Below are 72,089 nucleotides of genomic sequence, written 5' to 3'. Positions count from 1 at the left end.
ATCCAAAACATTTTTATGCATAAAAAATTATAGGAGTAGGCACACGACTTTCTTGTTTGGGCCCAAATCAAATTTGACCATTATGAAGGTATATAAAGGTGTGTCTGAAAACAACATTCTCTAGAGATGAGGATTGTTATGTTTTACTCTCCCTTTAGCTTTCTTATATAGGCAAAGTGGTAGCCTAGGGTATCCCACCATGCATAAGAAGGACTTCCATGTAATCCTCCATGCACTCAAGTTAGCCGCCATGTAACTCATGTTGTTAGAGCCTCCATTCAAACTTCATTTTTGAGTTAAGTGGAGTCTAGAAATGCAAGTGTATCCTCTTACTTTCTTAATATGTTTACTCTTTTAAAATTTTCCCTTCATATTAAGGTTGGATATACCTTATTTTTCAAGCCCATGCTTCCATGTAAAACACACATTTAAGGTTAAAAAGTTCACATGTCTTTATATACATTTACACCTTCTCATCTTCAACTTAAGGATATACCATCCACCATTAATGTATGATAACAATTCTCTTTATATCCTAGTATTATCTCTTCAATATTTATTAATTCAGCCTTAGAAAATTTCTAATGAGCACACACTAACCCATTGTTTTCCAAGGGGGTTTCTTCTAGCTCTAAGAGGGAAACACTTTTCATTTAGTGATTGAGAATCTAATTTATTATTACCTTGCCTTTAATTATTTCACAAGCCTTTCTAATGTTATTTTCTCTCTCTATAATTTTTATGATATGTACATGAGAGGGTTCCATTTAAATTACCATATTGCTTGGAAAATAATCCTAGATATTTATTCAGCCTTATTTTTATGATGTGTACATGAGAGGGTTCCATTTAAATTTTCTAGCTTGCTTGAAAATAATCCTAGATATTTATTCAACCTTATTTCTCAAAGCTTGTTATCCAAATCAATATTCTCATGGGTGTTGCTCTTCTAACCCCTGGTCTTTAATTTTTCCTTTTAAAATAAAGGATAAAAATAAATCTACTTTATTTATTTATTTATTGAAATAATAGGAGGTATCTTATATCCTCCCCCTTTAAAAAAATGTGACACGTCCTCATCTCGAGCTCTTTGCACCCTATAGGGGGATGACATTCATGTGGTATATTTCTCTACCAATAGAATATATAATTCAAGTTATTTTAGGGAAACAAAACTTCTCTTTATTCTATCACTATTTATATACAATAAAGAGATCTAGGTGTAGAAGCTTATATTTTCTCTTCTTTTATTACATTTGGAAAAAGTATCAATCTTGAAAGTGTCTAACTAGATATGGTTCTATCCCTTTGAGTTTTTCCCTCCCAATCTTGGGGAGAGGTCCTTGGTTAATTTTGAAAACCTCTCCTTAGATGGCCCTGTTGATGGCACCTGAAGTACATGTCTTTATGAGAAAGCTAGCTATGCTGCTCCCCATGTCTACACTTAAAGGGTACTTGTGGGGGAGAATTCTTCTTTCAAATTGGCTATGTTTCTCCCCATGTACACTCTGAAAGGGTACTTGTGGGGGGGGGGGGGGGGGAGAATTCTTCTTTTAGTTGAATGGGAGAATGGCCTTCCTATTAGTCTAGTTAGGGAGGATCCTAGTTGGTTGGGGTAATTCTTCATCTAATGATCATATTATTATTGGCATCTAAAACATCTATTTTCTCCACACACACACAAAAAACCCCGATATGTTATTCAAGAGTAAGAGAGGGCACTTCTATGATAGATACTTGAGAAGAAAAAAATCCTTCTTTCCTGATTTTGACTTTGTTATACGATTTTACTATTCCCTTTTAGTTCACAAATGTTCGAGATGTAATACCTAAGATAGTGGACCGTTTTGGGTGGTTAAGTCACTTCCCTTTCAAGGCACAACATTCAAAAAAATTTAATCCTCTCTCCTTCTTTAGATTCTCAATCAATTTTTGTTTTAATAAGCAAGATTTAAGAGGATTACAAACTTCAAAAAGAGACTAAAGCTCAAGTATCAATTAACTTAATAAGTCAAGGAAAACGATTTAAAAGTTGTTAATATTCTCAAGTATCAATTGGCTTGTTAATAATTCAAGGTAAAAATATTAAATTCTTATCATTTACCATAAGACTACTATGCATGTAAAACTCAAAACCATCAACTACTTATCATGGTTTGTCATTTATTTCTTAAGAATTTCTTTTGCTTCCAAAGTACTCAAGATCACACGCCATAGTATCAGGGATACCAACACCTAATGAACTCAGGAATTACACATCCAATTTTAAACCCACGTTTGTCAATGATGGGGTCAAAATCCCGACAAACGGTTTCCCTAGTGTGAAGCATCCCGGTAGATGACATCCACACATTAACTATTCAAACTTACGTTTGTGACCTTACATAGGTCTATCCCTAATAGAGATACCATTATTTCACATAACCTTTTTTAATCGATTATGAAGCCAGCTTCTCTATTCTTTTTAAATTACATAAAACTGACCCACATGTCTAGTCCCTATACCTACCTTGCCTAATACAATTGGAGCTACCCCTTAGACAAGTAAAACATGATAAAACAATTATGCACCACACATACACCCCTTCAAAACTGATAAGCTTCGTAAGTTTGATGAGACATCCATTATTCTCAAGTCACAACTTTGATTGCAGGTCATTGAACCATGTAGTTTAGGCAAGATCTCCACTATACTATGAGCAAATTTTGGTATCTCAAGATTTCCCTTATCTTTCTTAATTCTACTCTCAAGAGCCCTTGTTTTTCTAAGAGTGAAGTCTAGGAAAGATCTCCACTATACTATGAGCAAATTTTGGTATCTTGATATTTCTCTTGTCTTTCTTAATCCTATTTAAAAGTCCTTGTTCTTCTAAGAGTGAATAATTCTCTACTTTTTCTAAAGTAAAACCATATCTTAGATTTCCTCGTCTCTCCTTAATGTCCCTTATTATTATTATCATTATCATTATTTCATTGAATTAAATTTCTAAAATCTATTACTCTTCTAAGGTTTCTTAACTTGTGCAAACTAAGTACCTTAATTAATTCAGGGTGTTATCTCTCTTCTAAGGATATCTTCATAATTTCTCAACAAGGGACTCTGTTCAATACATTCTTTTTGGTTTCTTTAGGCTTATATCTTGTGAAACATTCTAGATCACTCTAGCGATCAGACTAGAACATGAAAGAGCACTTAAGATCTTATCAAGGTCATATGTCCTCTTAATATTGATTCTAGCCTCAGATACCATCAATTTCCAACTAGTTAGTAAATTTAAGGCAATAGTTAATAATGATACACTTGATCTAAGTTTAGTCCACAACATCTATTAAGAATTACTAAACTCTTGGTCATCTTATTTTCTTAGAACATAAGAGACAAGACTACCTAAAGATCACATGGCTCACAAAGTCCTACCTTATGTTGAGAACTTTGATCATAGAACTCATAATTTCGTAAGGCTAATTAGATTCAACTTCATTCAAATAACACCCTTCTATTTTGTTTATCCTCAACTACTTAGGAAAGTGTAGTCAATTTTCCAACTTAGGTTTTTCCCTTTAGATACCTAGGTCTCAATCTTCTCCACGTGAAGTCCTAGGGGATTTCTTATCTTTAAGATCTATGCTTAGTCAAAATTCTAAGGTTGCTTTAGTTTCCTTTTTTTACTAAGGGCTCATGCATTTAACACATAAGAGTAGTTGCGATTAATCTTCTCTAATTAACTTCCATAAGCCTTTCTTAACCCATACACATTCTTAAGAAAATAATAATGTATTGATCTAGGGTTTACTAGAGTGTTAATCGACAAGGAGTAATTTAAGGGTTTTTCTCTAGGTTAGTTTCTTTTTCTTCCTCTCTCTAAATTCCCAATCTCAACATTAGTGACTCTACCCTTATGTTTTTAATGAAGCTTATCTCTCTCGTTCCTATGGTTGAAAGTGAAGTTGATACAATTAAGTCCTTTGCTCTTTGGTTATTTACAAAGAACCCTAGAGTTTATACCCTCTAGTTTATCACCTGGTCTACTTCTAGAAGAATTTGCTAACATAAGGTCCATTGTTTCTCTTAAAGAAAACTAGCCTAAGTCACTAGGGAATATCATTAACATAGCCTTCTATAGGTTCTAGGTATAGCCCTTAAAATTGAGCTCCGAAAATGTCCTTATTATTCTAAAGTTAATTGGTCTTGTTGTCTCAAATTCATGCCTCCATATACACTGTCCATATAATATGAAATCATGCCTTAAATTTATTCTTAATCATGCCTTAAGAATGCCTTACTGTTGTCTCAAATTCATGCCTCCATATACACTGTCCATATAATATGAAATCATGCCCCCATGTAGTACAGTACCAAAAATTATCATGAACAAATGTAAGGGGATCAAACCTTATGCAATTTAGCATAAAATAATAAGATGTTTAGCCCTAACATCATCCTCATAAGGTCCATCTATTCATCACATACATCATCATTCCTCATATCTTATGTATGTGCATATGATGAGGATCATGCATATCCATTCATTCCAATCCTCATCTCAAATCATTATTCTCACATAGAATGGATCACATCATTAAGTAGTATGCATCACAATACATAGATAAGGATTCTCTCCCTATTATATGAGCTATCCTTTATGGCATACTAAATAATTTATATGATTCCCTAAGTCCACCTCTCTATGTCAAAGCCATGACTCTATATAAATACATACATCATCTATGTATATGTGAATTTACATGTATATATCACATCACTCTTCAACTTCATATATAATTAACCATATGTAAGAGCATCCATTTCATCTTGTTTGTTATTCACAAGAATTTTTGCACCCACAATCTTATATTTACTCATGGAAACACATGTTGGACTAGATTACCTCCAATTTATCATGCATGTAATCTATATCATGATCTACTTGCGCACCTTAGCATGTGTGCAACCTTATAGACGATGTTAGGAGTCATTCCCATTATATTACACTTCATCCAAGTGTGCATGATCTATGCTTTGGGAACCCATTCATCATGGGTAATCAAACCCATAAACACAATTTTTATCTTTTTGTAATTTATCTTATATAACTTTTGTGAGCTTCTTAGATATAGGGGTATAACCATTGACATGGATGATACCACACTAGAGATTTCAATTAATCCCAAATTCTCTTCTCAATTTCTTTTAGCCCTTATTCAGGGATTACAATTCCTAGCAACCCCATCCTAATTCATATCATAATCTCTATCACAATTTCTATCTTAATCTCCACCATAATCTCTCCATTATATTCCCTATTATAATCTCCATCATAATTCCTTATTACAATCCCTATTGCAATATCCTCTATAACCTCTAGCATAATCTTTTTTATAATATTTAATTAATACTTAAATAATAAATTAGCTCACAATGGGAACAAATAATAGAGGATCTGGGGCCATAACTCAACCCCCAAGAATGATAAATAATTAAAGAATTTCTAAAAATATTTCTTGTAGAAGTTTACAAAAATTTGTTAATCAGTGTTTTTATCCATACGTGGAGCTCCTAATCTCTAAATCCCAAAAAAAATGTCAATCAAAAATCCCACCAGAAGCTACACAACTTTTTTTGTTTGGGCCCATATCAAATTTGATCATTACAAAGGTGAAAAATGTACAATAACATAGGTGTGTCTGAAAACAACATTCCTAACAAATGAAGAATGTTATGTTTTTGCCTCCCACTAGCCTTCTTACATAGGCAAAGGGGTAGCCCACCATGCATGAGAGGGACTTCCAAGTGTTAAAAAGGGATCTCATGCAATCCTCCATACACTCATATTAGCCTCCACGCAACTCATGTTAGAGCCTCCATTCAAACTTCCTTTTTGAGTTAAGTGGGTCTAGAAATGCAAGTATATCTTCTTATTTTCTTTACCTTTTCAAAATGTTCCCTTCATATTAAGGTTGGATACACCTTATTTTTCAAGGCCATGTTTCCATGGAAAACAGACATTTGAGGCTAAAAAGCTCATATACCTTTAGATACATTTGCGCCTTCACATATACTCACATAAAGGATATACTATCCAAAATATATATGATACAATTATCTCTATATCCAAATTAAGGATATAATATCCAAAAATATATGATATAATTCTCTCTATATCCCAATATTATCTCTTTGATAATTATTAATTCAACCTTAGAAAATTTCTAATGAATACACACTAACCCATCATTTTCCAAAGGGATTTCTTCTAACTCTAGAAGGGAAACATTTTCAATTTAATGAGAAATCTAATTTATTATTTTGTTGTATTAAATTATTTCACAAGGCTTACTAATGCTATTTTCTCTCTTTAACCTTTTTATGATGTGCAGATGGAGGGTTTCATTTAAATTTTGTACACACCAATCTCGTCTATCTTGTTTAGAAAATAATCCGAGATATTAACTCAACCTTATTTTTTTGAGGCTTGTTATATCCAACTAATCTCACCCCACCAATCTTGTCTAGATTATTTAGAAAATAATCCCATATATTAATTCAACCTTATTTCTCAGGCCTGTTATATCCAAATCAATACTATCATGGGTGTTCCTCTTCGAACCCTTACTCTTTGATCTTTTCTTCTTAAAATAAATGACAAAAATAAATCTACTTTATTTCTTTCTGTCTTGAAATAATAGGAGGTATCTTACAAATTAAGAATCCATTTATTTAATTTAACTTAACTTAATTTATCATTCAATCTTTTTATTTAATTTAATCAAAACTTAATCTCAACTCCTCTAAAAATTTACAGAGCTCATGATCCCCAATACTTGTAGGTAGCTCATCATTTTGATTCATCATGGAGGAAAACAACATATCCTTCACAATATCCATCTGTATTTTTCGAGGACCTGCACTTCTCTGGGCTTTCAACACTTGAGAAACAAACATTTTCACGCGCTCCAACATTGACCTTGAAGTTCCTGGTGGCTGAACTGGATGTTCATGTAGCCCAGAGTGGAGCATCATTCTTGTAATAGTTGTGTCACGAGGCATTACGTAATACACACACATCTACACACTTGCAACAGTGTGCAGTTTTACGACAAAAGTGACAAACTATTTTAGTATTCTCATCCTCTGTCAGAAGTCCAACTGCAAACTTTTCTGTTAGATGTCCATGAAAGAAGGTGTTGTTATACCTTTTATTGTTCAAGTAAAAAGGACAGCTGAGCCTATGGCACTCCAAAGCACCAACACAATAGCTAATACGCACGGTACAACTTACAGACATGTTTGATGTTACTGGATGTGTCCATAGGTGACCATATTTTTGCTCCATTCTATCCATATTTCCTATTTTGCCATATGTTGGTGGAAACTCTAGGATGGAATCACCATCATAATGTCTTGGCACCTCCTGGACTTGGATGACTCGAGTAACTTTTTCCAGCAATGAACGTAGAAGAGAAGGTTGCTCCTTCTTTTACAATGAACTGAAAGTATACTCTCTGAAGCAATACATTCATCTTCAGAGATATTGTGCTTAGAACCTTTTGGATTGCTTGTGCCTTTTCACCTGGTTGCAAAAAAAACAGTTTGCTGAGCCATTCAAGTCACTCTCAGAGAAGGAGATCGAGATATGAACATGGGTGTTTTGTGTCCCTAATTCTTTCTCCACTGAGGTCTCCACTATCAGGAGCATAGAGAGGACTACATTGTAGCATATATGTTTTACTTCGAGTAATATCTACAAGGTAGTTTTTATTGCCCTCCATGTCATAATGAGCGATGATTTCCTGTAGGCTTCCATTGATCCTAGTAGCTTTCACTCCAAAAAGGGCGTGTGATGAAGGCAGAAACCCTTGTAGATATCCATGACTGACAAGCGTGGTTTGCTGGAGAAGTATTAAAGTTTGAGATTTTTTGCTGCAGCCATCAAGCTCCCACTCAAAGGTCACAGTGTGCTCCATAGGGAAGGCAATACGAAGATGCAGAAAGGACAGGAGAGAGACAAAAATGTGAAATGAAAATAAAAAAACGAAGGAACATGTGGACTTTATAAAACAAAAATAGAAGATCAGGTATCTAGGCCGGATCAATCATTGTCTGGTAAGGCGGCTGAAATGATAAAACAAGGTGGAGCAATCACGATTGAGAATGGTCATGATAAAAAAAATACAAATATATATAAAAATTCTAAGTTAAATATGTATCTTTTTATATTAATTTATTATATGTATGTTTTAAATTATACATTTATTGGTTCTAAGTATTATATATATCTTTATATATTAGTTTTTTATATGTAAGTAACCTTTAAACTGAAAATAATATGTAACTGTCTATAGGCCCTATTTATTCATTGAGTTTGAATAAGAGAGAAAAAGAGAGAGAGACCAAGACCAGAGAGAGAAAAGGAAGACAGAATCTAGATCTTCTCCTCCAGTTCCGAGCTTGGGCCAAGAAGGTAAGCACTCCAGCAACCCCAGATACCGTCTGAACACGCCCTAAAGGACGTGGAGGGAGTGGAAAAATACTTTAAATAGTAGACAATTATTATTATTGACATCAAGGTTTATAGTTCGAGTTCCTATATTAATCTCCTATATAATGCCATTGGGACACCTGCTACACAGAGTATTCATTCTGTAACTTAATTATATTTGGATGTATTTTTCTACATTCTTCGGTCCTCTCTTTGTGAAATTATGTTTTTTAGGATTAGACGCATTGTATCCCAGGAGAAAAGAAAATTGATGCCGGCGGGAGAGGGCTTTGATAGCATCCTTCTTATACAGAGAAGATCTCGCTATTCATTTCTACAAGGTAGCCGTTTCCCAGGACAAGGTGGCCCTGATGATGATAAATGTTGTCTTTAAGGCGAGAGGACCAGCATCAGGGGTGGGCTTGGTGAATCGCATGCGGTGTGATAGTGGAGGTGACTTGGCAAAGTCCTGGGTTTTGTTTGATCACACTCATCGAGTTTTTGGTTGGTCAACAATGGCTTGTCATGTTTACGACCCAAGGTGAGACTACATACTTCTATTTTTTCCTTTCTTTCATTTACCTTGAATGATAGCTGATTGAAAAAAATTCTCTCCAAAATCCTATAGTGTTCAAGAGCTGTTGACAATTGCCACATGCGAAATGAAGGAGGAGGATACAAAAAGCCAAGTACTATTTTGGGAAATGCTGAATAGCACAATGGAGCAATGTGATTATGCACCCGCACACTTCTATGGGTTTATGGTGGCTGATAAAGCAGGGTCAAATTGGTGTGCAGTTAGGACCGTTTTCAATGGGGGTCCGCACAACATTATGGAGGGACAGGGAGCGACCGTGCTTATTCCATTGGAAACAAAGTTTGATATGAAGCATGCTAAACAATGCGTGAAGGCAGAAAGTCGACAACACCATATTGACTTGTGTGAAGAATGGAGATTGTCAACCAATAAGGAGTCAGCTTTCTTAAAAAGTAAAGAGATTCGTGAGTGGTGGAGAAATTGACATAATCATGAGGGAAAAAATCAATAATGGATATGTGGATGAGTTGGTGGGAAGTACAAATAGCACATTGGGGCAACCTCATGTCAAGGGTGAGAAATTTTATGGAGAAATGATATGTTGTATGGATGTATTTGCATTGGAGTCAATTTTGTGAATTCATGTATGAAACCTCTTGTGTGCAGGTGGTCTTAAGCTCGGTGGATTTAGCACAAACCCCTCGAACAAACTTATATGAAAGTGTACATGGGAGTTGGCTTGCTGGTGAAGGATATAAGGAAAAGGTTAGCTTGTATGATGCGTGCATTTCGGATATGGCAAAGCTTTACTACAAAGTGCAAAGCAATATGCATATCAGATGGGGAAGCACAAAGGTGAGGGACCAAGCTTGAGCAAGTTGCTGGGACAGGGTGGCAACAAGGTCAAGACCGACACCACCACAAGTGGCTCGCATGGTCCATGAAACAGTAGCTAATACTCCTATGTATGAGGAATCAAGGCCTCTACATGGAGATAAGGAGAATATTCAACGGAAGAGGGTGAGGACAACGGAAGTAGACCAATGCTCACATCGTCCAGGTTATGTCATGCAGAGCAGACATCGTCAAAACCGGGGAACAACAAGACGAGTAAGTTTTGGAGATAGATCTAGAATAAACAGTGCAGCAAGTCACGCTTCAAGGGGAGTACCAAAAAGTCCAATGACTGGAGGAAACAAAGATGTAGGACATGAAGAGCCTAAGCAACATTATGGCACAATGAGTGGAGGACAAATGCATGTAAAGGAAGAGGGCATTGGACGCACAATGTGGGCCATTAGACGAACCCCGTTGAACTCAAAAGTCAAATGTTTGGGAGGTATTGATGGAAGACTTAAGTGCAACTCATACATACAGGGAAGCTCTATTGGAGTTATTGCCCCTAGCTTCTACTCAGAGCGACGACATCTTGGTCCAGGGAGAGCCAAAGGCTCAAATGATGTGGTTTTGTTCTTCAGATGTTTCACACACATGGCATGTAGATCCAAACATAATATACAAGCCATCATACCTAGATATGTGGAAAGTGGATGTTGGGACCAACATAACCAGCCAAGAGGTAGAGAAATTAGTAAAGGCAGGGTTCAAGTTAGATGTTACTCATGAAGAACCTTTTGTGTCAGGGGTGGGAGAAACGTCCACACAAGCAGCGCGCAACAAAGAAAGTGACAAGAGGCCACACAGAATACAAAGAGATCAACCAAGTGGCGGCATTGGATTTCCAAAGAAGCAGAAAAGAGGATTGGTAGTGCCGAGGCCATGACAGCGACAGTCCTTAATGAGAGTGCAATGCAGTCGTCCCCCTACTCTATTTTTCATTTGGCATGTGAGAGTGGAGAGGACTATTTTATACACATCGAGGACTATTTTATACACATCAAGGTATAACCTTGGTGTACATGTCCTGATTTCATGCAAAGAGAATCTAGAGGAAAGTCTTACGTTGCATGTAAGCATATCTATTTTGTCTTCTTGCGAGTTTTGGGATTACATAAGAATGAGGATATGGTAATGCATCATCCGACACTATCACCAGAGGATGTGGGCAATATACTATCACATCCTCGAAGCAAGGATGTTTGTGCCTATAATTAAGCTTTAATCAAGCCTCTCATGTTTGTGCCTACTTAAGCTTGTAAGGAAATGTGAAGTCAATCTTTTTGTAAGAAAATTTGAACCCAATATTTTTGTCTTGCTTTGGGATGGAGTATACTCTCACGTACTCTAAAGTCTTATTGTAGGTAGCTTGCGACGCTATGGTAAAGGAGTTGTCCCAACCATATATCTTCTTGTAAGGAAATGTGAACTCAATCTTTTTGTAAGAAAATATGAACTGGGTATACTTGTTTTTACTTGTGTTGAAATAAATATTGGTCTTTGAGTATGCATGAAAAGTTGAAGTATCCTTGTCATAAATTGTATGTATTGGAAGAAAGGTACATAGATAGGTATGTTTGTGCCTATATTTAAGTTTCTTTGACATAAAATGTGTGTTTATATGTAGGAAGGTAGGTAGGTAGGTAGGTAGGTATGTAGGTATGTATGTATGCATGCATGTATATGTTTGGGAGTATGCATGCATGTATGTATGTATGTATTGTACACATGTGTGTATATATGTATGTATGTATATATGTAGGAAGGTAGGTAGGTAGGTATGTTTGAGAATATGCATGTATGTATGTATGTATGTATGTATGTGAATGTATTTATTTATCTTTCGTAAATACTTACTATATAAAAGCTCACCAAAATGTATCATTTTTCTTACAAGCTCGCATAAAACTATCTTATCTCCAAAAAGCTCGCAAAAAAATCAAACTTGGTGTTAAAGTACATCAAAGGTACAATTGGGTATGGCATCACTTACACATCGGCAATTTCTTGACTTGATTTTGTGAGATTGAGATTGGACAAGAGGTTGTGATAGCAAAAAATATGTTTTTGGTTACTATTTTCTTATTGGGTCTGGAATTACATCCTAGATAGCGAGAAGCAGCCCACATAGTGAAACTATAGTGGCACTTTTTGTTAAAGAGGCCCAGTGTAAGGTAGGATGCTTTGCTTCATGTGAAGTATTCTGGTTAAGAATTTCAAGAGACATGGGTGTCGCTCAAAAGGGAGCAATAGTGTTGATGTGTGACAATCAAAGTTGTATGGTGATTGCCAAGAATTTCATGCTCACACGAAATCATTATGTGTGTGAGCTTATCATGGATGGAGAGGTAGAACTTATCTACTACTCATGACAGAGAATTATGCAAATATTTTTGCAAAGGCTCTTGGGAAATTTGCTAGATCTTCATTGACTCGGCACGTTGGACCGAAGACGTAGTTCACCTAACAGGTGGACATTGAGAGGGGGCGTGTACAAATTGGTGTAGATGAGATCACTTCTACAAGTTCGGTAATCAGTATATCTCCATTAGTCGGCCTCGGCCGGCCCCGGTGGGAGTGAGAAGTGTGGGATATGTTTGGTTTACATTCTTCCAATTATCATGATTTACGTTGTATATTAACCAATTATGGTTTCAAGGGTCACTCATTACGAAAATACTTTCCTTTAAGTGGATACGTGGAAGTGCTTTTTGATGATTCGGAGAAATATGTGATTCCCGAACCGATGGAGATGGCTTAAGAATTTCACTATTGTGATTTAGCGAGTCTTTGGTGACTAATGCCACCCAGATCCTTTTGTAATTCTGCCAAAGATTATTTTAAGGACAACTGAATCTGTGAAAAGGCAATTTCATATTGGGTGTGTAAGTGGTGTGACTATCTTAAATTTTGCTTGAAGCGCCGGCTAGGGGGCCTGGGAACTCTTTTCCCCGGTACCTAGGGCAAAACCTAACCAAATTTCTAAATGGATCGTATCAATACAGTGGTTGGGCGATTGGCTAACCCATGGGATTGGATGGGGTTAGGCAGGACTAATGGATCCCTAAAATAAGACTTAATTCTATTATGTTATGATAGTTGAAGTAAAATCATGGATAATCCTTGTTCTATGGAATAGAATCAATGGCTGTGCCTCTTGATGAGAGAAGAAGTGTTGGTCTCTATGATCCAAGTGTAAGTTCCTCCCTTGACCTGGCCATGTGACCTGTGGGTTTGGTCAGAATGTCAATGGGTAAATTTAAGGCTTTTGACTACGTTAGAATAAATTTGGGTTCTAACTATTTTGGGACCTTGGGTTCTATCTATTTTGGGATCTTAGGTTTTCCCTCCCACACTAGGGGGTATATTGTTGGAAATCAATCCTCATCACTATCACTATATGGGTGATGGTTTTCTTTATTTCGTAAGCCCCCCTATACGAGAAGCAATCATTGTGTTAAAGCACCCGCTATATGAGGAGTAACCGTTATGTCGAGCACCCAATTTAGACATTGGAGATGTTGGCCATATGTGGCTTAGATGGTTAAGAGATAACTTGTGTAGACTTGGAGCCTAGACTAACACCCTGCCAACAAGTAGGATGCATGTAAGTGCGGTCTAATTAGAGGCACTCTTGGATCTAAAGAGATCTTCTTGGGACACCTAGTCCTCAAGTTGTGGGGCCCAAACAATCATAACCGAAATAACCTTGGATGGGTTTGGAAGCAAGACATTGATTGTACATCTTTGTTGTAGTCTAATATGGTCCCCATTAGGTTATGTGGGTGGTTTAGTCCTTATGGAATAGTCATAGAGTGGTCGATAGAGGTGGACCTAACAATGGATACTATAGACTAGTTTGGTAGGATATTCGTCAGATGGCATTTATTTGTAAGATTCCTCCCTCCAGCTTTTGAGGTGTAAAGGTGTAAGAACCTCCCCTTCTATTCTTTTAATTATTCCCCTCTCTAAAATAAAAGAAAGATCTTGTTTTACCCTATTTTGGCCTAGAGAGAGAAAATATCTAGAGAGAGATAATCCAAAATTGAGATATTTTTGGATATAAAAATCCTCCTAGTGTCTAAAATGGTTTCCCCTGAAACAAAAATTCAAAAAGAACTTTTCAATGCGCATTTGGAATTAATTGAAAATGTGTATAAAGGACCTTAGCCTAAGGGTCAAGATTTTCAAAAATTTCTGGATTATGGTCCAATTAAGGTTCCTATGGACCAATAAGATTAATCCAAGTCTTGGGATGAGATAAATCCAAAGAATAAAAGAAAATACCCAAAAATGAGTAAATGCTCACATAAGATTAAGAGTTGATTGAGTACAAGGTTTATTAGTTAAAAACTTAGATATTACTAAAAAAATAAGATATTTTGGAATAATGATACATTTTTGACACCTTGGTAAGGAGGGGGGAGACTTTGAGGTAGGCACCTATTTCACACATGTGGATGAGTTTTTAATTCAAAAAAATTGTGATATTTTTATCTCTCCTCTCTCCTGGATCAAACCAAATAAAAAAGGGAGCCAAACTGATCCAAATCTTGTCCAAATTCAGCCAAACTAAAGTTGAAAAATTCTAAAACTTAGTTGGACTCAGTTAGTGTGGCCTCCCTCACCTATAAATAGACCCTCATTCTTTTGTATTCTCATCTTTGAGCTATACCATACCAATATTACATTAAAATACTCATATTTTCTATTATTCCTTAAAAATCCTCTACTTTTGGAGAGAGTGGAGCTTCTCTCTCTCTTCAACCATCCTTGGAGATTTCCTCTCAACACACTAACCAATTGATTGGTTGGGGGCTTCTTCTAAGATAGAGAAGCAAGTAAAATCAAGATGTAAGATGTAATTTCATGGTTTTTCTCTACTATTCTCAATGTTTTCACTTCTCAACCCCTCTCAAGCTTGAGAAGTTTCTAATTAAGTGTTTATAATGCAAATCAAGCTTTTCTTAAGAGTTGTAATGAATAATTAAGAAAAGTTTATCTTTATGCTTAATTTAGAATATTTTTTATGGATATCTCTCTCTCCCCAAAAGAATGGTAATTCCTATGATCAATTCTCTATTCAAATGATGCCTCTCATTGATAAACTCTCAATTTAAAAGTCAAACTCTATGCTAGTTAAGCTAGAGGTTAAAAAATGGTTTTTAAATGCTTATATGTTAATAAAATTATAGTAAACTTATGATTTAAATCCATAAATTGGATTTAGGTCTAATGATAGTTATTCTATCATAATGGTACCACAAAGTCTTATTCTTTTCAAAAATATTAAAAATAATCAGTAATAGCAGTGGAGCTATGGTAAAATTTTTAAGAAATTAATACATAACTCATTTTTATGCATAATATGAAAAGAGGACTTCCTACCATATTCTAGAATTGAATATCCTAGGCTAAAAGAATGATTTTCATCAAATTCATGGTAAAGTAATTTTTAAGGTTTATGCATAATTAAATAATTAAGAAAAGAGAAAATTATGGTAATTTTATTTAAATGATATAAGAGAAGTTTCCATGACATTTGGAATTCAATCATTTAAATGGTAAAAGTGAAATTCTTGGCATAATTGAATTAATGGATATTTTTATTAAAATTCAAAGAGAAATTTTAGATAAATTTATTTTATGCATGAGAAAATTTAAATGATAAAAGAGGAATTCCCATGACATTTGGAATTCAATCATTTAAATGGTAAAAGTGGAATTCTTGGATATTTTATTAAAGAAAAGAGGAGTTTTAGATAAATTTATTTTATGGTAAAAGAGGAATTCTCATGACATTTGAATGTAATCATTTAAATACAAAAAGAGGAATTCCCATGATAATTGAGATCCAAGAAATTAAATGGGAAAAAAGGAATTTTTAGCATAATTCAAATTACGAGTATTTATCAAAAGAAGAATTTTGAGCATTATTGAGAAATATGGGTAGAATTGATTTTTGTAAATCCCATGAATTCTTTTACTCAAAAGTAGAATATTGAATATATTCACTTGATAAATTTGAGAAAGAATATGAAAATATTCATCAAGAAAAAGTACCTTTACCTAGGCCAAGAAATTGGATCCATGGAAGAGGAAATGATCCTAGGACGATCCTGGATTTACACCAGCAATTGTAATATCCAATGGGAGAAGAGGACTGCACTGCTGAACGAGGGTGACAATGTTATATCCGTACCCTTATGGAGCCTGACAAACACATGAAAGCAAGCCATGATTGAGGAGATAGCAACACCAAGCACGGTGACCTCAACTCATGAAGCAAAAAAGGCAGGAATTCCATAATCCCTACACAAAAGCATCCTACGTCACAGGGTACACAGAAATGGGTGCCCACAGGTTCAACTTAGAATCCAACCCCACAAGGAGGAGAAGGAGGTTCATAAGGAAACAATAAGAAGGGTTTAAAAGGGAGTCAAAAATTAGAAATGGCCTTCACAAGTAGGTTGGCAGTACTCCAAACAAATCAACACTCTGCAAGGCATTCGTAAGCAATGGGTCCAAAAGGATTTACTACTGGCACAAGGATACTACCAAGGCAATACAATAGTGTGGGTGCCCAAACCCCACCCAGTGGCCATCGTTGTTACTAACAACTCCGAATACAAAGGAAAGGGTAGTAAAAGCATGCGGAACCAACTCCCAACTAAAACCAATACTCAAACTGTACAAACACTGGTGTGGAGGAAGAAGACAACTCAACAAGATGGGTTGAATATTGCCAAAACAATACCAATAACCACTTCGATCAAGGAGCTAGACAAGGACCTTGAAGGGAGAAAAAAAGAAGTTCAGCAAATGGGCACGGATGAAAGCCATAATCCATAGGACTCAGTAATAAAACTATTCAATTGGGTGGAGGGAAGAATCAAACACTCCCACACAAAGCTAAAATGCCTACAACAACACCTACCCAGAAGTGCCAAGGTGTCACCTTGGTTTACATGGCAATCATAAGATGATAGTATCCATTAGTACGAAATGGATACAAGGTCAAACTGGGTATCATTCACTCCTTTATATGCATGTTTGAGTGATTGAGCATGAAGAAAAATAGAAGGTATCAATCTTGCACACTCATGATCCGAAAAGGTTCACGTCGTGAACCAATCTTAAAAGGTTCACACCGTGAACTAATCCAAAATAGTTCACATCGTGAACTGGTCCAAAATGCTTCACGTCGTGAAACGATTACTTCTCATGGGCCAATCGCAAGATGACACGTGGCATTCTTCATTAAGGCAACCGCCCAGTCCGACGGCTGAGCCATAAATTCCAAAATCTTTCCCTTTTTTGTCATTTTGCAATAGTCTTCCATCATGTGCTCAACGCAATCGTGTGCTCTTTTTGCATCGCATCCCTCCTCACTTCTTCGAAATCTAAACGACATTCGCGCATTGAGGTGGGAGCTTGGACCCTTCTTTGTTTTTCTTGTCTTTTCATCTTTAAAAACCTTGATCATAATCAAACGGATGTCTCAGGCCACAAAGTCATGCATTATTCATCAAACAATTTCTTGTTATTTGCTCTGTGTTCGCTCTAAACTCTGCTAGGTGGTCTCATCACAACATGCACTTAGTAAATTTTTGAGAAAAACAAAACATAAATATACAACTTACCAAAACCTGCAGTTTTACATAACTGCCCTACAGTTTCAGTAAATGCCCAAAACCCACAGTTTCACAATATTAAATCTCACGGATTTCTGTCTCATGGAAATCCACTTCACGCTTTTAACTCTCACGGATTTCTGTCTCAGGGAAATCCACTTCACGCTTTTAACTTTCACACTCTTAACTCTCATGAATTTCCATCTCACGGAAATCCTTCTCACGGATTTCTGTCTCACAGAAATCCACTTCACGCTTTTAACTTTCATGCTTTTAACTCTCACGTGGAAATCCATGTCACGCTTTTAACTTTCACGCTATTAACTCTCACGAATTTCCTTCTCACGAAAATCCATCTCACGGGTTTTCCTTGACTCATGAGATTAATCCCCAAGACCTGCACTTTCACGGTTTGAGCACTTGCACCTTCATGCTAGATAATTTACCTCTTCCACTAACACACCTTGTTTATTGCTCACACCACTAACACCCTTCTCATCACGACGATTAACCTTCTCGCCATTCATACAAAAAAAACAGGGAGTGGTATTTGCCCCACCAGTCTAGAGATTGATCTTCTTTACATGTACAGATGTCGACCTTACGCCCCGAAGCTGGAGAGACCCTTGTGGTAACACAGGCCAATGCTATGGGCTCCCCGGTGAGCCAGAAGAAGAGGCCAACACGGGGACCAAAGATGAATTACTTGGGCCCATATGCCCAATCCTTCCATGGTGCCATCATCAGCGAGGAGATCCATACGGCACATGGAAAGGTGGCGCTGCAGTACCACATCCTCGAAGTGCCTCCAAATTCTGGAAGAGGCAGAAGTAAAGGACAAACTAGAGAAGGTGGGCCTCGGTAGAATGGCACAGATTCTTCCCAAGAATATCGACACAGAGCTTTGTGCCGAGTACATCAAAACATATGACAAAGCCACCAAGAGGGGTACAGTAAAACGAAGGCCGATGGCACAACAGAATGTCCTGATCATCACAGAAGATCTAATTTGTGAAGCTCTGCAGCTCCCACCACACCAGTCAAGATACACACCCATGCCTTTGATAAGATGCCTCTGGATGCTATGCTGCTGAAGAAGAGCTCCTCTAATTCCAATGGAGCTGAATATGAGAACATCAGAGATGAGGCAACAGAGAAGGCATGCAGGGCAATGTCTTTAATCATGCAGGTGAAGCCAGTGGACCACACAACAGGGTACCATTGAACAGAATCACGAAGGTCCATGAAGAGAAGGAGGAGGACTAGGCATACTACATACACCGGGAAATGGAGAACTACCTCAAAGCCCATCAATCCAAGATATGCAACCCATACCTCATGACACAATTCCTAAACCATGTGGCTCAGAGGACCTCATGACACAATTCCTAAACCATCAAGAAAGGAAGAAAAAAGAAGACAGAAAGAAAGATGAGGGGCATCATTCTAGACGTGTGGCTGAGGAAACGCAATGGATTGAGGCTGAGCTCGTAGAAGAGATCAAATCATACCAAGAAGTACTGGAACTACAAGAAGCCACTATCTGAAACATCACAGCAGATGACTCCTCCTCAAAGCCCAGCTTAGCTAATATTCAAAAACTTATCTCCGCTCAAGGATTCTACTATGATAGGCACACCTGCGAAAATGGAGCCAAAGACAGCAACAGAAGCAGTGACGACTAAAGAGTCCCGAAATCTTGAAACAACAACATCAATCCCAATGCAAGATCTAGCAGTGTCACTTGATACAGGTAAAAGACCAAGAGATGAAGATACATCGAGTCCGAGAAAAAGAAGGCGTCTGGAGGACAAAGAAAGAATACCACAACTGTTATTCCTATAGAATATAGACTATGAACAGGTTGTCATGCAAGAAACTGTGGAAGGCTTGGATGCGCTACTGAACCTACCGCGTGCTGGACTGGAAGGGACAACGGGCACAAGTGCAGCACTTTCAGAGTAGGAGCAATGAGTATGGCGCTACCATCTCCTCACTACACATATGCTTCATGATCGTAATGCTACACTTTGGGAGCAAGGTCAAGAGTCCAACACACAAGTACAAACCTTAAAAGAACACTTGAGAACAATAGAGGCCACACATTGAGATGTGATAATTAAGAGTTTAAAGGCCCCCGAGGAGCAAGAGGCCAAGTCCAAGTCCAAAGTGCTAGAAAACAATAATTTGGTTCTCAACCAAAATATTGTCCAGAGAATTAAAGAGAATTAAAGAGAAAATGGGATTAACATCCCCCCTACTTGATGTAGGTTCTGCCCTCGGTTCTGCCCATTTTGGATTAACAAGTATGCTCCTCCAATTGACAACATTAATAAGTGTCATGAAAAGGCACTATAAAGGTTCTACACTATGAGATATTGGCCACCCAAGGCCTTAGTTAAGTAAGTTTTGGACGCCCAATGTGAATAAGGGCCAAATGTATATAAGGCATTTTCTCATAAAAAAAGATAATCCCCCTTTGTGCTATTAAGAGCTCTTCTTTGTGCCCTTGAGAGAGATTGAGAGAGAGCATTCTAGCAGTTGTGCCTCTTCTATGCTTGTATGTTTCATGCTTGTGTGGGAGAGTGAGAGAGAGTGATTGCCTTATGCGACGGTGCGAGCGACTCCACGGTGACAGCGTGGAGGTGGATCTTGGAGGTTTGGAGCTAAACAAGTGAGCTTGGAGGCCTCAAGGGACTCAAGTTCGAAGCATTAGTAAGTGCCCTACTACAGTTGTGTTCTATTGCTCTTCCTTTAGGTGAATGCATTGAGTTCACACTTGGAGGTGTGGTAGCCCAGAACAATGTGACCGCATTAGGGAGTTCTAGACACCAAATTGATGGCACACTATTCTCGGGTTATGGGGCTTGTTTGAGGGTCCAAAGGGTCTGAGCATTCTTGTGCAGGCTATGTGACCACATTAGGGAGTGCTAGACATCGAATTGAGGACACATTGTTCTCGGGTTATGGGACTCGTTTGAGGGTCCAGATAGTCTCAAATAGTGTGGGAGCTATGCAAGTTCCCCATGGGATTTTGTTATAGTCTTATGGTCCTAGTCGCTGATATGGTGAGTTGGTCATTTTGGACCTAGTCATGGGTTGTGGCCGACTTACATCCATGCCAATACTGGGTAACACTTATTCATCATCAAGTTCATTTTGTTCAAGCACTCTTATAAGCAAGACATCCTTTCAAGATTGCCATCAAAGCTCCTTACCCAGAGCACACGAGTGGGCAGACGCTATCAGTTCGTCATCAAAGCTTGCAAGTAGTAATATTGTTTACTCTCCACTTCTTTCTATATTTTAGTGCTTTGTATTGTGAAGATTGCTTTTGCTATTGTATTTTCTTTCAAATAATATAAGCAGGGAGAGTAGGAAAAACATCAAAATGTGCTAGAGGTTAGGAAATTATGAGTTAGGATTGATGGTAAAATCATGTGGGTGATATTTGGATATGAATTAGATGGAAAACTATTTGATATTATTTACAAATAATCAAGGATAATGAAGAAAAAACATAAAAAACTAGGATAATAGCAAGCATTGAACATTAGGGTATGTAAAATATATAGAGTGGGAAGAAATAAGGTATGTTTATGTTAATAAATGGGAGGAAATAAAATGGAATTTAAATGAAAAATCTTGAAAATAATGGATCATTTAGGTATAAAACGACCAATGTTCAACATAGTCTCCCTAGCAAAGGACTAGGAACCTACCATACTCACATAGATGAAATGGTGCTATGTTTCAATATTTTAAATAGTACACAAAGTATGACTACACTTACATGATGGTCTTGCACCAAATTAGCACAAAGTATGATTACAAGTCTAGGCAAAATATAGATAGTTAAAATAAATTCATTTACACTGATGATAGATAGTTTAAACATAGTCATTTACACTAATGATAGATAGTCATTTAAAACCCCCAAGGAAACCAAGGGAATGTAATCAATCTTACAGGTAAAAATAAACTTTTTTTATAACTTACTTATAATTTGATAGAAACTTGTTGCAGGCATTGTTAGGGCCAAGATTTAAGTCATGTGCCATGTACACATGTTGAATGCTTGCAAAAACTAAATAGAAACAGATAGAAAAGAATAAGGTGGAACTATAAAGGATATGTGATTTTTAAGAAGGAAGAATTGGTGGCAAATTGCTAAAATAGAGTGGGTGGGAAGATATGGAGGCTTGGATAGGATAGAGAGAAGGTTGTAATGGATTATTTTAATTGTGAAAAGTTTTATAAGGATTATTCAAAGGATGAAACAAGAAATAGAATACCAAGGATAAGGCCGGTGTGGATGCTTAAGAATATGAAAACATAAAAATGGGAGAGGGCACTAAAGAGGGTAGAAGATTAGGATAAAATGTGGGCTTGGGTAGGATATTAGTTATTTAGTTTGGGAATATAAGACTAGAAAGGGGATTTTTTGCCATATAAAGGTATGGAAGGACTTTTAGATGGGTGAGAACCAACTTTTTTTAAAAAAATTCTAGGTGAAGCTAGAGGGGAAGCTAGGGGAGTAATTATACCTAGGTTGTAGGGGGCTTGCGAATAGAATGTGCACTCCCACCCCCCTTCCCAAATGGTCCACCTCAAATTAATTTCATTAGGGAATAGATTAATAATTAAGTAAAGATGCATTTTTTGAGTATATATCCCCCCTAATGAAGTTAAGAGAAGTTGTATATGAGACCCAAGGGGAGAGATTCCCGTTCCAGATCCTTCATGTAAGCCTTAGGAAACACTTACATTTTAAATAAAGTGTTTCTCTCCACATCTTGAGTGATAGGGAGAGATCTAAGCCTTAGGAAACACTTCCATTTCAAGGAGAGAAAAGAAAAGAGATCTTTATAATCTACAATATATATATATACACACACACACACATACATACATACATACACACACATACATACATATATATGTCAATATCATCTAAAGCCTTAGGAAACACTTACATTGCAAGGAGAGAAAAGAAAAAATAAATTTATAATCTACAAAAAAATAAATTAATAAGAAAACATTTACCTTTCAAGGAGAGATTTTAAAAAAATATTACCCAAAAAATCCAATCATAGCTAAATAGCAATCATTATTTCCCTCGGAACTGTGGATGCCACATGGCACTTAAAAGTGTGAATGGAAGATGATAATCATAGGTGTGAATTCCAAGGGTGGATGCCACATGGAAATCACAAGCGTGAATGACAACACATGGCACTTGCAAGTGTGAATGCCACATGTGATCGCAAGGGTGAATGCTGCATGGAAATTGAAGGCATGAATTGTCGCACCTAGCCTTGATGTAAACCACAATGATTAACATTACTTTCGATGTGTGATCATGCCTTTTGTAATACTTTGTCAATTTTTGTACATGCATGGCCTAGAAATTAGCTTCACTAGCTTTTTTGGGCCCCTTGGACATTCCATGGGTGGCCATCACCACTATAACTATGAGGCATGTATATAAAACAATTTTACTAAATGAGGAAAAGATGTAATCTCATTATCACAATTGAGTCTCCTTGCTCTTGTGTTAGTAGCTTGCTTGCTTATTTTCTTCTTATTGATGCATGCTAGTAGATATTGTATGTGTGATTGCTTGTGATTGCTTGTGCTTGCTCTTGTGTTAGTAGCTAGCTTGCTTATTTTCTTCTTATTGATGCATGATAGTCGATATTGTATGTGTGATTGCTTGTGCTTGCTCTCTCCATTCTCTTCTCGGTCTCTCTCTCACACTCTTGCAAACACCAAAGTCATGGAGTAAACATTGATCTTTTCCACTCTCCTCCTTGCTCATTACCCATTTGTAAGATCTCCATTTTGGGTTGACACCATTGGAGGTAAGGTAGAGAACCCTAGCTTACCTTCTCCATACGATAGGGTTGTTTCTCAAGATGGATAAGAGTGTAAACCCATGTTGACCCTTGCATTCTAGCTTCTTCCCCTCTTGCAAGGCAAGAGTGTTCCCTAGATGGTGAACATCATCATTACTATAGGGGACGTGCTCTACCTTAGGACTCCTTTCATTTTCTTTTGTGAGTGGTGATCAAAGTTACCCATATTGGATGCAAATTTATGGGTTTATTAAGTTAACCCTTATTGTTTTGATTGTTTTTTTATTTTTCTTAGAGTCATGGACCAGCGTAGAGTAATGGAGCAATGGAACAATGGAGCACACTATGGAGTTCAAATTCAATAAGGTTCTTCTCTTTTCCTTTGATTTTAAGCTTGTTTTCATTCTCTATTTATCAAGTTTTAAGCATTAAAAAATCACCATTAATCTTTGAATAATCATGATAAAGTTGCATTATATAGCTCATTGTGGGATAGCTTAGGAGTTCAATTTCATCTTCTTCTTTTTTTGCATTTGCATTAGATTAGCCAATTAGGAGTAATTAGAAAATTAAAATTAAAAATATGCCTCTATCTGTCGAATCACGTGATCCCAATGTTGAACCACATGACTTTACGTAGCTCATTATGTATTTCCTCATAATTGTAGTCTGAATGTATCCTTTGATTAATTGTGTCAATGTATCCTTTCATTAATTATGGTGTGAATGTATTAAGGAGAATATTTCATCTTTATGAGGATTTTTTAAATAATTTTGCTACTTCTTTAAACTTCTTAAATGGATTAAAATCTCAAAAACCAATAAAATTTTCAGAAATTCAAAAATCTTAAAATTTTTAAAAGGACCAAAATTGTCCATCATGTCAAATCTCATGTTAATCTTGATGGATCACGTGGAACTTTTTATCAAATCATCATTCCTTTACAAACCACGTGTAACTCCTATCAAATGATGTTGCTTTGTTCTTGTTAAATCATGTAGCATCTGAGCATTGATTCTATGGGATTCCTTATTGAATTTGCCTAATGTATTACTTATAAAATCACATGTTGAACTTATCGAATGTCTATTGAATTTTTCAGGAATTATTCATAATTCTTGAAACATGCATTATGTAAGAATACACTATAGCAGAAGCAAGATCAACACAATTTCGAGCACTGAATTACATAATGGAGAATGTTACTGCTTTTGCAAACTTTGATTATAAACTGATGAACATTCCCACCACCTGTGTGCTAAAGGTAAGAAGCTTCGATGGCAATCTAGACAAACTCTGGATGGAGGATTTCTTGCTTACAAGAGTGATTGAACACAATGAGCTCGATGATAAACTAAGGCTGCTAAACTAGTCTATATATAGTACCTAGGGTCGCCATGGAGGTAGTTTGACCATGTCGGCCAACCCATGACTTGGTCTAAAATGACCAATTAACCATATCATTCGACTAGGACTGTATTAGAGTATAACATTGTGCCGTGGGGACTTTGTGTAGCTTCCACAGCCATCTGAGACCATCTATACCCTTAAACAAGCCCCGCAACCTGAGAACAATGTGTCCTTAGGTTGGTTTGTTGTCCACTACAATCACTAATGTGGTCACATAGTCCACACAAGCATGTGTCCTCAGGTTGGTTTGTTGTCCCACTACAATCACTAATGTGGTCACAAGCATGCATCCTACTTGTTAGTAGAGTACCAAGTCTACATAAGCCATATCCTAACCATTTGGCCATGCTTGGCCACCATCTAGTGTCTAAATTGGGAACTACTGAGCGCCTGAGTGCTCACCAACAATGGCTACTTCTTCTAAAGGGGACCTTATATAATAAGTCACATCCATCACCCATAGAAATAACACGAGGGTGAAGCAATGAGCAAATGCTTTTCAAACACATTATTCCTAAGGAATCACATGATGTTTCAAAGAGCTACTATAAGTTTATGGACCTAGTATCACTCTTGGATCCAAGAGTCAATGTACTTGTGCAAAGGAAATCTTGTAAGAAAACAACCTAGTGCATCAAACGATATTAAGCCCCAAGCACTCTCAAACAAAGAGACTTCTTCTCATCCCCATCCATTGATACCTACGTGAGTCACGCCACCTCAGTGTTTGAGAGTAGTGAGTGTGCATGCTCTCACATTGACAAGTGCCCATAGTATGTTTTCCCTTGTGAAAACATCAAGGTTGGTGGTCCTTGTGACTAAATCTTTACCTTTCCTTGCATTCCCTGCTCCTCATTCTCATGGAGAGGAACTTGAACTTGATTCCATGGTGAAGAAGCATCTAGTATGGACTCATTTAAGCTTATGTAAATCTTGAGGAGATGGGAGTTTTTGTAAGCTTGCAACCATTGCTTAGTGTAATTCGTAGAGCTCTTTACCTTCAACTTTTCATCATGACTTAATAAAACCTTACAGTGAACCTTATAGAGGTATGTTTTTAGAATTCCTTCGATATATTTTCACTTGTTTTGTGAGGATTAATTCAAAATTTTACTTCAAAGACTCCTCTTCAACCCATAATGAAAACTCACCTAAATGTATTTTGAACCATTTTACCTTACTGGTTTGGTTTGTTAGAATTACACTTTGGTTTGGAAAAAAATTAGACTGATGTAACTTATATTTCTAGGGATAGTGACAATCGCCTAGTGGTGAAGGTGGCATCCTCCCTCTTGCGGGACATGAGTTTAAGTATCAAATAACCATTTTACCTTATTGGTGTGGTTTGTTTTAGAACTACACCTTGGTTTGGGAAAAAAAATGGATTGTCGTAACTTGCATTTCTAGGGACAGGGACAATAGCCTAGTGGTGGAGGTGGCATCGTCCATCCCATGGGACGACACGGGTTTGAGTATCAAGACTCCCCCCCCTCCCTGTGACCCCCTCCTCAAGGGGTGACATAAAAATAGTGTGTGATGTACCCCCTTTTAATTTATTTATTTTTACATGCATTTCTACACACTAGATATATAGCCTTATATTGCACAAAATTCAAATAAACAACATGAGCATGAGGAACTTCCAAATGGGAAACATCTTGCAAAAAACTTTGAATCATATCACGTGACATATAGGTAGTGGGGTTGACACTAACGAGACAATAACATTGATTTTCACAAATCGCTCCACAACAATCACATCATTATCCTTCAATTAATATACTAAATAACCTTTAACTAGAATTTTAAGAATTTTTTGTTTCATTAAGCGTCAAAAACTTAGAGTGCAATATTCAAAGTTCTTATATAGTCATTGATTGGACCTCAAGAACCAATGTGATATAATAACTCTATTACACATGAAAATGATGTTTTTGTTTCAATTGTCTTATAAATAAGAGACAGCATAAAGACGTGTGATATGCTAATTTATTTCTTACCCATGTTAAAGACATTTGTGGTGGTGCCATAGCATGTGCCTCTATCATGGTTAACAATCAAAGGAATATATTATTAAAAAAATTCAATGGAAATCCACATTTTAGGCTACAACGGCACGACAATAATAAATAAATTTAGTAAGGGAAACGTAATCTTTGGAGACTTCCCCTTCTTTTTGAAACAAAACATACCTAAGAAAGGTTATATGAGCATCTAATGTCCAACAAACAAGCTTGATAAAGTTTTGTTTATTAAACACTATGGGGATTGCAAATCTAAGTAAAGTTTCTGTATACATTTGACACTCTTAATTAAACATGTTTTAGATTCTTGTGTAAAAAATGGATAAATTACCTAAGGCTTATAGTTTTCACATTATCAAGTGGACATCATGAGTTGGGGTCAAGTGATTATCTTTTCTTTTCTTTAAGTTATAGTTTTCACTTGTCCACAAGCAATGAATACAAGAAGAGACAGATATGCCATCCATGTATATGTGCTCGTAGCCATGTGTTAGTGAAAATATTCATGCATAGTTGATATAACAAATGTAACCTTACCAAGAAAGTGGCTCAAGATTTTATTGCTTTGATACATTTTTTATTGTTGAAATATATATTGATTGCATTTATGCATGTTAAAATTTTCAAAGGCTTTATAACCTAGAAACTTCATCTTACCAATATAAAAATAGAAAAAGTAACTATGGTTCTTTCTTTAATATTTCAAGTGGGATTTCTTCTAAAAGTTACTACATACGACATGTCACATCTATTACAAATCAAATAGAGTTCTAAAGAAGGTTTCAAGACTAGTGAAATAAGACATCCGAGATTCTTTCAATTTCATTGACTTGATGTGTAAATAACTCAAGGAATTGTGATGAACATTATAAAGGGGTAGGGATTCTTTTGCACAGGCTCAAGAAAAGATTGAGGACAAGTGCATGCAAATGCGTATACGTTCTCTCCCGGGGCAAACTTCTATGTTTCCCAAGAGAGTGGAATGGAAAGTTCACCAATGGTGTCTCTAGACTCTTGCCGGTGGTCCAAGGAAGCAAATTGGGTACTATGTACTACTATGACAAGCACCACTTTATATGTCCTTAAGGCTTAGACTTTTGATAATAGAATTGGGCTAAAGAAGGAGGTCAAATTTTTTTATGTGGCTTTGAAGTTATATTATCGTCAATCCACGAGTGATGGCCTCTATTTAGAATGTAATGTTTGGCACTGGAAAAAGGTGGCTTTTCACGTCTGACATTAAAAAAACCGAGTTGAAATTTGGTTGGCATTGAAATGAATGGCTTAGAATTCTAACGATTTAGTTACAAAAGAGTAGAAAGGCGGTCAACTTGGGCCAAGGTCAAGGCTTCCCTTTACTTTGGTGATTAGTTATGGTCCAAAAATACCCATGTTTAAACCTTCCAAACTTTTAAAATACCTTAAAACTTTGAAACCAAAGGTTTTTTTTTTAAGGAAAGATAAAATTAATAAACTAGCAAGTAAAGGGGGGATTTAATATTTGAACATCTTCAAAATAACTAGTTAGGGTAGAAATTTATAATTAAACTTCTTCAAATTTTTGAAATTTTTAAAACGAGGGGTCCTGGACCTTTACACGTGGCTACTATGCAAGTTTAGAATGGTTTTTTGACTCTATGAGTCTATGACCATGACTACTATATCTAGCCGCGAACTGACACGTGGCCGTTTTTAATCGCGAGCACCGGAATGTTATCCTTGCTGACTGCCAACTGGTGGTTACTGAAGTCAGGATGCAGGTCACTACCGGTCGTCATCTTCCTAAAGTTCTTGGTTTGACCAGACGACCATTTTCTGCCACAATGGAATTTGGGGCCCACGGCAGCATCCACGCTGGCCAAGCAGGCGCGCGCTCGGCGTGCCGGGCCCCGGCTGCACAGCCGCCGCTGTAGCAGTAGTGGGCACTCAGCCCTCGGTCCCCGAGCCTGTAGCCGGCGGCCGTCCCGAAGTCAGACAAGAAAAAAAATATGAAAGCGAAAATTTTACCAGATGCCCAATGAAAATATTAAACAATTTGCAAATTTTACCTTTTCCTTGATTTTAAATTTGAGCCATTGAAAATAAATTTCCAAAGTTTCGAATAAGTACACTGCACTCAGCATTTGCGCCTGCCGGGCAGTGCCGGCAGTGCCGCACTCGAACAAATTAGCGCATTAAATGCTGTCCCGCACGCGCGCATTCACCCGGGTTTTGGGGGAAAATAATGGAATTTGGAAATTTCCATTGAGCAAAAGTAAAGAAATCGCTTTCAAAATTCAGATTCAGAATTTAGAAATAACCGCCCCCCCGGCCGGGTCCCGGCCCGTTACCGCCGTTTTTTTTCACAATGCAGACTGTGATGGGGCCCACCGTCAGCAGAGGGTACTGTGACTAGTGTCGTACGTTGTCAGCATGCGACGGTGCGTCGGTGCCACATGCCTCGCAGGAGTCATTGAGTACGTGTACAGCGGCTGGTGACATGGCACTTCAGGGTTCAGTAGGGAATGCAAGGTGTCTAAAATATGTAAATATACGTGGCATAGTTAGCCTAGCACGCAGCGTTGGTGTGAAGTAAATGTGGTAGAAGGACGCCAACGTGGCGCGGTGGCACGTCTTCCTGAAACTGCAGCTCCGTTAGAGTCAGGATTCAGCATCTCCATCAGGGCGGGGGAAGGTGGGCGGGGAGTACTTGCAGTGCAGATGAGTGCTGTGTGTAGAGAGGAAAAAGGCCGGCAAGTCCCTTCAGTTTGAATGAGCACTCGGGGACAGTGCACTGTTCATAGGCACTGATGAGTGGGCAAGGCAGGGCCGTATAACCACTGTCCGGGCGACAGCTGTCGTACATCTATCGGTGGGGAGGCCACCTGGCGGAGCGGTCAGACCATGCCGATTGCAATTTGCAATTCCTTAACGCCAGGATAGGATGGCCGGTCGCCATCGTATTATCGTGATTCGTATGCGATACGGTTATACTGGAATAGGGGCTTCGGCGGCCTTGTCTGCCACGATTTTGGTGGGAGCCGCTACTTCTGGCAGCAGGGAGGGCTAATTTGGCGGTACAATACAAGCATGAGTATGTTTCTGCACAGCGTGCTAGAGAAGAGTGCACGCTGGCCTGCAACGTCGCGCTCGAGCTGCGCTACTGAAAACAGCATGCGCTAGGGCGTTGATTACTGTTGGGGGTTGATACGCGTGCATGCTCGCGTTCTCAGTGCATCCCTTAACCCAATAATTATTAATTGAAAACAATCAATTATTCAACCTAAACCAAAGCTTTAGTCAAAATCCTTGGGACCCAAAACCAGTAGTAGTAGTTGGCAACTTGGATGTCACATATGGAGTTTAGTGTACATTGTCCTCCACCATAGGGTCTAGACTTTCTAGAGAGCAATGAGCACACCTTTTATCAATTACTTAATAATCTTCTTTGATAGGGAATCACTTCAAGTCCAAGATACTTGGCTCCCACTTACAAGTCAACTATTTGAAGATTTGACTCTTCAGTCTTGAGGCTTGGAGCCACCAATGTCACATGTGCAATGCTCCACTATGCTTTCAAAGTTGTCTATGCCGTCTCGAGGACTTTGGAGTCAATACATTCCACTAGATGTTTGGAAAATAATGTATACATAAAGAAATTCTTATCAAAGAGATAGGGTAGAAGAACTTCCATAAGATAGAGGGGCATGCATACCTATGTCATGCATGCTAAGCACACAAATAAAATTGCACAAGCATAGAAGTTGAGCTCCAGTTTTACTTTCAGACAAAGCACCAAACAACTATTCTTTGTCTCTCCCAAGCTAATTTGCACAATTGAACTAGGTCAAGGTAAAATCTCTTATACAACATCATCTTATGATGAGAATGCCTTACCCTAAAGGATTCACTAAACACCCTACTATGCCTCCTCCTTGCTTCTTGTAGGAGGTGACTACAGCCTTATGTCATGTCTGCATTGTGGACAACCAACTCTAGCCTCAACACCACAGAGCAACCAGTATATTGGGTATAGGTCATCCAAGAAAAGTTTTTCAGTCTTAAGTGATGAAGTTGGTGAGATTTCTTTCAACCTCATAAAAAGCATGTATTCATGAACTCTATTAAAAGTTGGAATATGTCGACATTTCTATACCCATGCAAGCATGAGCACCACTTATTTGTCAAAGTTCTAATCCCTCGTGGAAAATGTTGAATTACAATTATGTTGCTACTTCCAAAGATATGAAAGTACGAAGATCACTCTAAACCCTCATGAACAACATCTAACAATGCACACTTGTGCTCACCTTAAATAAGCTAATAGAAAATCTAGGTCACCCCTCATGAACATCTAACAATGCATACTTGTGCTTACCTTAGAGAAGCTAGTGGCAAATTTAGGTCATCTCGTAATTTTTCCTTACCAAGTTATCCAAATATTATGTGGTATTTCACTTTTGAAGCAACCATATATGACGACCTCCTCTTTCCTTACTCTCGGGTTTATGAGGAACCATCTTACGATAAACAGCATCGCTCTTGTGATCCATCTTGCGATAAACAACATCGCTCTTATCTTCATGAAAAAGGACGCAAGGACCAATCTTGCACTCTTAACAACTCTCCTCATCCCTATTGCTTATTATATGCTCAATATAGCAGGAAATTAGCTTGCACTCTTAACAACTCTCCTCTTAATGATACTCTTGATGATCCCATTACTTATTATGTGCTCAATAGGAGGAAATTAGCTATAAATTTTAGATGACTCTATGGAAATGGCCTAGAACATAGATGGGGTTGGAGGGCATGAACAGAAGGTACTACCAAACCAAACTTATAGAGCCCCAAGATGCCATGAAGGAAGAGAAGAGGTTTAAACCCCTAAGAACCATCCATTCTCTAACCAAACTGGTAGAGCCCCCAACTGCCATGAAGGACAAGAAGAGGAAGATATCAAACCCCTTAGGAGCTAGCAAAAAGAGCCTGTTAGCCATGGAATACCATGCCCCCAAGGCAATACTTAGGTTTGAGCTCCTTAAGTCTTCAACTGTATGGAACCCTATAAGACAACAATTCCTTCAACATTGATTCAATATTTGGTGAAGTGAAATTTCTTATACTACGCAGTTGAAATGCTTAAGCAATACTACTTAATGATCACCTCTTGATTATGATTCCTTAGATAGTTTTTTTGGTCAAGCTCAATACATAATTGTAGGATGATGACTAAAGTGGTAGCAATAATAACTACTAGAAATTATAGAAAGAGTGGCCCACCCATGTAATAGCCACCTTTTGAAGTAAAGAGCGAGGCAAAAGATAAAGATTAAAATAAGAGAGAGTAAACAAAAACCTGGAGTAAGTTAAAGAAGCATTGAAGAATGGAAGAATAAATGACCTAGCTATTCAGTCTCTTTACAAAGGTCTTATTGGAATCATACAAACAAGTTGGAGCAAGGTCCTTTTCTTAGCACAAATATCACTGAGGAAACCTTTGAGGTAATTTGCTACTCAATGGGATATTGGTTGAAAGCTTACCTATTTTTAGGTGTATCAAACAAGGTTGTCATTTGGCCCCCTTGCTATTCTCTATAGCGCCCCCATTGACAGAAGCTCTAGAACTAGCTATTATGGATGGTTAGATTGAGGGGTTGAGACTCCAAAATGGATGCTAGTTGGTTGTTCAATACTTTGTAGATGAATCTATGTTGTTTCTCAAAGCTGATAAATGAGGTTGTTCATAAGAGCCTTAATGATGATTCAATGTTTTGTTGAGGCTTCATGCTCAAGGTGTGTAACATTGCTAAATCAAGATGATTAGTTTTATTGAGGCTTTTGAACTCAACAAGTGGGGGTGTCAAGTGGGGATGAGCCCTTTGACCTTAGCAAGTGGGGCTATCATGTCATTAATAAAGGGAATATCATTAGACAACTAGGTTTTTCCATGGGGCTGGGGGTGTCTGATGGAGTGGGTAAGTATCAAGAGTGAGTTTCAAGATCAGCATATGGGATAACGTTCTGATTCCCTTTCTGCTTTCCTTTCATGCTTGAGTGTTTTTCATCAACTCCATTTTACTAGCATATGTGTATTTCTTATGCCCTATATTACACTTTTAAAAATGTCATTGGCTTAAGCTTTTGTCCCCCTATCAAGAAGTTCTTATGGAGGAACAAGGTCAAACAAAAAGCTAGCCACTAGTTGGCTTGGGAAAATACTTATCTCCTCAAGAAGTTGGGTGTTCTAGGCGTTAATACATATCCAGATACATGATGCTAAGGCTAGAAGGGCTACTCTCTTTTGCCAAAATATATTCATTCAACAAGAGAAGATTTGGGCATTGTTTTGGTAGAAACAATATATGAATCCATTATTTGGAACTCTGACTCATGGATCCCATCAGAAATGGAGGTACTAATAACAGCCCCCTCTCCTGCCCCCACAAGCCTCCTCTGGGTGGAAGCACATGGGGGAGAACTATCTGTATAACTATAGAAGATGACCATCCAAGTCCTCCCTGGTTTGTACAAACTAGAAGTATTAGAGTCATCGTCCTGTATATGATCATTGCTTGTCTTTGAAAACTTGGTCCAGCCTGGGTTGTACCTTTGGTCTTACAATCCTTTGGCCAAATGAACCTCCTTTCCATAAGAGTAGCAGTGACACCGTCATATTTGTTACACCATAGCAAGTGCATGATCATGTCCACTACGAGGGAACCTTACCTACTCTTGAGAAACAAGGATATGCCTCCTCTAAGAGGGAATCCATATCCACGGCAATAGTACACCTCTGCAAGCAAGCCCTTGTGCCACTAATGATCTGACACTCCACGACCAATCTCCAACACACTTCTCCAACAAAATCCAATGCCATGGAAGGAAAGGACCGATTAGTCCCCTATGAGAACTGAGGTAGAGTGGGACTAGACTGCAACAAACAAGTGGAAATGACTTTCTTAGGTGGACAAGCTCTTCTCATTGGCCCCATTGAAATGCAAAGCAATAGTGCCCCCCCTTGTCTCTCCTTCCTAGTTTAACAATTGGAAGTCAATTTTGGGCCCACAACCACTTGGAAAGGATTTTCAAGAGTGTAATTCCTTACAAATCACATATGACGGTCCAATGTATTCACCACCCCCTTGCTCTCATATTAATCCCAAAACATCTAGGAGGCTAAATAATAAAGGGATTATTCATTTAAGTGATTTTTAGGATGGCCCTCTATTAGGCTAGATGGATGAATATTGCTCTAATGTTTGATATGACAGAGATTTCATGGGGGTTACAAAACTTGAGCTGGATGGATGAATCTCAAATTGTTGTAATGTTTGATCTTCGAAGGAATGATGGAGATTTGATTTTTGGGGTGGGGGGGTGGGGGGGGCATAGGTGTCTTTTATGTAGGTGTCTCTTCACGTGTCCACTACTATAGGTGTCCCGCTGATGTAATGACCTAACCCAGAGACTGGACTTGGTTGGGGAAACAAAATTATCTGCTTAGACCCCAAACAAAATATAAGGTGTCAATTAGTTTAAATGTAAATGTTGTACAAATGTAAATGTGGTACACATAAATAATGAATGGAATGGTCCATAAAAACTTGGTTCTTAAGGAGGGTAGATATGTGGGGAAGTGCTCTTTCTAAGAAAACATTTTTGAGGAAGGTCATGAATGGGAGCCCTTCCCATATAGGTCTTAAAATGAAAAAAGGAACATGTATTTATAAAGATGTTGTCAATGCAAAACATCCACAGCCAAGGAGGACTCTTGGCATCTCTTCCGGTGCTGCCCTACATTAAGGGCTATGTGGACCGACTAAGCAGATGGGCTCTACACATTTTGGGAGCTAGATTTACTTGGTCCCATTGGCTATTTTGGTAAATCAATTGGACCTATAAGAAGAAAGTGACCTCCTTTTGAGAATGGTTAGATTCACTATTCTATGGTAAATTCTAAGAGTGAAATGTTGTAGACAGTGAATGGTCTCTAGTGTATCGATATATTATAGGTAAAAGCGAAGTGAAATAAATTGTGAGATATTGATAATAAATGACTGGTATGATCCAAATTTAATAGTGTTGGACAACTTTACTCTCTCTTGAGTAGGGCTACATGTACCTTATAAATGATGCTATCAAAATGGTTCAATCGTACACAAGTTCAGAAGGATGTTCTTGGGAAGAATTCTTGGGAAGAAGGAGGAGATAAGAAATAAAGAATCCCTTGTGTGTGTGTGCACACACATGCATGCACATATGTGAATGCAAAGGTTGAATGGCATACAAATGTGTGTCCAAAGGGTTAAATGGCATACAAATGTGAGTCCAAAGGGTTGAAAGTGTGTGCAAATTTTGAAATGGTTTGAGAGTGTGTAAGGTGTGTGTAAGACGGATTGGATAAGGATGACTAGGATAGTTAAGATTGAGTAATGTAAGGGATGAGGCCAAATGTGTGATGCAAGCAATGGTGTTGAGATGAGCCCTTGTGGCTATATAGAAGTTGTACGTAGCCTCTCCTTTATATGAGAGACATTAACAAAACTTAGTGAATATTTTCATTTTATTGATTGATTTCAAGATTGAGTGTTAAATTATCCAACCATGATCTCCCTTCATTAAATTAATCCTCCCTAGCCCCCATGATATCATGGTATTCAAGAGGATGGACAATGCTTAATTAGGGCTTATCTCTTTTGGCTTCCTTAGTGATTAGAGTCACTATTTTGTTGTCTCTTTTCGCAATTAGGTTTGTGTATATGTGTGCATGTGTGCACATGTGTGTGTGTGTGTGTGTGTGTGTGTGTGTGTGTGTGTGTGTGTGTGTGAGAGAGAGAGAGAGAGAGAGCGAGAGAGAGAGAGAGAGAGAGAGAGAGAGAGAGAGAGAGAAGAAGAAGAAGAAGCTCTTTTAACGTCGTAGGAACAATCCCAAGAGACCAAATATGATCTATCCGACGGGAGTGAGATTCGAACACAAGATGTGTTGAATAACAACTCCATGAGCTAACCAATCTACCACACATTGGGTGATAGAAAGGTTATCCCATTTTGTTTATTTACCCACACACCCGTTTGAAGAAGCTCTTTTAACGTCGTAGGAACAATCCCAAGAGACCAAATATGATCTATCCGACGGGAGTGAGATTCGAACACAAGATGTGTTGAATAACAACTCCATGAGAGAGAGAGAGAGAGAGAGAGAGAGAGAGAGAGAGAGAGAGAGAGAGAGAGAGAGAGAGAGAGAGAGAGAATTTGTGTGTGAATAAAACATAATCTGAGGCTCCCTCTCTTTAAGATAACATAGTTGCATAACAAATTTGGCAGCAAAGGAAGGCTCTATCAAAGCTTACTCTCCTTCCCTTTAGATAACATAACTACATAATATATTTGGCAAGGAAGACTCTATCAAATCTTACTCTCCTCTTTAGATAGCATAACTACATAGTAGCTCACTTCTCATAGCAGCCCCCGTTTTAGTAAATCTTAGCGTCCTTCTTTATATCACCAGCAAACTAAAGTTATCAAACCCACCTCCTCCCATTTGCAACAATAGATCATTGTTAGACTCTCCTATAATGGCTCCTTCAAAAAGCACATGGTGAGAAAGCTCAGCATATAATGCTTACACAACATTCTTTTACAAGTCCCCATTTTCATAGGATCCTTAGTGTTTAGCAATTGTTCAAAAGTTATTTGAGCATCTTGAAACCCTACATTTTCTTACACCACCAGTCCAAATCCAAGTAGTGTAAGCACTTGAGCACAAATTGGCAAGAAATAATCCATTGCATCATCTTTACGTGTGGAGATAAGAAGGTTCTTATGTTACTTTTGTGGGTTTGAAACCCTATGGGATAACCTTTAGTGGCTTTTAAACCTAGGTGTAAAAGATCCTTCAAGTGTGGTATTAGAGATTGTTCATATGAGAAGCCAAGTTGGTTGTAATGCCTTGATGTATACATGACCATCTTCATGATGGAAACTATTCATGGGGGTACCATGCATCAACCCTTCATGGATTAATGCTTGGGGCCCAAGCTATGGTGGCATGAAAATGCCTATGATGCAAGGTTTTAACATCAACTTGGGTGGCAACGAATCTACATTCAAATGATAATGTAGTGCACATGACACTCCCATGCCACATCTCAAGCACACAAATGCCTCTAATGCAAGGTTTTTACATCAACTTAGGTGGGGAAAAAATTTGCATTGGAATGACATTTTGATGGAAAAGGTTGAGCCCTTATGTGGTGCCTTTAATGTGGCATGGGAGTGGTTGTGTGCACTACATAATATTAAGTGTGTTGAGTAGTATTTGAGTTGAGACACTTATACAAGACTATATGTGTGTGAGTTGCCCATGAGTGGCATGCAAGAGAAAAGTAGTTTGTTGTCAATTAAGGTTAAGGAGTGGCATGTGCGCTGATTATGTGTGAATGTGTGTTCACCACTTGTATGTGGTGGCATGAGGGTTCACTTGTATGTGGTGGCATGAGGGTTCACTTTTGGTGGCATGAGGGTTAAGGAGTGGCATGTGCACTGATTATGTGTGAATGTGTGAATGTGTGTTCACCACTTGTATGTGGTGGCATAAGGGTTCACTAATTATCAATTTATGGGAGGGGCCTTCCTATTGTCTCTTATGGGAGGGTGTTGAAATGTAAGCTCTAATAGGAGTGGATAATAATGAGTGTTGAAATTTAAGCCCTAATAGGAGTGGATAATAGCGTGCGTGCGTGCACGCGCACGCGCGTGTGTGTGTACATACATAATGGGTGAATAGTTTGAGTGTTTTGTAAGGTGTATAAGAGCAACTGGATGAGTGTGACTAGAATGTAAAAGATTGAGTGATCTAAGGGATGATGTCAAATCTATGATATAAGCAATGATGCTGAGATGATATACTTGGCTTCTCCTTTTATGTGACAATTTTCTATGAACATAAGCTTAGTGATTATTTGCATTATCTTACTCAATTTTTAAATTAAGTGTTAATTAATCTCAATCACCAACAATGATTGTAACTCCCTAGCCCCCATTTTTCTAACAACTCTATTTATTGCATACCAACAAGGTTTGATGTATGTAATGATGTGTGAGAACATTATTTGTGTATTTCCCGTGAAGTTAAGTTAATGCAGGTTACAAAAGCTATGAGGCATGGATTGACTTTAAGAAAATTTATAGCTCTCAAGTGCGAGAACATTATTTATGTATTTACCACCATGAAGTTAAGTTAATGCAAGTTACAAAAGCTGAGAGGCATGGATTGACTTTAAGAAAATTTCTAGCTCTCAAGTGCAATAGACATCAAGTCAACATATGGCTTAGGTAGATTTGGCACACATCCAAAATAGGCTACATGAAAGTGTAGACCAATATTATCTTATCAGACCATACTAGAAAGGATTGAAGGATGAGACACCTTGCCAAGGGCCTAAATGAGCACCTAAATGTGCTTAGATGGGCTTGTTGGAACCTGCTTGGAAGACCTTTAGTGTCACCATTTCACTCCACATAGGCACTACAGGTGGTTGGCATGGCACTCCTTAACCTAGCCAAAAAATGGCATCACAAAGAAATCACAATAAGAGTGACTTTTTTTCAATGTGTCCCTAATGTCTTACTCATTTCACTTGAAAGATTAAATTTTTCGTTTATGGATATACTTTTTCTTTTACATGGGTTGAGAGTTAGTAAAATAAGGATAGAAAGGTTAAGATACTCTATTTTTTGTCATTGAGCAATGGGTAAAATTCATTGGGTTTTTCCATTTTAAGGTCATTTGTTATGCAAATTTGCACTTGTAAATATAAGAATCAAAATTATATCGTATACTCACAGATGTAGAAAGGAAGACATTTAATAATAATGAGATTATTGCTTAAAACATGTTACAACAATAAATGACTACTAGGAATGATATATAGGGAGTTCCTCAATTCAAGGGGTGAATATAGAAGCCCTTATTTGTCTTGTGAAGGCTAATGTTGGGTTCTTGATGGAAATGACAATGGAAATAAAAACAATTGGTCTTCACAAGCTTTCCAAACTTTGATGTAGGGATTATGATGAATGAGATTTTGGGGTGTCTTTTAGGGATCCCGCATCTTGTTGGTACTTATCTATTGATGGTTGGCTTCAACTACTAGACACTAGGTAGCGATGATGCCTTTAATGCTAAATCACAACATTATTAGATGAGGCTCATTTCTTGGTAAGAAGGTGTTCATGTGTGTTGATGTTCTCTTCATACCTCTAGTTTAATGATTGGTGACTATTATGCTATTGGTCACTCCTGTGAAGGGAACTCGAACTTGCTAGGGTTTTCCTATGTTGTTGGTGGGGATCGTCTCTCTGTTGGTGAAATGTCCTATGATGAGGGCTAGTCTCAGTCCTCTACTAGTGGGGACTTGGCTCTGAGTGCTATGATGGTGAAATGTCCTATGATGAGGGCTGGTCTCAGTCCTCTATTAGTGGGGACTTAGCTCTAGTGCTACTCATATGCCAGTGGAGTTGGCTCTTGATGCTAATAATCTGCTGTGGTGGTGCTCCTCTGGTTTGTTGGTGTAGATAGTCTGGGTTGAGGCTAGTGCTTCCTGTAATGAATGTGGCATGTTGGTGGCATACTGTGATTTGATATATTAAGTTTTTAATGATGTATATGTCTATTGGCCAATGTATATAGGTTCAAGTTTCGTGGTCCATCCTGGACATTGGTTCTGAAGGATGTGACATTGTATAGCTGTAATTTGGGCCTTTACTAATATAATACATTAAACTACTTTCCAAAAAAGGCATTGCATCTTTGACTTTTCAAGGATAACAATTATAAACCCACATTTTTTGTTGATATAAGCCCTTGAAAATAGGCTCTACAAACTTACAACTTTTTTGTTAATATAAGGCCTTGAAAATAGGTTCTACAAACTTACAACTTCACCTTTAGGTAGTTTCCAATCACATGAATCGCATGTAGGTGCATGCGATGTTTTCTAGGTTAGTTTTTAGGTGCATTGTAGAAGACTTTTTGATGATAAAGGAAGGTCATAGAGACTCATCATCAATGCTTGGCCCATAGCAAGGCAACTTCTTGAATGGAGCTTGGTGTGTAAATGCCCATGTGTTTACTTCGTAAGAGCCAATGCCGTTTCACTCATGCCATTTAACATGTGGGTGCACAATATGGTGGTTTTTGAGGTTGGAAAATTGGAAACGAAACAACAAGAGTGAGGTTTGTTAATAACGGGAAAAAAACCCATGTGAATGTAATAAATATTTAAGGGTATAAAACTGAGGATTCCCATGTAAGAGAGTGTGTATTGTAGTTGTGTATAATACAGGGGTATTTCACAAGTGGTTAGAAAGGAATCCCCATCGAGACGACGAGGTGCACGCACATGTAATGAAGGAGCTTCAATGCCCCAAGAGTAGCTCTTTGATTATGTTAGAGATGAGCTATGGTCCCACTAGGAGCCCTTCACACATGAGCCATGGCCAATGGTTATGGGGATAACCAAAGATTCAGCATTGCTCATTTCTTTCTTCCTACTTTCCTACTTCTCCTAAGTGAACACACCATGGGCTTCCGAGTTCACACACACGAGTTGTCCTGTGTGGCTTCACATTCATGCGCAGCGCAGCCCACAGCCGGGAACGGCTGTACAAATTGCAATCCTCCTAGAGTCTCTATATTAAAATATAAATGGGATCTTTATAATATCAGTCAGTCTGTGCTCCCACATGCTGTCTGTTCTTCTGTCCCCTACCAAAAAAAACTCAAGTGCCCTTTTTATTAGCCTTTTACTCCCTCCCACCTCCCTTCCTCTTTTATACTATTCCAATCTACCCTTCTTTTTGTGCACAGGCGAGCTTTCCTCTTTCTTATGCACTCTCCGCCCACAACAGAGTAAAGCTTTTGTATGCAATTGGGCTTGCTGTTTCGGACATGTCCTACAGCACAGACCAGCCAAAACCACCTAGCTTTCTGCCCAATTTAACACTTATTCTAAGCTACCCAACGTGTTAGCGAGTAATTCTGGGTGGCTGTGCGTCTGTGTAATGGTAGTTCTTTCTGTAATAGGCTCTGTAGTGCTTCCTGTAACGGGCTCTTGAGCGGACTAGCTACTTTTTTCTGACTTTTTTTCTCGCATTTTGAAGCCCTGCCCATCTTGGGTTGCAATTATTTTGGATATTTTTGGCAAACAAGATGATAAGCATCAAGGATCTCTACACTGTGCTCAGTGCGTTGGTGCCTCTCTATGTGGCCATGTTTTTGGCTTATGGGTCTGTGAGATGGTGGAAAATCTTCACTCCTGTGCAGTGCTCTGGTATTAACCGCTTCGTGGCAGTGTTTGCAGTGCCCTTGCTGTCTTTCCACTTCATCTCTTCCAACAATCCTTACAAGATGGACGGGATGTTCATATTGGCAGACACCATCTCCAAATTGGCCATCTTGGTGGTTCTGGCCACCTGGGCCAAATTCTCCAGAAGCGGTAGCTTGGATTGGATGATCACCCTCTTTGCTGTGGCCACCCTGCCCAACACTCTTGTCATGGGCATCCCCATGCTCACTGCCATGTATGGCCAGTTCTACGGTGGCCTCATGGTGCAGCTAGTGGTCCTCCAATGCATCATATGGTATACCCTCATGCTCTTCCTCTTTGAATACAGAGCTGCCAGACTCCTTGTCATGGAGCAGTTCCCCGACAATGCTGCCTCCATCGTCTCCTTCAAAGTCGACTCCGATGTCGTCTCCCTCGATGGTAGAGAGCCCCTGCAGACCCAAGCCGATGTGGGTGATGATGGCAAAATCCGTGTCACCATCCGCCGCTCAACATCATCTCGGTCTCAAGCCCTCAATCCATTTGCCTCCCCAAGAAGGTCTTTGGGTTTGGCTTCCATGCCTTCATCAAAGGCCATTACCCCGAGGCCTTCAAACTTGACAGGTGCTGAAATATACTCAGTGTACTCCTCTCGGAATAACACACCCCGAGAGTATGGGATGAATCACCATGACATCCATTCCATGATGTCTAACAGAGCTGGAAGCCCTAGACAGTCCAATTTCACATGCTCTGATGTCTATTCTGTGCAGTCGTCGCGCGGCCCAACGCCTAGGGCATCTAATGTGAATGAAGATAACTATAAAGAGCTGCAAGCAGGTGGTGGGAGAGGTATTAACTCTCCACGCATGCCTCCACCTTCTTATGGACCTCTTAGCCATGGCCATGGCCATGGCATGAGGAATCAAGCTCCTAATAGCGTGCCCTTTCATGAGACCCCTGCCGGAGGAGGGCAAGGGCATAACAAAGCTTCTCAGCCAGCTAAAAAGATAGTGGACCCAAGAGCTTCTCCAAAGCTAGAAGATGATGGTAAGGAGCTCCACATGTTTGTTTGGAGCTCCACTGCTTCCCCTATGTCAGAAGGTGGCTTGCATGTCTTTGGGGGCAATGACTTAAGCGCCACCGACCACACCAAGGCTGCCCATGACCCGAAAGAAGTGCGAATGCATGTGCAGCCTCTCAATGAGCAAACACCTAATGGGGGTAAGCCACTTGAGCTTCTTAGTGACACATAGCCTTACCTTGATGTTAAGCTTGTCACAGCAACAAGTAAAATGGCTGACACTTGTTGAGCAGTGTCATATACTAAGCTTATTTTTTTTACGTGCAGATCTTCATGAGCCACTTAATCCACCCATACCGCCACCGGCTCCCTATGTAGGCGAAGATTTCAGTTTTGGTAGCAGAGCTAAATTCCCCGGCGAGACAGGCTTGTGTGCAGATAAACATAGGCAAAGCATATCCAAGTCCTCAACAGGGGCACATTCTCCAAAAATGCAAGGTTTTGGGAAGCCTAAGGAAATGCCCCCAACCCCGGTCCTTGCCAAGCTCATTCTTCGGATGGTCGGCCGGAAACTTCTTCAAAACCCAAACACATATTCAAGTTTGCTTGGCCTAGTTTGGTCTTTAATTTCATTCAGGTAAGCGCTTTTTACTACTATTGGCCCCAATTTAACTAAAAGAAACACGAAAGCCTAAATTTTTGATGTTGCTTCAGGTGGAACATTGCCATGCCAAAGATCATTTTGAACTCAATCAGCTTACTGTCAGATGCTGGCCTTGGGATGGCTATGTTTAGTCTAGGTAGAAATCTCATTTTTTCATTACAAGTTGATGGATGATTGTCATACTGCCCAAATGCACTCCGTGTAGAAGATTATTGTGTGATGATATCAGCTTGGTTTTTCAGGTCTGTTTATGGCACTTCAGCCCAGGCTGATTGCGTGTGGTGCGACACTTGCCACCTTTGCAATGGCAGTTAGATTTCTGACAGGGCCTGCAGTCATGGCAGCTTCTTCAATCGCAGTTGGCTTGCGAGGTGTTGATCTCCATGCTGCCATTGTTCAGGTAAACACCCCTCCATTAGTGTCCGTAGTCTCATTCTATAAAGAGGCTCTTAAATTTTATAATTCATACAAGTGTTTGCTGATTATGCATGTGTTTTGGATGTGTTTTCAGGCGGCGCTACCTCAAGGAATTGTTCCGTTTGTATTTGCAAGGGAGTATGACTTGCACCCGGATATACTCAGCACGGCGTATGTTCTCCCCATTTGCACTTAACTCGTTCTGTATATGTAATGTTGTCTTCTGTTTGGTAGGATGTAAACCTACACATTGAAAGGGGAATCACTTGGTAACTTCTCATCATTCGTTTGGCATGGTTTGAGAACTGACAATGAAGTTTGGTGGATTGCAGAGTTATATTTGGTATGCTGGTTGCCTTACCAACTACATTGCTTTACTATGTTCTACTGGGACTATAGTAAAGAAATACCACTAATACTCAGGTCATGTAAAGTTAGGATCTACCAACGGAGCTATTTTTCGAAAACAGGGCCCACCCTTGGCCTTGCTTCCAAATTAGGAATTTTGGGTAGTGATGATGGCGGGGGGTTTGCATTTGGTACGGAATCTGCGTATGGAAGATGGGAACAATTGGAAGTGGCCCTTTTTGTCAAGGATTTAGAGGCTAAAAGAGCCCATTCCGTGTTGGCATTCTACACAATTTTGTAACTTTAAAGCTAGCTGCCACCACAAGGGCATTGACAACCATACTTAAATTACATGTCCCATTGCTCTTTCTGGCAGGATGGCATTTTGTCCTACTCAAGTCATTTACAGTGTACTAGCCCCATTGGTTTGGTGAAGTCATCCATGACTCAATGAGGATGCTTTATGTGGACAGGCACCCTCAGTTGAGGTCGTGTTTCTAGTGTGTTAGTTAATAGCTAAACCATGGAGAGCTAAGAACGATAGTGGATGTAAAATGATACTTATATGAATGTAAAACCTTGTGTTGAAAAGAAATTCAAGGCCATTGTCTCGAGTTCTAAGTAGTGATTCGACATAATACCAGAGGGCTTCTGATTGAGTGGTCTTTTACTTCAAATCCATAGCCCTACTTGGCCATATTTTCAAAAAGCACATCTTGTCAAACGTGATTGAAATGAAGTGTCTTTGCTTAACAGGCATACAATTAAATTGAAAAGATTTCCTTGGAAGATACAGCTTGGCACACAAAGAACACACAGAGATATATAAACCACTTAAAACTACAAAATCTCATTGTAGAACATAAGGGCTTTAAGGAATCAACACAATCCACAAGGCACTTTGGGGTGAAAGGGGAGAAAGACTTTATTAGCTTGCTGCAGCAACATGGAAAATAATCCTAGTAATCCTAACGGTCAAGATGAAGTTTGTTAGATATGAACAAATTTAACTTGACCCAATGGCTACATTTTGCTGTTGAAGCTTTGCAATGTAGGTGGGTAGGTGTAGTCATAAATTTATGGTAGCTGTAGTCATGAATTCATAATTTATGCCTCTTTGTCCATAGCAAATCAAATATCCCTTGATTGGTGTAACATCTAAAATATCCATACAATGACATTATAGTCCATAGTGTGATATATTTCATCTTTTTACATCAACCAGATCCAACAATAGATCCTAAGATATTTGTCTTGCAAAGTTTGCATATTATCACTTTCCAGCAAATAATAGAAATTTTCCATGAAGTAGGAACCTTTATTCATTGAGAGAGGAGTGAGTTGGGAGCTATGGGTACTTTTTAAGAGAAAGTGTGTAGCGCCCAAAATGATATACAGGCTCACAAGGGACTTTAGACACAAACCTATATAGTGAAGTCAAGTCTATCTTCAAAATTTGCTAGATATCAACACACTTTTTTCTCATCTAATCTAGGAATCATGATTTCTTATATATTATTCTAGCAAATAAGTGGTTCCTATATAGCACATGATAATTTCCACATAGCAAAATGACTTTATATCTAGTAAAGAAGTGATCCCTATATAGAAATTGTGAATGTCTACATAGAAAGAGAGACGAGAGAGAGAGAGAGAGAGGAAGATATGAAGCACTGCTGAATATAGTACTCAAAAGAAATCCCAAGCAAGAGCTTGACAAAGCCTATAGTGAGAGATGCAACAAAGGCTAAAGGCTATGTCTTGGAGCTATCTGCCATGTGACCTAATGCATTGATCTCCCCACTACACATTTGGGTCCCAGACTTGTTCTTCTTGGAGGTCTGTAAAAGGGCCTTCTCTGGGGAGGAAAAGAGCTCCTCAAGCATGCACTATGCTGCCCTCATGCTACATACATTCATAATTGTTTAGAGCTTTCTCACCTTGGCCCTGTTGTGTATATCCTATGATTAGTGCATTCAAAGAGGCAACATTCTAAGAAAAGAGCTCCTTAAGCATGCACTTAGCTTTTTCTAGTGCACTGCACTTGCCATATAGTGCCACCGGCTTTCAAGATGCACATATAGGTCACCGCATATGGAGGGACGCCCTCATGCTGCATGTGTTCAAAATAGTTGCATCAAAAGCAAAATAAATCATTCCAATAAAATGATACCCCTAAACATTTCTCTCTCTCTCTCTCTCTCTCTCTCTCTCTCTCTCTCTCTCTCTCTCTCTCTCTCTCTCTCTCTCTCTCTCTCTCTCTCTCAAAAGCAAAATAAAATTACTCTAATAAAATCAGACATCTGAATCAAAAGCAAAATAAAGTTGTTTCAATAAAATGATACCCCAGAATATTTTCACACATCCCAGACATATCTAAAGTTAAACTGGGAACATGAGTTGTCCACTAAACCAATTCAGGGTAAGTTCATTCTCTGTGTAGACATTCGGTTACCTCCCTTTCTGTCAAAATTGGTTGGTGGATAAACATATTTTCATTTTGGCTCAATCCCATGACTCTCATGTACACAAAGTACAAGTGCTTGCATGCCAAGTAGGGTTTTTGCTTCTTGACCCTTCCCAAAAAATCTCAGCATGAGCATGATGGATGAATTTTTATGTGCACATTATAACTTCCCACATGAGAACCTTCTCCAAACGTCTCAATGGGGTGAAGGACTCATGTTTAGAAGATTGAAACACTTGCACTTGTGTAGCTTGTGCATTAGTATCTAGTTCTTTCTTAATCCTTTTGCAGCTTCTTCTTAAATGCATGTTATGTATCTTGTGCGACAGCCATCTCGTGACATAACATTTCTAAATGTGTTTGTCTCTTCCCTAGGAATTTCTGGTTGACTTGATCTCATAGGAGTTTGTTGCTCCCTTCCCAATGTCTTACTCTGTAAGTTATAGCCTGCAACAAGCACCAATGCATTAACCTCTTCAACTGTCAGATTTGTGCCTTCAACCACCACTGGCCATGTAGTAGGCACATTGTGTGGGGGATGGTAAATGTTCTTATCCACATCCCATGTATGCATGATGTCATTATTGCAAAACCACATCTTAACTAGTCTTCCCAACAACATGGGACCTTGTTGAAAAAAATGATGGTGTAGGTACTCTTTTTGCACATCCTACAATCATGTGACCACACTTACTACTACCTATATAACCCAAACACTTTACTCAGATGCCTATTGGAGTTCTCCTAATTGCCCAAACTACCTTGCGTATGGGTGCTTCCAATATGATTTTGTCACTCGATTCATATCTTGTGTCCATATCTTCATCCACATCAATTACATTATATCATCGTCTCTTATGTCAGGCTAATTCTCGATCACATGTCAAAGGAGTTGGGGCCTTGTACATAGGTGTACGTGCAGTGGTGTTCTTTACTATCCTTACAGCTTATGCTAGTTGGAGTATGCACATTTTCCCTCTCAATGAGCTTTTCAAGACTTGGACCCAATGCAGCCTTTTTTGTTGACTTGATTTGCCACTTCTCGCACACGTTCTTATGTACACCTTGGAAAGCCTTTATAACATACTTTGTGGTATGTATATTTAGGCTTTGTTCCCAATGAAATAAACATGAGTGTTCCTAAACTTTGATTTCTTGTCCTTCATTGTAGACTTCTCTAATGGTATTCCAATTTGCTTGGGCTTCATCTACCATGAAACCAAAAAAGCATACCTTTTCAAATCCATGTGTCACCATGACATTATTTATGCACTCCCAAAATAATACTTGGGAAGTCTTATCCTCTTCTTTCATCTCCCAAGTTGCAACAGTTAGAAGTTCCTACAGGCTACAAATAAAAGTCAATGTGCTAAAAGAGGTAATAACAAAGAACTATTTTTTTGTGAAAGCCATTATTACTAGCACTACCTTAGATCATAAACGTGACAAGCCATTGTTACCCAATCCATGATGCGGCTAGTGTGGTCAAATTAGATCCAAGCTCTCCTTAGACCACCATTCCCTGAACGTTTCATTCTATTGACGAGTTCAATACCTGAGGCTGTTCTTTAGTAGACATCATGAAAACAAAACAACGATCGATCTCATTGCCTTGACCTAGAAATCGGCTTCCATGGAATTGCAATCCCTCTTCAAATGTAGCAAGTCATCATAGCCAAAAGATCAGGCAAGAGGCCCTTTGCGTGCATAAGCTACTGACCTTCGAAACCTACAAGAAAGGAAATTTTAATCGCTTCATATATATGGCCTTAACAAATGCTTCTTTAATTTAATTCCCACTTGTTCTCAACTAGCGGGCCGAGCTCTTCTAGCACATTATTGAATTCTTTATCTCCAAGGTCATGTCCTTGATCTCCTTCCTCATACTAATAAAGTTAGCATCAACTCCTTGGCAACACACATCTGCACCTTCCTTGGACTAGCACATGTATCAACTTTAATTACTCTTTGAACCATTACTTTAGTCTTATCAAGCAATGTCTTTGATGTTCCGGCTTGGACACCATGTGAATAAATTCCAGTGTGTATTAGAAGTCGTGTTAGTCTATCATCAATAGTTTCTCACAATAATAAAAAAGTGGCCAAACCAAGTTGTTTCAGTGTCCCAATGGCACTGTTGTCCCAATTTATTTTTTAGGTAATGTTTGTGTGTGCACCTCTCATATCTGCATCAAAGACGTAGCTTGTTTAGCTCTAGCTTTCCTAAAATTATCCATCTTGATTTATAATTGCAGGATGACTTCAAGAAGATGATTCAAATGAAAACAAGAGGATTGCCTAAGGAAGCGGAATGCATTGTAGATGAGGAGGAGGCGTACCAGAATTACTTGAAGGAAATAGAGTTGATTTTCATGAAAAAGGGCTACACATTCACAGTCATGCAAATACTACAAATGGAAAGGATTTCTTTGATGTTGTATTTAAGTACCATGATTGGCATGAGAAGCAGCAACAATTCACAATAGAGAAGCTATAACTCATAGCTGTGTAAAAATCCAAAGTTGGTTCAAATAATGTGTGAGAGTATAATGTGTGGCTACTCTATTTGTATAGAAAGAGAAAGTTGGTTCAAATAATTGCTAGAGGAAAGAATACCACGAAGATTGCACGTATACAATGCAAAGAACTTGCATTCCGTTATGTTCTTCAACAAGCACATTTATTGGCATCACTTACTAAGCACATCACTTGATATGAATTGCAAAATGGAAGAAGAGAAGCCAAGGTTCACCAGGAAGGAGAATCAAAGGGAATAATACCCTTGAAAAATTATTTGAGCAATTGCAAAGCAAAACACTTCGACACCGCATTTGTGTCTTGGCACAAAGTAATGTGGTCCTCGGTCATAGCATCGGCTCAGCCACACCTAATGTGTACGGCATGACGCACCATATATAGGTATGCATAGAAAAGAATACTTCATTCCATGAGATTGTGCACCAATTATACGCTGATAACACTACTTCTGAATTTTTATATTTACTACCAAGTGGTGGGTATATTGTATGACTTGCATAGTTGTCCATTTGTTTAACGTAATTTTGTGATGCAGATTTACATCAACCTAAGCGGTCTGGAGCCGAGAGATTAAAGGAACCTATAGGCCATGGAAAAAAAGGTGTAACAAGGGAAGGCACACAAGGAAGCATTACATATAAATGTTGCACATGTAAGACAAAGAGTTTCACCACAATTATGGGATCTAAAGAAGCAAGTGGGCAAGGCAAAGTTGCATCAAATCTTGGCATAAATAAGAAAGGTGGCAAGTCAACTGTGGAGTAATTGCTCCCCAGAAAAGGAAGAAAGTGACCAAAAAAGAAAGGTTGTAAGCAAAGATGAGACGGATAATGATGAGGAAGAGGAGGACGAGACGGGGAAGATGAGGAGGTGGAGGAGGATGAAGATGAGGAGGTGGACGAGACGGGGAAGATGAGGAGGATGAAGATGATGATGCTTTATCGAAGTTCTAATATTAACTTGGCTCCCATACATTACACTAGGTTAGAAAAGTTTATTGCAGGCTTAAACAAGTCTGGAAATATAGGAAGCCAGTCCTCATCTTTGGCAAGATGTTCAATGGTGTGGGCAGATTTCCCAATAAGGTTGCCTATTGAGAAGGACAATCCTCTAGTCCCTCGCTATGGAACGTTTAGAAGAAAGAGCTTGTTGAGGATACATGTGTGCTTGCTAATGATTGTTTAAGAGAGGATGTAATCTTCGTAACCACTTGCATCGGTGATCATTTTAGTGACGTAGTGGAGACAGTAAGAGCACATGATCTAGCTCTACAACACACTTTATATCTTGAGTTGCAACAAGAGAGTTACCATCGCTTTGATGAGATAAATTTTAAACAGGTATGAATCACCACTTTCTTTTCTTTTAGTATTGGGGTATTAAAAGAAAATTCTAAATCACTTTTCAAACAAACAAGGAGTATGTCATGAGTGTGTAGTTATAATGTTGATTGTTTAGGGTGTTTGTTCAGCACCCACGTCCAACCTCCAACATATGTGAGAATGAATGGCAATGATGCCTCATCTTCTACAGACTATGGATTTACACACTTCACTGACCTTTTAAGTGAGTCACTCCACCTAAAAGGAAAGCATACCACTCATATTAGGGAGACAAATAATCATCCTCTACGGGGTGCACCTGAGTGACCCTTTGAGACTGCAAGGTTAAGAATGAACACTACTAGCTTTTTGTTGGTAATGATTCAATATAATCATGGACATTAATCTTAAGTTTTTCTTCATTTTGGCAGGTGGATCCTTGGTACTTTCATAATGGAGGGGAAATTAGTCATTGATTTCTTTGTAGGGACTAGTGTCATGGTGGCTAAGACATGCAAGGAGCTTCGTCGACATTCTATAAGCATAGAAAATGATTGGTTGTTGTTTGTTAATCCCATTTTGGATTAACAAATATGCTCCTCCATTTGAGGACATTAATAAGTGTTATCAAAAGGCATTATAAAAGTTGTACATTATGAGATAATGGCCACCCAAGGCCTTAGTTAGTAAGTTTTGGGTGCCTAAGTGTGAATAAGGGCCAGTTGTATATAAGTGATTTCTCATAATGAAAAAACACAATCCCCCTTTGTGCTATGAGAGCTCTTGCCTTGTCTTGTGAGAGAGAGAGAGAGAGTGTGTGTGTGTGTGTGTGTACTCTAGTGCATGTTCCTTTTCTATGCATGTATGTGTGGAGATTGCCTTGTGTTGTGGTGTGAGCGACTCTACGGTGACAGCATGGAGGTGGAGTTTGGAGAGGTGGAGCTTCAGAAAATGAGCTTGGGGACCTCAAGGGACGTGCTCGAAGCATTGGTAAGTACCCAATGATGGTTGTTGTCTATTGCTTCTTCCGATTGTGAATGTTTAGAGTTCTCTCTTGGGAGGTGTGGTAGCCCATAACATTTTTGGCGCTGCTACTGGGGAAACACCTTTGTTTCTTCCATACTCTTTGAGCTTCAACTCCCACTATGCAAGATTCATGATTGCCTTTGCATTCAAAAAGTGCATTGTGAAGAGAATGTATAGATAAGGTTTGATTGGAAGAGAAAAGTTATGAGAAATAGTGTGTTTTTGGTGTGTGGGTGAGTACTTGGGTTATCCTAGAGCAAAGTTGCACTTCTTTTAATTTTGATGTTTTTATCTCACAAAACTTACTACCATGAGTGAGCAAGTCTGATACTTTGTTTTCTGTTTTTTCTATAAAAAATTTATAAAAATTACAAAACAAGAAGCTAATGGATGTGCTTATAACTTGCATTACATTCTTATCCCTTAGCACAACCATTCTGGAACATTTGGAGAGGTAAATGACACTCCAAACTTCATTTTGTCGACGTGGAGACTTAACACATGAAAGTGTAGAAAATGGTTCATGACGTGAACCATTTCCTGTTGTTTCATGACGTGAACCATTTCCTGTTGTTTCATGGCGTGAACCGCCTTCCGCAATCACTGCCCCATAAATTTTTGGATTACCTTGCCAAAAATAGGGTACCTTATCCTGACACAACAAATCTGAAGAAATCTTATCCATGAATTAGCAGTGAGATAATTCACAACGTGAAACATTTCTTGTTTCACGGTGTGAACCATTGACCACTTTTTTACGATGTGAATCATTTCAAGTTTCATGGCATGAACCATTTCTTGTTTCACGACGTGAACCATTTCCTATTTCACGACGTGAACCCTTGCTTACTACAATTCACAACGTGAACTTCCAGTTATTACGGATCTAATTCACGAACTAAGGGTTGTCAGACTAAAGTTAGGGGAGTGCCTTAATCGTACAATTGGAGTCTATCCGACTCAAATCAAGGCGACTTAGACTTGGAAATCCAAAGTGTCTACTTAACATGTGAAAGTGCAATAAACAGGTCATGACGTGAATGATTTATGCTTTCTGCTACTTCACTACGTGAACCATTTCAAGTTTCATGGCATGAACCATTCCCTATTTCACGGCATGAACCACTGACTGTAGTTTCACGACCCAAAAACTCAGTTTGATAGAAACCTATGAAAAACTAATTTGAGTAGTGATTTAGCCTGTCAAATTGCACTCATGAACTTGAGGTCCGATAAACTCATTGGAGACTATCTTACTCCTACTGATAGTGCATCCAATCACCCATGATCTTCTTATCCCAAAGGAGTGTTGGTTTAGGCCACTCAGCAAGCACTCAATTGAGTGTTTGAGCTCAGAGGAATCTAACCATTGTTGATACAAGTAGTGAAGAGTCCACGGAAGAAGGGTTACAACTCTGATTTTGGAGAGGAAGAAAAACCATCTTCCTCGATAAAATCCAATGGAATCTTTGATATAGCCAGGGGATTTTATGGCCTCCAACCCAGCACAGAGAAGACAAAGCGCAATCAACGGGCACGGACCCATCAACCAGCACACTAAACAAGGTCTAAGACTAGAATTACCAACCCAACCTTTTGGCTCCAAGCTAACTAACATTATGAGGATTAGTGGAACAACCCCTAGGGTTAGGAGAGAGAAGGAAAGTGCAACTAGGACAGGTCAAGACTTCTTCCCTACATCAGAGGAAATAGAAATAGACTTAAAGAGGGTTGAAATAGACTTAAAGAGGGTTGAAATAGAGCGACAACTGCGATTATTGGGCTTAAGGAAACAAGAGCTCGATACTAGAAGAACAAGGAACAGAAGGAAATGGAAAATGTAAATCCATTTCAATTACGTGGCAAGGAACCAAAAACATCTAGAAATGCCATTGATAGCATGGGAATAGGTATGACTGAGGGAGCAATCCCAAATCTAGAACCCATCAATGAAGAGCCAAGGGCAAAGGAAGGCTTTGATACGCAAAATGAAGGTGACCACTTACCTAGGGAATCTGGAGAGGGTGAGGATTGCCTTTATACAAGGGAAGACATAGAAGAAATGATCAATGATCCTACATTCTTGCAGGAGTGCATGGAGCTCTTAATCCAACAAAGCAGGTAGAGGTTGCTATAATAATGAGCCCTTCCACCATGAGGAGTTGGCCGGACCTAGCCATAGACCCGAATTTCCTAGAAGAGCGAATGTAGGAAGAGAACGAGTGAACGAGGTCTAGGTAGGGGGGAGTAGCTCCTTTAAGACTAATTGTGGATCCTAATGCAAATCTTAACGCAATCACAAGGGCTGATCTACTAAATATGACCGTGGAAATGGGACGAGGAATGGTTAGAGAGCTAGGCACCACTCTAGAATCCAGACCATCCCAGATGAAGCCACATATCATTTCCAAGCTTGTACAAAAGTTCTCAGGGGATGGGGACCCGATCCAACATATTGAGGTAATTGAGTCAACCTGTGAAACCTGTGGGACAGTGAGTGATGTGACCATAATCCATGCCTTCTCGGCTGACCCTAGAAGAAGGAAAGGCTCATCAATGGAACCCTAAAGCCATAGGATAAAGTCAATTTGGGCCAGGCTTAAGAATGTGTTCGTACCAAGCTTTGCTCGAAGCGATGACAGATGGAGCCCTGTAGCTCAGCTCCATAATATTAAGCAAAAAGAAAATGATTCCATGTGAGATTATATATCTCGACTCAAGCACTTGAATTCAAGATGCAAATTATGGGAGAGGCTAACCGATGATCAGTTATTGCCTTGCTTCTGAAGAGGAGTCCGGGATCTTAAAATGCATGATTATCTAGTATTAGCCTGACCGACTACTCTAGATGCATGTTGTAAGCTGGCAATAGAATAGATAATATGCTTGAATTGCCACAACCTGAAAATGCCAAGGCAGCTTGTAGCAACAACACTACGAGTCTCAAGTCACCACCAGGACACAGGAGCTCGGAGCAAGCAAGTTGGGAATATGACTGTGGATGAGCTCAGTGCCATACTGGATAAACTAAAAGTCAAGGATGGGAGAGAAGCATCAGGGGGAATGCTCATCTCTATCCCCCCGGAGAGATTTGGTTTAGTGTTCCCTTTTCAGAATGAATCATACCACTACTGAATTCCCTCAATTAAGAGTAAGGCTGTTACTCTATTGTGCCCATTGTGTGAGATTAGGGAACCATGACACTTCCATGTGTAGGTATCCGAGACTCCAGCCTGTAGCACAACTTTTGACACCCAAAGTACCACTAGCCTTACTAGCACCACCAATGCAAACCACTACGGCTGCAGGGCAGCTAAACCCATCCTACTTACCAAGAGGGATGTTTTGGATACAAGATACGTCACCTTTTTCGCCACATGTTCTACCGCCACAACCTCCATAGGCTAAATCAACCAAGGATTGATTGAGGAACCCTTGGATGAGGTGGAAGTCATGCATGAGGTAGAAACCAATAATGATTACTATGAGGAGGCTGCGGAGATTGCATCAGAGTTTTATGTCCTACAGAATAACACGCCAGTGCTGATGTCTCAAACCACGGTACAATGGAAAGGTAAAGACATAAACTCAACTATGAGAAGGGGGCCACTATAGTGTTTTGGTTGCAGTGGACCTCATCAAATAGCTAATAACAATGTGGTTCATGCACATCAAGCTCAACTAATGGCAGCACAGCCTAATGACATGCCAACACTTGTGTTAAGTGTGGGGTTGATCATTTGATCAAGGACTGCCCATATCGCCAGTAGGTCTACCTCCACCTCTAACATGCTACTATCATGACCTTAAGTGTGAAACCTAGGGATATCACGCCACTAAATGTCCTAACACAAGCATAAGAAAAACAAGGGGACAAAGGGAAAAACCCAACATGTGTTACAACCTCTAAAACTAGGAGGAGGAGAAGAGTGAAAAGGTGGGTAAGGGTGACACCATGGTTACAATTCAGAATGGATCCGAAGAAGATACCATTGACACTGGATCCACCCACTCAAGAAGGAAGTGACCAAGCACCGAAACCGGATGGGCATACCCAAGAAACACAAAAAGAGATATTAGCAACCCCTAAGGGGATTGGTGAATATCCAAAAGTTGAAGAAGAGATAAGGAAGCTTGAAGAAGCTAAGGCCTTGGTTGAGGAGTGTCAACGAATTTACGAAGCCAAATTAAGAGCTAAAAGGGTCAAGGATACAATGTATCCAAGACATGAGCTGATAAAGGAATGGAAATTGGATGTGCGTACTCCAATTCTAGAAGAGTCTGAGGGAGGGACTCACAGTGACCTCTGTTGGTGGCAAGAATGTTTGAAGAAGTAGAGCAAGACTTGTCCATTCATTCATTCCCTAGGTGTAAGATTCCTCCCTCCAGCTTTTGAGGTGTGCAAGTGTAAGAACCTCCCCTTCTGATCTTATAATTATTCCCCTCTCTGAAATAAAAGAAAGATCATGTTTTACCCTGTCTTGGCCTGGAGAGAGAAAAATGTCTAGAGGGAGGTAATTCAAAATTGAGATATTTTTAGATATAAAAATCCTCCTAGTGTCTAAAATGGTTTCCCTTGAAACAGAAATTCAAAAAGAACTGTCCAATGTACAATTGGAATTAATTAAAAATAGGTATAAAGGACCTTAGCCTAAGGATCTAGATTTTCAAAAAAAATTGGATTATGGTCCAATTAAGGTTCCTATGGACCCGTAAGGTTAATCCAAATGTAGGGAGGAGATAAATTGAAGAATAAAAGAAAATCTCCCAAAATTGAGTAAATGCTCACATAAGATGAAGAGTTGACTAAGGACAAGGTTTATTAGTTAAAAAAGAAGAGATATTTAGAAGAAATGATGCATTTTTGACACCTCAATGTGGGGATCTCCCCTCATGAAGGAGGCGCCTATTTCATATGTGTAGAGGAGTTTTAAACTCAAAAATAATGAGATATTTTCATCTCTCCTCTCTCCTGTTTCAACTAGATCCAAAAAGTAAGCTAAACTGACCCCCCAAAAACGGTCAAAAATTGACCAAACTGATCTGGAAAATTCTAGAATCAATTTGCTTGGTTAGAGGCTCACTTTTTCCTAAATAGAAGCCTCCCCCTTTGTAAAAGGTTAATAGTGTTTATGCATTGTTACTCTACTCTTACCCAAAGACAATTACATTAAATTTTCTTGATAATTCAATTGTTTTTTGCTTAATCCTCTCCAAAGTAATTAGTGGCCACTCTTGCTTCAAACAAGAGTAGAACCCTCAATCCCTCAAGCCAAAGGAAAGCTTACAACTCTATGTAAGCTAAACTTTTCTTACTTTTAAATTTTAAATCTATGGTTTTCTTGATTTTCTTGTTTTATAGTTGATTAAAGCAAATTCTAATACTATGCCTTTATGAAAAGGCCTCCCCCTTCTCTTCTTTACAATTTAGCCTTTCTTTATCCTAGAATGTTAAACAAAAAGATTAATTAAACTTTTCTTATTGTTTACTCTCTTGATGGAAATTGAAAATTATGTAGATTAGAGTCCTTTACATCTAATTGGGGTTAATTTAAATTGAAAATATAATGCAAAAATGAGAAATGGTCAGCCATACAAAGGAGGTTATGGTAAAATTTTCTAGAATTTTATGGAAAAGAAAGTTTATTTTTATATTATTCCAAAAGAGTAATTTCCAGCGTTTGTGCATTCTAAAAGAAATATTCTAATTTACTACATGTACATATTCATCTATGAAGATGCATGGATATAACTAATATTAATTATTAAAATTAATTTCTATGCATAAAAAGATACAAAATGAAAATTTTTATTATAAAAGTGTTGTTTTCATTAAATTTAATTTCTATGCATAGAAAGATGAATAATGAAAATTTTTATTATAAAAGTGTTGTCATTGAATTTAATTTCTATGCATAGAAAGATGCATAATGGAAATTTTTATTATAAAAGTGTTGTTTTCATTGAATTTAATTTCTATGCATAGAAAGATGCATAATGAAAATTTTTATTATAAAAGTGTTGTTTTCACTGAATTTAATTTTATGCATAGAAAGATGCATAAAGGATTTATTTTTCTTTCAAAAGTGTTATTCTCATTTGATTTTATGCATAGAAAGATGCATAAAGGATTTATTTTTATTTCAAAAGTGTTATTCTCATTAAAATTAATTTTTTGCATAGAAATATGCATAAAGGATTTATTTTATTCCAAAAGTGTTATTCTCATTAAAATTGATTTTATGCATAGAAAGATGCATAAAGGATTTTTTTTTCCAAAAGTGTTATTCTCATTAAAATTGATTTTATGCTACATAGAAAGATGCATAAAGGATTTATATTTATTCCAAAAGTGTTATCCATTAAAATTAATTTTATGCATAGAAAGATGCATAAAGGATTTATTTTTATTCCAAAAGTGTTATTCTCATTAAAATTGATTTTATGCATAGAAAGATGCATAAAGGATTTATTTTTATTCCAAAAGTGTTATTCTCATTAAAATTGATTTTATGCATAGAAAGATGCATAAAGGATTTATTTTTATTCCAAAAGTGTGATTCTCATTAAAATTGATTTTTATGCATAAATAAATGCATAAAGGGATTTTTATAAAAGCGTTATTCCCACTGAAGTTGATTTTTTTTGCATAAATAGATGCGTAAAGAATTCTATGTTTAAATTCTATCAAATAGGTGTGAATGAAATGATGGATGGATGTGATGTGAATAGAGGTGATGAGATGTGATGAGATGTGATGTGAATCAGATTAGATGTGAATGAATGGATAGATGGATGTGATGTGAATAGAGGTGATGAGATGTGAGGTGAATAGATGTAATGAGATGTGATGAAAATCAGATAGGTGTGAATGAAATGATGGATGGATGTGATGTGAATAGAGGTGATGAGATGTGAGGTGAATAGATGTGATGAGATGTGATGTGAATCAGATTAGATATGAATGGATGGATGGATGGATGTGATGTGAATAGAGGTGATGAGATGTGAGGTGAATAGATGTAATGAGATGTGATGAGAATCAGATAGGTGTGAATGAAATGATGGATGGATGTGATGTGAATAGAGGTGATGAGATGTGAGGTGAATAGATGTAATGAGATGTGATGAGAATCAGTAGGTGTGAATGAAATGATGGATCCATGGATATGATGTGAATAGAGGTGATGAGATGTGAGGTGAATAGATGTAATGAGATGTGATGAGAATCAGAGGTGTGAATGAAATGATAGATGGATGTGGATATGTATGTGAATGTATAAGTGAAGAATGGATGTGAATGTATATGTGAAGAATGGATGTGGATGTATGTGAAAGAATGGATGTGGATATGTATGTGAAAGAATGGATGTGGATGTGTATGTGAAAGAATGGATGTGGATATGTATGTGAAAGAATGGATGTGGATGTGTATGTGAAAGAATGTGATGTGAATGTGTATGTGAAGAATGGATGTGAATGAGTATGTGAAAGAATGGATTTGGATGTATGTGAAAGAATGGATATAGATGTGTATGTGGAAGCATGTGATGTGATGTAAAGAGATGTGATGTGTCATGAATGTGTAGATAGATGTGGATGTGAAGTGATAGACATGAATGTATAGATAGATGTGAGAAGTCGTACCTGTGAACGATTAGATGGATGTGGATGAATGAGATGAGATGTGTATGAATGAGATATGATGTGTATGAATGAGATATGATGTGGATAGAAGTGATGTGAGATAATGTGGATAGAATGTATGTGATGGGATGGTTATGAGAATGTATGTGGTGGATATGAACGAATGAATGTGATGGATAGGAATGAATGTGATGTGATGCGTGATGTGAACGAATATGATGTGATGAGATGTGGATATGGGTAGATGCAAGTGGATGAGATCTGATGCGGATAAATGAGAAAAGATGTGATGAGATGGAAAATGATGTGATGAGAATGGGAATACATATGAAATAAATGTGGATTGATGTGGAACAATATGGAAAGACGAGAGTTCGTTATAGAAACTGTATTTATGACATGTTTTTAAATGACTGTTTTATGTCAAGAATGCTGGGGAAGCATTTTGACCGTCTTGTGAATGAGGTCGTGGAGACCTAATCTATTAAAGTTGCAAAAGCTGACGGAGAGTCATTGGAGGACATCTTGCGTAGCAAGGTCGCGGCCGAGGTCTTGACCACAACCTCGGTTCGATTAAAATGGTGAGCTTCTGGTACGGTGAATGAGGGACCAAGGAAGTGGCCTATGAGTAAAGCGCTAGGTCACCTGCAAGAAGGATCCTAGAGGGTGCTGACCATACGGTGCTCGGGCTCTAGGTCGTCGATGATACCCACGCGTGCATCGAGGAAGATATTGGAACAAGGAGTAAGAGTTGTTTTTTGAATCCGGGCATGGATCTGGTTGATTGACCTTGCAGGTCCTCAACGGATGATTCCATGGCTCTTTTATATGGATCCGTTGGGGTTGATCTTGCCGATCTTCAACGGAGATTCCATTTTGATATGTGAATATATTGCCGAGTACTATGAGCTAGGAACCATCGAAAAGGTCCCTGAGTGGACAAGTGGTGAGCGTTCTGGTTGCCAATGATGCCATAGGTACACCGATGAAGGGATGATTGGAATTACGGATTCAACCGGAGATTTTGAGGATTATGATCAGTGACACTATGATTTCATTAAATGATTGTTTTAAAGACATCTGAATCTGTGAAAAAACGCAATTTCATATTGGGTGTATAAGTGGTGTGACTAGTTTTAAGTTTGCATGAATATCTGGCTAGGGGGCCTGGGAACTCTTTTCCTCCCTGGTACCCGGGACAAAACCTAACCAAATTCCTAATTGGATCCCATCACTATAGTGGTTGGGCGGTTGGATAACCCATGGGACTGGGGTTAGGCACTGGACTCATGGATCCCTAAAATGAGACTCAATTCTATTATGGTACGATAGATGAAGTAAATCCCGGATAAAACTTGTTCTATGGAAAAGAACCAACGGCTGTGCCTCTCAATGAGGAAAAAAGTGTTGGTCTCTATGATCCAAGTGCAATCTTTTCCTTGATTTGACTATGGGACTTACGGGCTCGGTCAGATCAGTTCAGTTAGTTAAGGCTCTTGACTACGCTAGAGTAAAAATATCCTGGAGGAATCGCCATGCTTTTCGGGCGAGGGAAGTTTTTTCGGGTTCGGTTTTGGAAGAATCGAGGGATTAGTCTCTTGTCCGGATATCCGTGGGCGAGGCCCCGACGAGTGAGGGTCCATGCCCCGCGCAAGAAGTGCTACTTCCGCTGCTAGCATCCCTGAATTCGTTGCGTGGTGGGGACATGGATCTTTCAGCTAGTATCAGAGCAAATTGGCTAATGTGGATCAACCGAGAAGCCAAAAATGTCAAAAAAAATTTATGAAGTAGTGAAAGGTTATAATTGTGTGATGAAATTCATACAAATTGATATTTAAACTAAAATTCATAAATTAGTAATTGGGTCTTCAGATGGAAGTACCGTAATTGCATGGAATCCCTGACTTGCTTGAGGCCTAGACATGATGGTATTTATCTTATAATTCCAAGGACCGTGACTTCCCGTATATACCGATGGTATAACTGTAGCTCTTTACTGGCAGTATATACAAGTAAATCTAAGACTTGAAATTATAAGCATAAATGCTATCTAGATGATGAATTCGAATGTGGTTGATATGATTTTTAAATTCTGGTTGAGAACTGATGAGTTGATTTGGATTCTGATTGAAAAATGATGATTCCTGGATTTTGGTTGAAATGTAATAAGCTGAGCAAAACCACAATGAGGATGAATGGGGCGAGTCCCTGTGAGATGATGTTCGTAACTGGAATGACGATAATGACTTCAGCCAATCACTATGAGATTAGTGGATTATGCTGACAGATTGCTACTGTTTACACTTGACCCAGTGGATCAAGTTAAGGGATGTCCAATTAAAAATCTGTATAATTGAAATTTCCCATAGAGGACTGTTCAGATGGAAATTTCGATCTAATGGACCATTATTGTGTGATAAGGATTTGAATGATATGATCTGAGTGAATTGGTATCTGATGATGAGTTCTATATAAGGGATCTTTTATCCCAGGATTCTATTGGGTTCACTAGACTATAAGGAACCCCAGAATCAGTTGGATCTTACGGGAAAGAGTTGTCCTCTAATTTTGCGAGATGAGGACATCTCGCATTTTTTAAGTGGGATAGAATGTAAGATTCCTCCCTCCAGCTTTTGAGGCGTACAGGTGTAAGAACCTCCCCTTCTGATCTTATAATTATTTCCCTCTCTGAAATAAAAGAAAGATCCTATTTTACCCTATTTTGGCTTGGAGAGAGAAAATGTCTAGAGGGAGGTAATTCAAAATTGAGATATTTTTTGTCCTCCTCGTGTCTAAAATGGTTTCCCTTGAAATAAAAATTCAAAAAGAACTTTCCAATGTACAATTGGAATTAATTAAAAATAGGTATAAAGGACCTTAGCCTAAGGGTCCAGATTTTCAAAAAATTTTGGATTATGGTCCAATTAAGGTTCCTATGGACCAATAAGATTAATCCAAATGTAGGGAGGAGATAAATTGAAGAATAAAAGAAAATCCCCCAAAATTGAGTAAATGCTCACATAAGATGAAGAGTTGACTAAGGACAAGGTTTATTAGTTAAAAAAGAAGAGATATTTAGAAGAAATGATGCATTTTTGACACCTCAGTGTGGGGATCTCCCCTCATGAAAGAGGCGCCTATTTCACATGTGTGGAGGATTTTTAAACTCAAAAATAATGAGATATTTTCATCTCTCCTCTCTCCTGTTTCAACTAGATCCAAAAATAATGAGATATTTTTATCTCTCTTGTTTCAACTAGATCCAAAAAGTAAGCTAAACTGACCCAAAAATGGTCAAAAATTGACCAAACTGATCTAGAAAATTCTAGAATTAGTTTGCTTGGTTAGAGGCTCACTTTTTCCTAAATAGAAGCCTCCCCCTTTGTAAAAGGTTAATAGTGTTTATGCACTACTACTCTACTCCTATCCACAGCCAATTACATTGAATTTTCTTGATAATTCAATTGTTTTTGGCTTAATCCTCTCCAAAGTAATTGGTGGCCACTCTTGCTTCAAACAAGAGTAGAACCCTCAATCCCTCAAGCCAAAGGAAAGCTTACAACTCTATGTAAGCTAAACTTTTCTTACTTTTAAATTTCAAATCTATTGTTTTATAGTTGATTAAAGCAAATTCTAATACTATGCCTTGATGAAAAGGCCTCCCCCTTCTCTTCTTTACAATTCAGCCTTTCTTTATCCTAGAATGTTTAACAAAAAGATTAATTAAACTTTTCTTATTGTTTACTCTCTTGAAAATTAAAAATTGTGTAGATTAGAGTCCTTTACATCTAATTGGGGTTAATTTAAATTGAAAATAGAATATTAAAAATGAGAAATGGTCAGCCATACAAAGGAAGTTATGGCAAAATTTTCTAGATTTTTGTGGAAAAGAAAGTTCATTTTTATATTATTCCAAAAGAGTAATTCCCACCGTTTGTGCATTCTAAAAGAAATATTCTATATTACTCCATGTACATATTCACCTATGAATATGCATGGATATCACTGATAGTAATTATTAAAATTAATTTCTATGCATAGAAAGATGCATAATGAAAATTTTATTATAAAAGTGTTATTTTCATTGAATTTAATTTCTATGCATAGAAAGATGCACAATGAAAATTTTTATTATAAAAGTGTTATTTTTATTGAATTTAATTTCTATGCATAGAAAGATGCATAATGGAAATTTTCATTATAAAAGTGTTGTTTTCATTGAATTTAATTTCTATGCATAGAAAGATGCATAATGAAAATTTTTATTATAAAAGTGTTGTTTTCATTGAATTTAATTTCTATGCATAGAAAGATGCTTAATGGAAATTTTTATTATAAAAGTGTTGTTTTCATTGAATTTAATTTCTATGCATAGAAAGATGCATAATGGAATTTTTTATTATAAAAGTGTTGTTTTCATTGAATTTAATTTCTATGCATAGAAAGATGCATAATGGAATTTTTTATTATAAAAGTGTTGTTTTCATTGAATTTAATTTTATGCATAGAAAGATGCATAAAGGATTTATTTTTCTTTCAAAAGTGTTATTCTCATTAAAATTGATTTTATGCATAGAAAGATGCATAAAGGATTTATTTTTATTTCAAAAGTGTTATTCTCATTAAAATTGATTTTTTGCATAGAAAGAAGCATAAAGGATTTATTTTTATTTCAAAAGTGTTATTCTCATTAAAATTGATTTTATGCATAGAAAGGTATATCGCTCGACGAAATGCCCTATTACGAAGTAAACCCACGCACACCCAGTGGTTGGCTGAGATATCATGAAGCCACTAAGATGCACGAGGAGTTTTCTAAGAATTGGGGTGAAGAATTGAGTAAGATATCCTTGGAACGAAAACGAGAGGAGGAAATTATACCTCAAGAGTCAGAAACGCCTAAACTCATGAAAGCCAGACGTCGAAAATGCAACAAGGCTCTGGTGAAGGCTGAACGCGAAGCTAAGAAGGCGATGGCTCAGACAAAAAAAAAAAGAGGATGAAGATAAACTAGACCTACTCTCAGTGCCGGACCACTTCAAAAAATACACAATTGATGAACAAAAAATGGTCCAATCGACAGCCAAAAGAGTAAAGGAAGATGGTCTATCCACGTCATACGATGGTTCAGCTGAAGTTAAGAAAATTGATATTGCAGAGCTAGGGGAGGAACCCAAACCTATCTATATTACTAAGGACTGCTACAGCAAGCTGAGGAAGAACAACTCATAGCTCTCCTCAAGAAATTCAAGGATTGCTTTGCCTGGAAATACAGGGTGTACCACCCAAAGTGGTATAACACACGATTCCGATCATGGAAGGATCAAGACCATCTAGGTAGAAGCCATACCAGATGAATCCAAAATATGCAGTGATTGTAAAGGAGGAAATTGGCAAACTCACGTTGCGGATTTCATCTTGAGATTGAGCACATAGATTGGCTCTCACCAATCATGATTATACCAAAGAAGAATGGGAAATTGAGGGTCTATGTTGATCTCAAAAAGGTCAATGCAACCACCAGGAAAGACCACTACCCACTGCCATATACCGAACATGTGTTGAAAGGGGTAGCAAGTGAAGAAGCTTACAGCTTCTTAGATGGGTTTTCAGACTATAATCAAGTGTCCATAGCACCAGAAGACTAGCACAAAACAACCTTCACTACAATGTGGGGAACATATGCTTATAAGGTTATGCCTTTTGGCATCACCAATGCCCCAGAAACCTTCCAACGGTTTATGTGCACAGCCTTCAAGGACTACTTGCAAAAGTGGCTGGAGGTATTCATTGTTGATGATCTGTGTGCACACTCTTGCTGGATTAAACATTTAGCTTGCTTAAGGAAGGTATTTGAGAGATGTTAATTGTATTGTATATCCTTAAACCCTTTGAAATGCCAATTCTAGGTCAAACATGGTGTAATCTTAGGACACATTGTGTCTAAAAACATTATTTCCATAGATGAGAGCAAGGTAAAACTAATTTTGAAATTACCCCCACCCACCAACTACAAAGGTGTACAGAGGTTTATGGGCCACATTGGGTATTACTGTCACTTCATTATATTTTATGTTGAAATTGCCAGACCATTGTATAGACTACTCATTATCTTTGAATGGACTGAGGAATGCCAAGAAGTATACGATAAGTTGAAGAAAGCACTGGCCCAGTGCACCGATCCTGAGACCACCCAACTGGGATCTTATATTCCACGTGCACAACATCGATGCATCGAACTTCACAATAGGTTGTGTATTAGCATAGCATGAAGGGTGGGCGGCCATGGTCTATGTTGTAAAGAAATATCGACATTACTTACTGGCCAATAAATTTTTATTCTTTGTGGACCATCAGGCCCTATTATCGGTGAACAAACCTTGCACCATGGAGAGAATCACATGCTGTTGGTTACTTTTACTCTTGGAATTTGACTTTACAGTCACCGCGCAAGAAAAGGGACACAACATGTGTTGGCCGACCACATGTCTAGAATTTCGAATAATGGAGAACCTGCTAGTGTTGATGATGACCTCCTAGATGCTTGTCTGTTCAAACTGGACATGGTGCTTGAGTGGAGTGAGGAAATATCTGACTATCTAGCTCATGGTTTTCCGCAAGAACAACCCTTGAACAAGGACAAAATGTGTCGACTTATTAAGCTGGCCGTGCCTTATCAATTTATTTTTGGAGAATTCTATAAGCTAGGTAAGGATGATCTCCTTAGAAGATGTGTGTGAGCAAATGAATTTGTCACAATACTAGAGGAATCACACTCAAGAATAGCCAGAGGACACTTTGTTGAGAAGTTATAGCTTGCAAAGTGCTTCAAGCAAGACTATGGTGGCCTACATTATTCGAGGACGCCATAGAGGTTGTGAAAAGATGTGAGAAGTGTCAAAGATTTGCTATTCCACAACAAAGAGATAGGATGCCGCTCACCCGTGTGATTGTAAGACAACCCTTTGAGAAGTGGGGGATTGATTTTGTTGTACCCATTAGTCCACCAGTGCATCCGATATGTAATCATGGCCCCACTGACTATTTCACAAAATGGGCAGAGGCAAGAGCCTCTAAGTGAGCTGATGTACGCACCACAGCCAAGTTCTTATACGAACAGATCATTTGGAGATTTGGCTGCCCGCTTCTTGAACTAGTCGCATTTCATTAATGAGGTGATCAAACACTTATTCATCGGATTCCTGGTAGTCCATCGAAAGTCATCACCTTATTATCCCACAACCAAATGGCCAAGCAGAGAGCACAAATAAGATTCTATGTGCTGTATTGACTAAAACATTAGAAGCTAATCGCACGGATTGGGAACATAAGCTGACTGCAACTCTATGGGCATATCGTACATCATATAAGGTGGCTACGGGGTATACTCCCTTTTGTCTAACTTATGGCGTTGATGCGGTGATGCCTATGGAGTACTTAGTTCCAAGCCTGTGAATTGCAGTACAGGAGAGACTTATCGAAAATGCATTAGTCGAGAGATTGGTTGATTTAGAGAAACTTGATGAAACCTGATTAGTTGCATCACATGGGCTTATGGTTGAGAAATTACGGAGAAAGCGTTGGTTTGACCATAACCTAAAACAAACGGAATTGGAAACGGGGGACCTCATCCTCATGTATGGTGTCAGAAGCACCAAGAAAAAGAAACTCAAATACATAAGGTTAGGACCCTTTAGAGTGTCTGAAATCACCCCTCAAGGGTGAGTTGAAACCATCGAGGGAGTACAAATGGAAGGATACATCAATGGAAGCAAACTCAAAAAGTATTACGGACCACTGACCTAGGAGATTCTCGCACAAGAGCATTTATTGCAACAAAAGAAAGCAAGTAGCCAAAGAAAAAATCAAACAAGCACAAGAATAAGCCAAGGCAAGGGAAGCCAAGGCCAAACAGAGACTCTAGGTGAGAATACTGCATGTGAACATGACTTCTTGATGAGGATGACCTAGACATTGAGCCAACACGCCTCAGTGTAAAAGTCTCTATACGAAAGAGAGTCATGCAGAGAGCATTGCATTAATTGATAACGGGATCAAGTCATAACTTGATCTCTTATGAAACATGGGTAGCTAATAATCCCTTGGTGGGAAAGGTGTTTGTCATGCCTGTAGGATCCATGGACAAATAGATGATCCTTGGACGATCCTGGATCTGCACCAGTAATTATCATATCCAATGGGAAGAAAGAACAACACAACTGAATAAAGGCAAGGATACCATTATTGTGCCATTGTGGAACCCCTTAAACAACAAAAGAAAATAGGCAATGACAGGTGACATGGAACCACCAATGCCACAGAAAGCAGCGGTCATACTAGAGGAGGCATCTACATCACAACCTCACCCCCATATGAGAAAACCATAGAAACGGCAGCAAAAGTATCCACCAGTACGTCAACAGTGGGTTCCCAAAGCCCAACTTCAAGCATAAGGATACTATGATACAAGCAAGGTCTCATGGGGATTAAAGCAAAAAGGTCAGATTACAAACATGGGACTGTCAGGACTATGGTCCTACGGAAGTCGAACCCTAGCATAAGTTAATAGCTTTCGGAGTCTCGAGAGTATTATTAGTGCTAGCGGGGTTCAGGGGTTAATGGGCGTTAGGGTTTGGTCCATGTGTGTACACATTTAAGTTAGCACGGCTCTTAAGTAAGATGGGCGGCCGGGCTAGGAGGTGTGGACACAGGCCAGGGTTTTGCTATAAAACCCAACGAGAAACCCTAACTCGTCAATATATGGTTGGGAGGTGAACCGACTTCCACCCTCTCTTCTTCTCCACGCCGAGGCTATGGCGGCTTGAGGAAGACGCAGCCGTAGCGGAGGCGTTACACTGGTATCAGAGCTAGCGGCGACCGGCGTGACCTGCACGAGAAAAAGAGCTCAACGCTGCAGCAAAAGAAACGAGCGCCGTCGCCCGTACGGTGACCTGCACGAGCGCAGCCCACACGCGCCCGCGTGAACAGCCCACAGCGAGCGCCGCCACCAACCCATCGTCCGTACGGCCTTAGCAGACGGCCACCTAAGGCGGCGACCAAGGCAGACCGGCAGTCCTCGAAGGCGATCGGTGAGCGATCGTTGGCGCGCCGTTGGCGAGCGCGCGAGAATTCTCCCTTACTTGAGTGGCACAAGGGGGAGGCTTCACCATCCAAGGAGTGGGGTTTTGAACCCACAACCTCAAGCTCCAAGGCAAGTGTGCTAGCCACTTCACCTTTTCACTTGTGTTGATTCTTCTCTTCAAAAGAGCTCTACTTATTCTTTCAAGGGAGGACACAAACTACAAGGAAAGTGACACAAACTACAAGGAAAGTGACCTTTTCACCTTCAACTTTCCTTCTTTCAATTTGTGAGAGGAGTTTTCTATGCTCCAAGTTTGGAAGTTTTTGGTGGACGGATCTTCAACGACATGCTACATGCAACACACTTTTTTGCATGCATGTGTTGATTGACGACTCAAGTGGTGATTTCTTCTCGATTTCCGTGCATGCAAGAGGACTTCTTCTACGACGCTTCAATTGGAGTTCACTTTTGAAGGTAATCCGTTCTCTATTTGTAAGCACGTGCATACCATGGCCTCAGCGAAACCGTCTCATGTTCACTTCGATTTTGAGAATGATATGCATGATGTTAGTGAGGCACACCCTTTGGGTGGTGGTGTGGGTGATTCGCGACAGGCCGTTGCGCCTGATCGGGATGACAACATGACCGATGCCGAAGGGGGTGCGAGTCCAATAGATGATTATGGTTTGGTAGACACGGTAGAGTTTGGGCGTCTCACTTCAAGGGTAGTTGCACTTGAGCGCACTATAACAAATGTCAATACCAATCTCACAAACATGAGCACGCTTTTTACTGAATTTATGGCACGTTTTGCAAGTGGATCGGCGGCAAGTGGAGGGCCTATTCCGATAGTTATGCCTCCTCTTGTTCCAAATCCTATAGTAGAATCTATTGCACCATCTGCAACGCAGGAAGGGGCTATGTTGAAAAATGTGAAGCCGCCTGTGTTTAAGGGAGAGGAGCGCGATCGTAACAAGGATGCGGTCCATACATTTTTACACAAGTGGACGGACTTGCATCGCTTACGCCGCACTCCCGCTGCTGTTATGGTCACTGAGACGAGTCTCACACTTGAAGGTAAAGCCTACAAGTGGTGGATGAGTCTACCTATTGAAACTCGCCCTAAGACTTGGGAGGAGTTTGTGACAGCATTTAAAAAGGAGTTCTTACCACAAAACGAGAAAGATCGGAGTTGGACAGCCTGGGACAAGTGCAAGATGGAAGGTCTTACACTTAATCAGTATGTGTCCAAATACCGTGAAGTCATTCTCAAGCTAGATGGTTTGGACGACTTTCAAAAGGTTCGTGGGTTTGTTAGAGGCCTTGATAAAGAATATCAGGCAAAGGTTAAAACCCAATATCCTAAAACTTTGGAAGCGGCTATCCAAAGTGCCCTTATCTTTGATGACACCATGGATAAGAAGGGCATGGATAGACCGGCCAAATTCAATGGCTCGCAATTTAATGCTAATAAGCGTAAACTTGCCAGCAATTCTACTGAAAACACAAAGAAGTCTAAAGGGTCAAGTGGTCCGTTGTCTTCACAAGACTTTGAACGGGCCAAGAAGGAGAAACTATGTTATCATTGCTTAGGTAGTGATCATGAGAAGAAAAATTGTCCACAGTTGCCTCGCAAGAATAAGGATAAGGAGAAGGTCAAGGAGAAGGCTGTACACATGGTGCAAACACTTCCCTTGGATGCTGATCCTAAGTATTCTGCGGTAGAGGTTTCGCACACTGCCGAGATGCATGAGTGTAATCTCACTGCATCTATGTGGCAAGAGACAGTTGGACCACATGATTTGGTCCGTATGCATGGCTCCATTTATGGTCATCGAGTACGTATTCTCATCGATGATGGTGCCACGCACAATTTTTTGAACTATGCATTAGTTAAGAAATTAAAGTTGCCGGAGACAAAGAGTTCTCATCGTTATGTGGTGTCCACCATTCAGGGGGATGATCACGATGTGTGGGATACTCTAGTACGGCAAGTGCCTGTGTTTGTGCAAGAACACACTATGGTTCTTGACTTCCAAGTGATGAATATGTCTCGTGCGGATGTCATCTTAGGACGGGAGTGGTTATATGGGTTAGGGTCATCACTCAAAAGGAGTTATGAACATAATACGTTTACGTTTGAGGCCAATGGTAAGCATGTTTTACTTATTGGGGAACGTGATGTACCCCCAACACCACTCATATGTAATGCCGAACTCTCTTTTTTGGAGCATAGTAATCAAATAGAAGAAGTCTATTTTTGTTATTCTGTGTCTCAAACTAGTGGGTTTGATGTGCATGATGTTTCTTCTTCAAATGAATCTTCCTCAGCGATGCCTTCTTTCTCTTTACCTTCTTCTAAAATCTCTTTAAATAATCTTAAGCAACCAGTTAATGCTTTGTCTTTGCAACAACTGTTACAAGAATTTAAAGATATTTTTCCTAATGAATTACCAGAGGGTTTGCCACCCGAACGAGCTTTGCCTCATCGCATTGATGTCGTTCCGGGCACCAAACCAATTAGTAAGCCGTCGTACAGGCTTAGTGCGACTGAAGCAGCTGAGGTGGAACGTCAGCTTGCTGACTACCTTAGTAAGGGCTTCATTCGCCATAGTGCTTCACCATGGGCATCGCCCATTCTTTTGGTGAAGAAAAAGGATGGATCCATGCGCATGTGTGTGGATTATCGCTCCTTGAATGCGGTAACCATTAAGAACAAATACCCGCTCCCTAAGATAGATGAGTTGTTTGATCAACTCAAAGGTGCGAAGTATTTTTCTAAAATTGATTTACGTTCAGGATATCATCAAGTGCGTATTAACGCTGATGATATAACCAAGACTGCGTTCCGAACTCGCTTTGGACACTATGAGTTTTTGGTTATGCCGTTTGGGCTTACTAATGCCCCGGCAACGTTTATGACGCTTATGGATAGCGTACTAAGGCCGTACTTAGGCAAATTTGTCATTGTCTTTCTTGATGACATTTTGGTCTATAGTTCGACTTTAGAAGAGCATTTGGAACACTTACGAAAAGTTTTTCAGTTACTACGCGAGGATTTTATAACGGGCTTGCCCACAACGAATCGTGGACATGATGCCATTTGGGTAATCGTGGATCGATTAACCAAGCTTTGTCGGTTTGTGCCTACTAAGAAAACAGTTACAACTCCAGAATTGGGACGCCTTTTCGTGGAGAATGTTTACCGACTTTATGGCTTACCATCCAATATTGTCAGTGATCGCGATCGCAAGTTTAACAGCCATTTTTGGCGAGCAGTATTCAGTAAGTTGGGTACTATGTTGAACCTTAGTACAGCTGATCATCCGCAGACAGATGGTCAGACTGAACGGGTTAATCAAGTGCTGGAAGATATGCTTCGGGCATATGTCAGCAAAAAACAATCTGATTGGGAGTCTTATTTGCCTATTCTTGAGTTTGCTTACAATAGTGCAAAGCATGTCTCGACAGGCTTTAGCCCTTTCATGTTGATGTATGGTTTTCAGCCACGTTCACCAGTGTCGGTGGGACTGGCGAATGAGAAAATCAGTCAGGTTAAGGATTTTATCCAAGACCATATGGATATGTTGCGCCTTGCACGATTAAATGTTCGTCAAGCGCAAGATCGTTACAAGAAGTTTGCGGACCAGAAACGTAGGCCACTTCACTTTCAAGAAGGTGATTGGGTGTTTCTGAAGGTACCAGAAAACTCCATCAGTTTAAAAACGGGTCCCGTACCAAAATTGTCGCCCCGATTTTGTGGACCGTTTAAGATACTCAAGAAGGTGGGCCCAGTAGCCTATAAACTTGAGTTACCAGCACATTCCAAGGTTCATCCCATCTTTCACGTAAGCCGTTTGAGGAAACGCCTTATGGGTCATGAAAGGCCGGTGGATGATTCTTTCTTGGTAGAATATGTGGAACCCCCAATACTGCCTCATGAACCAGAAAGAGTATTGGATTATCACATGTTACGTACTCGCCACCAAGTTCGGAAACAAGCTCTTATCAAGTGGAAGGACCGTCCAGAGGAAGGCTCCACTTGGGAAAACATTAGTGTGATGAGGAAACGTTTCCCCACTTTTGTTTTCGAGGACGAAAACTCTTTTCGAAGGGGGGAGTAATGTCAGGACTATGGTCCTACGGAAGTCGAACCCTAGCATAAGTTAATAGCTTTCGGAGTCTCGAGAGTATTATTAGTGCTAGCGGGGTTCAGGGGTTAATGGGCGTTAGGGTTTGGTCCATGTGTGTACACATTTAAGTTAGCACGGCTCTTAAGTAAGATGGGCGGCCGGGCTAGGAGGTGTGGACACAGGCCAGGGTTTTGCTATAAAACCCAACGAGAAACCCTAACTCGTCAATATATGGTTGGGAGGTGAACCGACTTCCACCCTCTCTTCTTC

The 72,089-nt window shown here is 38.9% G+C and overlaps 1 protein-coding gene across 1 annotated transcript; it reads left to right on the top strand.

The window, feature by feature from the left end:
• Nucleotides 1-40,547: 40,547 nt before the first annotated feature.
• Nucleotides 40,548-44,199, top strand: LOC147640776 (putative auxin efflux carrier component 1b). Its single transcript, XM_086815075.1, has 6 exons — nucleotides 40,548-42,375; nucleotides 42,503-42,812; nucleotides 42,890-42,975; nucleotides 43,082-43,239; nucleotides 43,351-43,427; nucleotides 43,589-44,199. Exons 1-6 carry the CDS (start codon nucleotides 41,037-41,039, stop codon nucleotides 43,653-43,655), a joined length of 2,037 nt encoding a protein of 678 aa, XP_086671201.1. The 5' UTR covers nucleotides 40,548-41,036; the 3' UTR covers nucleotides 43,656-44,199.
• Nucleotides 44,200-72,089: the final 27,890 nt, after the last annotated feature.

This window comes from Cibotium barometz, chromosome 2 (genome assembly GCF_041138505.1).
Source record: "Cibotium barometz isolate CiBa-2024 chromosome 2, ASM4113850v1, whole genome shotgun sequence".
In the NCBI taxonomy this organism is placed as follows: Eukaryota; Viridiplantae; Streptophyta; class Polypodiopsida; order Cyatheales; family Cibotiaceae; genus Cibotium; species Cibotium barometz.
This window is presented reverse-complemented; position numbering and strand designations above follow the sequence as displayed.

Coding starts and splice junctions, on each gene's coding strand:
- LOC147640776 (XM_086815075.1), top strand. CDS start 41,037: ATGATAAGCATCAAGGATCTCTACACTGTGCTCAGTGCGTTGGTGCCT. Junction 42,376..42,502: donor TGAGCAAACACCTAATGGGG/GTAAGCCACTTG, acceptor TTTTACGTGCAG/ATCTTCATGAGCCACTTAAT. Junction 43,428..43,588: donor CCGGATATACTCAGCACGGC/GTATGTTCTCCC, acceptor GGTGGATTGCAG/AGTTATATTTGGTATGCTGG.